At 35.3% G+C, this 72,089-nt stretch overlaps 2 protein-coding genes across 2 annotated transcripts; both read left to right on the top strand.

The window, feature by feature from the left end:
• The first annotated feature begins 32,054 nt into the window (after positions 1-32,054).
• On the top strand, positions 32,055-32,585 carry LOC109676245 (keratin-associated protein 20-2-like). The gene has a single exon (XM_020152715.2). It carries the CDS (start codon positions 32,121-32,123, stop codon positions 32,304-32,306), a length of 186 nt encoding a protein of 61 aa, XP_020008304.1. The 5' UTR covers positions 32,055-32,120; the 3' UTR covers positions 32,307-32,585.
• Positions 32,586-64,415: 31,830 nt separating this feature from the next.
• Positions 64,416-64,835, top strand: LOC109676249 (keratin-associated protein 20-2-like). Its single transcript, XM_020152718.2, has one exon. It carries the CDS (start codon positions 64,478-64,480, stop codon positions 64,622-64,624), a length of 147 nt encoding a protein of 48 aa, XP_020008307.2. The 5' UTR covers positions 64,416-64,477; the 3' UTR covers positions 64,625-64,835.
• The last annotated feature ends 7,254 nt before the right edge of the window (positions 64,836-72,089 follow it).

Below are 72,089 nucleotides of genomic sequence, written 5' to 3'. Positions count from 1 at the left end.
TTACTGCTGTATTCCCAAATCTTAAAACAACATTTGGCACATAGTAGAAACTCAATAGACATGTATAAAATGAACACATACGTTCTCCAGTTTCTTAGAAAACATGACAATAAATAATGCCCCCCTCATTTCTGCTTCATGCATCCAGTTTTGGAATGTCTCTGAACTTTTGCCTATTGTATTAGAATCTCCCTATTGTATTAGAATCTTATAACTGCTGCCTGAGTGGCATAATCAGCAATTATTTTCCTATGTGCTTGTTTTACTGTACCTGGAATAAACTTAATGAACTGTTGGTTCATAAAAAAGAAAGACATGTGTTAACTAGCCAGGTTTATAAAACAAATTACACAGCTAGTTGATGAGATTAAAAGTTAATAAAATAGGTACAGTGTGTGCGGGAGTACTAGTGGGAGGGGGAGAGTGAAGGAAGGAGATTAAGGTGGTGGTATATGGTGGATGGACTTCATATACCTATATGAAACAGAACAAAGGAAGTTCTTGCCATTGATTTAAGTAGAGTGGGGAAAAGGGTGAAGGGGAGAGATGATGGGGCAATAAATAATGTACAAGATAAGTCTAATTGAATTGCCACTACAAATCCTCTCCTGTATAATGAATATAGCCTGATAAAAATTTTTTTTAAAAAGTTAGTATCATGATTTGGTGAATGTAGCAACAAATATACTTTTCCCATTTATTAAAATAAAATGTATTTATTTTCTTTGTGTTGGTATTTTATTGTGAGGGTTGTTTATAAATTTATTTTTGAAGCAAATAATAATTGTATATATTTATGGGTAAAATGTGATGTTCCAGTACAAATATAATTGTGGAATAAGCAAATCTAATTAATATACCCATGACCTCAATTATTTATTCTTTCTGCAATGAGAACACTTAAAATCTATCCTTTTTGCTCTTTTGAAATTTTTTTTTAAGAATAATATAATAACCTTTATTCAGATTTTAACATTTTACATTTGATTTGTCACTATTTTTTTCTAAATCATTTGAGAATAGCTCACAGTTACGTAATTTAAGAAAGTGAGAGTTCTAATAAAGTAAGTAATTGTTAGTAAACTCTAATGGCTACTATTTATTGTGTAGTTACTACAATCAGGCATAATGGATAGTAGATGTTTTATATAAATTAGCTTCATTTAATCCTTATGGCCTGATGGTACCTTGCTCATTTACTAATGAATTGTTGATGCTCAGAGTTTAGATAAGGGAATGTAGCTGGTGAGAGACAGAGCTATAGTTTGCATTGAAATATGTACAGCTTCAAAGTTGATGGACGATCTGTCCTTCTAGGTGAACCATGTCTTATTTCCAAAGGTTAAAAAATCATGGTGTAGTAGTTATGTCCTGAGAGTGAGAAGCATAGGGTAGACCTGCCAAAATACCTTGAAGTTATTCCTACATTCTCCATTCCCTCACTCTACCCTGCTTTTGAATCACTGAGTTAGATGAAAGCAACTAAAGCAAAGAATGAAAATAAAACATACTGAGAAATAAGTTATTAAGCAACTTTCTACAGAAATGAATCTTTTGGGGGAAATTTTCTCTCTCAATCATGGCTTTTGTTTTTCATTGCAGGCCAAGCAGATAGAACTTCAGTTTACTATTGGTGAAGCCATTACCAGTGCTGCAATAGGAAGTAGCTCCGTGGCTGCCCGAGATGCCTGGCTGGTGACAGAAGAAGAATATACTCCTCCTGCTGGTACCAAAATTCACCTAATCAATTTGTAATCACCAAGTAACTCTTTTCTGTTCTCTTTTAATCACATTCGAGGCAAAATGGTCTTGAATTACTTCCTTACTTCATGTATCTGTTTGAATCCTCATGGAGGTCATTGATCATTTTAAAAACTAGACTTGAATTTTTTTGCCAGGCATTTCAGCTATTTCATTATCTCTGTTATTGAGGAGTTATGAGTTTTTAGAGGAGTTATATTGCCTTGGCTTTTCATATTTCTTGTGTTTCTGTGTTGCAATTAGTGCATCTAGTGGAATGGATATGTCTTTCAGGGTTTTTTCCCTCTTTTTCCTTTTTATTTTATGAGGGTCTCCTTAGTGGACAGCCTTCACTTTGGGTTATGATACCCTACTACTACTCAGATGAGAGGAAGCAGATAATGGTAACAAAAATAATAATTTGAAAACAAACCAGATATTTAAATGTAGTAATAAACAAATGGAAACATCAACTATACCACCAATAAGGTTAGAAAAGAAAGGAACTAAGGTACTTAAAGGATAAACTAGGAGTTTAAAAATTATCAACGCTTAAGGGGAAAGGAAAAAGAAGTAGCAAGATAGGACAGAGAGAAAAAAATGTATGGGATAAAGATATAAGAAATAATAGTGAGGGAGAACACAATAAAATAAGTATGGAGAAAAAACAATCACAGAAAAGAAAAACAAAATGCCCACCAGTCAATATTTCTTCCTTGCTGAGAGGAGAGTATAAATCCCCCCATTCTTGTCTTTTTGCAGTTTACTTTTTGTGGTGGGACAGCTGTTGTTCTTTCTGAAGTCCAAACAAGTTAGAGCAGAAAGAGTTGTATGTAGCCTGGCCCCTAGCCTGTCTTCCTTTTTTTTCTTTTTTTTTTTTTCATTTTTCTTTTATTATTCATATGTGCATACAAGGCTTGGTTCATTTCTCCCCCCTGCCCCCACCCCCTCCCTTACCACCCACTCCGCCCCTCCCTCTCTCCCCCCACTCAATACCCAGCAGAAACTATTTTGCCCTTATTTCTAATTTTGTTGTAGAGAGAGTATAAGCAATAATAGGAAGGAACAAGGGTTTTTACTGGTTGAGATAAGGATAGCTATACAGGGCATTGACTCACATTGATTTCCTGTGCATGGGTGTTACCTTCTAGGTTAATTCTTTTTGATCTAACCTTTTCTCTAGTACCTGTTCCCCTTTTCCTATTGGCCTCGGTTGCTTTAAGGTATCTGCTTTAGTTTCTCTGCGTTAAGGGCAACAAATGCTAGCTAGTTTTTTAGGTGTCTTACCTATCCTCACCCCTCCCTGTGTGCTCTCGCTTTTATCATGTGCTCATAGTCCAATCCCCTTGTTGTGTTTGCCCTTGATCTAATGTCCACATATGAGGGAGAACATACGATTTTTGGTCTTTTGGGCCAGGCTAACCTCACTCAGAATGATGTTCTCCAATTCCATCCATTTACCAGCAAATAATAACATTTCGTTCTTCTTCATGGCTGCATAAAATTCCATTGTGTATAGATACCACATTTTCTTAATCCATTCGTCAGTGCTGGGGCATCTTGGCTGTTTCCATAACTTGGCTATTGTGAATAGTGCCGCAATAAACATGGGTGTGCAGGTGCCTCTGGAGTAACAGTCTTTTGGGTATATCCCCAAGAGTGGTATTGCTGGATCAAATGGTAGATCGATGTCTAGCTTTTTAAGTAGCCTCCAAATTTTTTTCCAGAGTGGTTGTACTAGTCTACATTCCCACCAACAGTGTAAGAGGGTTCCTTTTTCCCCGCATCCTCGCCAACACCTGTTGTTGGTGGTGTTGCTGATGATGCACTATTACCAGCTATAGTCATCATATTGCTTAATATTTGAAGAAATGATTAGGTTTTGAATATTAGTTTTAAAAACATGGTGCAAATGACAGATGCATATTGTAAACACTGTTTGAAAAAGAAAGTGACTAAATCATGAGCACCTCGTGTGAATAATTCCAGTTAGAATTCACTCCCACAGGCAATTAATCTCTACAGGATAAATGAGGTTCTATGCAATGCGAATAATCTAGCCCAGGGCTTTCCCTTCTTACCACCACCTTCACTTACTTACATCTTCAATGTCATGATTCTCAGGACTCTCGTTAATTTTTTAGGTGGATAAAATAATTTTAGGTGGACCTAAAATTATTTTTTAGGTCCAAAAATTATGTTCATAGTGAACTTCCTTATTTTTTATATTAACGAATTGGTTAGAAGTAGAACTTATTGCAAATGACAGAAATAATATATTTATTAAGAATTTATTTCTCTTTCACACAAAATTCGAATTAAGCCATCAATAGCTGGTCTATACTGCTCAGGGACCCAGACTTATACTAGATCATTGCTTCATCATTCACAGGACATGATCTTCACCTTCATCGTCAAAGATGGTGTCACTATGGAGAACAAGATATGGCCATCAGCTCTTTATAACAGCATGTGAATAAAAACTGTGTTTTCATGTACCTATGGTCAACAGTGCTGTTCATACGCAAAAGTCAAATGCCATTTTAAACAATAAAATCTCCTTTTCTTACATGCTAGAGGCATTTGCATTTAGTTGTTTGTCTAATTCCCCAGAGTAAGTTTGCATCATTCAGACCTGTGCCTTCAGTTCGGTATAAGAGGTTTAGTCTGCCTTGCATACTTCTGCAGCTTTTCCCAGTTCAACACCATACCATACCTCTGATATGGCACCTAAATATGTAGTCATTTTAGTGGTTATATAGACCAGAAAAAAGCCACCTAGCTCTCCTCTTGGCCAGACAATTGTATCATTGCCTTTTATCTACATTAGAATATTTGCTTTGTTCTTCCAAATTCTATTTTTAGCTTTAAGAAGGTGCTTTTGTCACTTATTCCAGCTTTCTTCTCCAAACTAACATAATGAGGGAAAGGAATCTCCAATCTCAGACAAAAGCAAAGAGAAATGCTTCTGAACATTCCATGAATGGCTCAGACACTATTGGAATTTCAAATGAGACATTCATTATTTGAAAAAAATTCCAAAGCATGAGAAGCATGTTTACATTTGAACACATCCTATTTTATTGACTCAGTAACTGATTCAAACATTTTTCTCCCTGGTATGGTATATATCCTGAAACATCAATGACTCATCAAGTAATGGATAATTTTAAAAACTAGTATCCTATACAATATTACAGGTAAGAGATCATAGCCCTGTGACAAGAAGAGTTTCTACCTATTAAGTATTTAAATTATGCATTTGTTATTTTACTCTAAATAAATAAATGACAATGAGTAACATTGAAAATATTTATCTAGAATTTAATATTTTACTTTAGCAGAATGCAATAAAATAGTGATGTAAACTACCTCTAGACTCTTGATGTACAAGTAATACTAATTTACATAGAAGATATTGTTATTTCTTTTAAGGAATCTCTAAGGAATACTCAGAATGGAACATAGCTTTAGCATAAGAGGAAAAGGAGAACATTTTCTCAATCCCTCACCCAACCATATTACAACTGTGAGTGGAGGAAAGGGAATTATTTGGAACTCCGACCAGTCACTTAACACCGCTATGTTTATCGGACCCATTTGTTAAGAGGTTACATATGAATGTTGCCAAGATGCCCCAGCACTGACGAATGGATTAAGAAAATGTGGTATCTATACACAATGGAATTTTATGCAGCCATGAAGAAGAACGAAATGTTATCATTCGCTGGTAAATGGATGGAATTGGAGAACATCATTCTGAGTGAGGTTAGCCTGGCTCAAAAGACCAAAAATCGTATGTTCTCCCTCATATGTGGACATTAGATCAAGGGCAAACACAACAAGGGGAATGGACTATGAGCACATGATAAAAGCGAGAGCACACAGGGAGGGGTGAGGATAGGTAAGACACCTAAAAAACTAGCTAGCATTTGTTGCCCTTAATGCAGAGAAACTAAAGCAGATACCTTAAAGCAACTGAGGCCAATAGGAAAAGGAGACCAGGAACTAGAGAAAAGGTTAGATTAAAAAGAATTAACCTAGAAGGTAACACCCATGCACAGGAAATCAATGTGAGTCAATGCCCTGTATAGCTATCCTTATCTCAACCAGCAAAACCCCTTGTTCCTTCCTATTATTGCTTATACTCTCTCTACAACAAAATTAGAGATAAGGGCAAAATAGTTTCTGCTGGGTATTGAGGGGGGGAGCGGGAGGGGGTGGAGTGGGTGGTAAGGGAGGGGGTGGGGGCAGGGGGGAGAAATAAACCAAGCCTTGTATGCACATATGAATAATAAAAGAAAAATGAAAAAAAAAAAAAAAGAGAGGTTACATATGAGTATCATTGTGTAGTAAGTTTCCAATCAACTAGATACATCACTGTTTGCCTCCTTTAGCTTTTTTCAAACAAACCTCTTCTACTTCTTCATCCACATTCCACGCTGCCAATACAAGCACTTCAAACACAGAATTCAAATGGTCATCTTAAAGACTAACTTGATTCATAGCCTCTTCTGGAAGAAGAATGTAAGCTCTTTCATTAGGGAGAGGTACTCTGTGTTTCGGCACCTGCTTTATCTTGTCTTCTCAATGGAATTCAAAACCCACACATGTAATTACAGGCTCTTTGTGTCTATTCTCAGCTGCCTTATGTGAATTCCTCAGTCCATGTCGAGTAAAACACCATGCACCAGCTTCCAAAGACAGTAGAGAATCCTAAATTCTTGGAGACTAGCAAAGATCATCACAAGCTAATTACCAGGAGTAGAAGTCCAAACTCTCCTGCCCACCGCATCTTGACGGCAAAGTCTCCACAGAAAACACAACATAGGCAAACACTGGAAGGAACAATGCTTTTCCTCACATAGTGCAAAATCAACCCTATCGTGTATGCTGATCCCTCATGACTAGAAGGTTCCAAGATTGCCCATGCAGGGAGATTGGCATTGTGGAGTGCCCACTCCTTCAAAGCTGCAGTAGAGTGACCCTTCTCCTTCTGCATAGAGTCTCAAATTCTGAAAGCTGAGAGCATGCCCAACAGCCACTGACACACACAGTAAACAGAACAAAGAAGTGAAAGAGCTTGAAATAGTAATGAGAACACCACGTAAGTTGATGAGCTCAACATGGGCTGTGTGGGCAGCTCTTTAGCTTTTGTTAAAGAAGTATTCCAGGCTCAAGGCCCATTCTTAAGGGGCCAAGTGGGAGTCACATTTCCTGACTGTGGAGATCACATTTCCCAACACTCCAGATCCTCAGCACCCAAAAACACAGAGGAGTCGTGTGTTCTCCAATGGATGGAGAATGCTCCATATCCTTATTTGTACTGTTGAAAGAGAAACCCCAGGTGAGTACAAATGAATTTGATGTACTGTGACAAAGAAAAGCAAAAATTCCTCCCAGAATCCAACCATTTGGTATGGAAAGATTGATCTTTTAACATTTCATAAGAAATTCTAATATGTCTTTCATTTTATTATGAGTATAATTTTTCCAGGGCATAAAAATGTAGCATAGTTACAGGTGGAAGTATAGGTGTCTTTATGATGGCATTCGAATGTACAGAGAAAAAAATATATATATAAATAATATCATTCTATCCATTATGACATTGGAAGTATTGACAGGCTTAGTTCCCTTAGGCAAAAGAGGAATCATATGACACAGTAAAACATTTAGGTATCTTGACAGAAGTTTTATTTCAGCTAAAAAGTACTCCAGGAATAAAGAGGAATGACGGAGGGGATGAATTCAACTATGACATATTGTAAAAACTTCTGTAAATGTCACGATGTACCTCCAGCACAACAATAATTTTTAAAAATCTACCTGTGCACCTATAAACTCAAATAAATAGCCAGCTTTTTATTAAAGCCTGGTCAAAGAATGTTCACAGTAGTGTAGGTTTGCAAATGTAGTAATTATTTCTAATTAAAGTTATATGGTTTAGTCATGAGATTCCTGACTGAAATCAAGTGTATTTAGCCTTTGAATTCTTTAACTAAAGAAACATGATAGTAAGGAAGTTTTCTAATGTAAGTGAAAGTGAATTATTAGTTCAACCCTTTTTGTGACTCTCTCTACCCCCTCTAGAAGGGCATAAAACCCTGGACAGAGAGTGACATTCAGACTGAAGACACTCATTTGTTCCCTAATCCTTGACTGAACCTTCCATTGTGACACCATGTGTTACTACAGCAACTACTGTGGCTACTGTGTCCAGGGCTGTGGCTGTGGCTGTGGCTATAAAGGACATAGGTGTGGCTGCTGTCGTCCATCTTGCTGTGGCAGATACTGGTCCTGTGGATTCTACTGAGAATCCTCTGCAGACACTCAAAGACTTCTCTTCCTGTGTTTCCTGATTGAACATCTGGGTTATTCTCTTTTTCAAACAACAATTATCCATACTAGGTTACTTGAGAGGAGAGAATAGTTCAAATGCTACATCCACTTATCTCAACTGAATGTAATCCTCTGTACCACCATGCTTTATAAAAGAAAAATTTTCTCTTGCTACTACATCATAGTTATTGTTATACATGTAATTTGTTCAACATCCTTCATGTGAGACTAATTTTATTTCACTTTTCAGTAAAATCTCTTATATTAACAGTGTTTCTGACTTTTACGTTATTTCCTACATTTGTCTCATACCCACGTGTGAGACATATTGCCATGACAGAAACACTGCCTACATAGTATAAGATTCTAAAAGTCAAAAGACCTAAGTATAAATTACTTCTAAATGATACTTTGACTAATCTGTAGTCACTGAAACCATCCATACCACATCATACTAAAACATTAGCCCTATGCTAAACTTTTAATTAATGAATAAGACACAATACCTATGTCAGTTTCACACTGACCTATCCACATCACATTGTGTCAGCCTTGGGCTATTTGGCTTCTTCCTCATACACTGCATCTGAGTACTCAGAACTATGTTTCTTCACATATGTGGATTTTCTACCTCACATCAGTCTGAGTGATCTTCTTCTATTCTCTTGCATATGCATTTAATATCTAACATTAGCACACAAAGCGGGCCTGTTTGACAATTCCTAGAAGATGCTATTCCATCAATGCATGAGTACATTCAGCACAAAAATTAGGTCATGGCTTTCATGGAGCAGTGTTCTTGAGTTTTATATTCAAAGTTCCTGTTTTGACAACAGAAAACCTTTTTATATTAAATATAACTTTTCTCCAATCAGAAGAAAAAGTCAGAATAGTGTGATTTCAACCTCAGGCTAAGATTCACTTTGATCTAACATTTTGTGTCATCTTGACCTTTTATTTGAAATTATGAATTTTTTCCCAAATGACTGATAGAGGCCTTGCAACACATCCCATCAATAAGTTATGTATGATAGATACTGTTTTTTAAGAACCTTATATGTGGCCAGAAAATGACTTAAGAACTACAAATTTATATTAATTTTTAGACTAAGTTATAAGATTACATATGGCTACTTATGGCTATTCTTAAAGTATTAGAAATCATGTCTCATTTCTTTATCATATAAAATAATTTAAATTATGCATCCATCTTGTATAATGAGTTTTTCAAACCCCAGTCTATGAACATCGCAGCCTACATTATGAGAGTAAAATTAAAGACTTGTAAGTAACAATGTCATTGATGGAGTGTGCATGGCTCAGCACCTCGGGCAATTCCCAGGAGACATGGGAAGAAAACTATTATAATTTTAATGAATAAGTGGATTATTAATTAGTGAATAAGGCTGACTACCCCTTGTTAATATTTTATGTGAGATTCATATTTTTAAAAATTGAGAACATATGAGAAAATGTGGCTATTAAAATGTTTACACATTTTACTTTCTCCAGAGCCTCAACACCCAAACAATTCAAATTTGTACAAATTGTACTTTTCAACTTCAAATCCTTGTCAGGGTAATCTCAGAGGTGAAGACAAATTCACTAGCAGTGGAAAATAGAGTCTGCACTCTCCCATCCCTCACCCTAACTTCAGGAGCTATGAATGGATGGTAAACAAGTACATCATATCAAACTTTTAGATGTTTGTGATGAAAGAATTGCACTGTGCATGTAAAACTGTCTAAAAAAACCAAAATGACTTTTTTTCTACATAATGGAAAAAACTACAACAGTTCTTTCATATGATCCTGTCTGATCCCTTCCTGAAAAGTATTACTTCAATAGTGTTCATGAAAATGCAACTTTATAAATAAAATAAAATATCATTTTCATTTTTCTTCATGTTCATTTTTCTTCATTTTTGTGGTTTCAGGATATAATGTTAAAACCATGAGAAAAATGTTTGCATTTTTTTAAAGAGTCATAAGAGAAAACATTGGTATAAAAAAGAGAAGTAGAGTTTTCTCATACCTGGGTTTCAAATTTTCAAACTATTATTATTTTTTGTCAATAGTCTCATGAAGCTAGGTGATACCATATGGCTTTTAGTAGCAACCCATTTCTGATAGGAAAACAAGGAGACTCCTAAACACTAGTTTTGTCAGCAAGGAGGAAGTGAGACATTCCAGCTTAAGGTATATCATTGTGGACTGTTGAATGTCAGCAAAATAAGTAGACATATGTCAACTACTTTGTATTTGTCATGAGGTCACTGGTCAGCTAAACAGTATGTTGCTTCACAAATGACTTCTTTTATATTTTCAGTCAGCTGCAGGTCAAGTAGAAGACATTTGGAAATAAGAAGATCCCTCGAATCTTAAGGATAAGGTAGCTGCAGACTGAGTAGCCTCAGTTTTCATTCATGTGGTCTCTTATCCTCCAGGAGGCTAAGCTAGGATAGTTCTCATGACAGCTATGGCAGAATTCCATGAGAGTAAGTTCAGATCTGAAGGTTCCCAAAGATCTGTCTTGCATTTCAACTGAGTTTGGGCAAAATTCTCAAATGCTAAAGTTCTGAAAGATCAAAATCCCTAGTTTTAAACTTCAAAAGATCAAAATTCCAAAAATATAATTCTCCAAAAATACTATTAAAATTCTATAAAACAGCAGGTCATGGTGACTCACATCTGTAGTCCCACCTATTCTGGAGGTGGAGATAGCAGAATCGTAATTCAAGGCCAGCCTGGACAAACAAGGTATTGAGGCACTATCTAAAAAGCAAATTATTTGTGGTGGTGCATGCCTATAATCTGTTGCTAGGGAGGCAGAGGTAAGAGGATGTCTGAGGTTGGCCCTGGGCCAAAGCAGAAAACCCTACCAGAAAAACAAACCAAAGCAAAAAGGCATAGAGGTGCAGCTCGTATGGTAGAGTTTTTGCATATGAACTTCAAGCCCTGAGTTCAAATCTAAGTATTGCTGAAAAATAAACACTTCTTTAAAGATATTTATTTACATTCGTAAATAGGAATCCACTTGAGACACCCAACAAAATATTAAAGAGCATTTTATAGGCTTTACCCAATAAAACAAAAAATATTAGCACATATTTTAGCATTCATAAATACTCAGGTATTCTAACAACAGTCACATGGTTGTAACTATTATTTGCAGATGAAGGTCAAAAAGTAGTGAAAATATGAACACAGACCACTGCAGTTGGCAACTGTGTGCACTGAGCTTTGTAACTCATTATCTGAAATACTGTGCAGACAGCCTGTGCCTTTTGACAAAATTGTTTAAAAACCATTATCAGTCATCATCATCACTACATTTGATGTCTCCTAGATACTTAAGATCTTTAGAAATGTTACCTTTCACAAATGGAGACATAGCCTCATTAATTGAGGAAATTTCAATTTTTTTTATATACACAATACTTACATCTCTTATTATGCTGTGATAATGAATTTTTCTGGCATTAAATTTGCCAAAATGCATAAAATAAATTAGAACTCTCCAAAAGTCTTTGCATAATTTATATCTCCAGTTTCAGAAATTATGGAGATGATATACATATAGCATAGAAAATTATAACAAAAATATAATGCTGCTTATCAATGCAGTGTGTGAGTTAAAGTTAAACAAAAAAAACAGAGAAGGAAAAGTTAAAAAAGAAAGCTAAGCTTGGCGACACACATCTGCAATCCCAGCTACATGGGACGCAGAGGTAGGAAGATCCTGGTCTGAAGCCATCCAGGCAAAAGCACCAGACCCTGCCTGAAACTAAAAGCCAAAGGACTTGAAATGTGGCTTGAGTGGTAAAGTACTTAGGAAACACAAGGCCCCAAGGTCATTCCCCAGTACTTCCAGAAAAAAAAGCATTAAAAAGACTGAAAACTAAATTTATCACATGCAAAAGAATATTGCAGGGATGGACTAAGGGCAATTGCATGGAGGTAGCCCATGAGAACTGACCAACTTTTTTATTCTGAAGTCTTGCTTTGAAATGAGCAGTGCTTGTTTTGTTTTTTTTTTCGGGGTATGGCTCACCTCCGAGAACACGTTCATATTAATTTTCTATATACCATTGCTCTTCTTGTGATTCTTCTGATTTGCTAAACACCAACAGGAAAGTGTATTTATATTTTCCCATATTCTATGCCATAATACTATGTCAGTTTGGGTACCAAGAAATTCATTCTAAACATTCTCATAAAAATACCACAAATTTGGCAGAAATCATATTGGTGATCTATCAAACACTGACACTAATGTGTATCTTCTTATTCTACTATGCACATAATTATTTATGGACCAAACAGAAACTTCTTTGGCTTCTTCAGGCAAATATGGTTACAGTCCAAAAGTCTCCCTGGAATTTCATCAGTTGAAGGCATGCCAATGCACACAACTGATGCATTTTTAAACTGAAGTTTTGTTGTTGCCACACCACATGGTCAATTACTTCCCCAGAATTTGACTTTCTATTCCTCTTACTTATCCTCTAAATATTTTTTTTCTCAATGGAAATTGGGTTTTTGGAATTTCTGCTTCAAAATCTCTACATTTGGGATTTTAAACTTTCCTGATTATAATTTTGGAGATTTTAACATTTACAAATTTTAGACTTTGGGAATTCAATCTTTGGGGATTTCATTACTCAGGAATACAGCATTTAAAATTGTTTCTTTTGGGATTATGACTAGGGATATTTCTTATGGGATTACTATTTCACTGAACTTTGTTGATCAAAACAAGTCTCAAGGCAGCAGACATAGTGGAAAGAGTCTCCACTTCTTGTTAGGAAAAGCTATGAAATCATATTGCAAGGTGCATAAATACAAGAAATAATGAAGAATATATGCCATTTTCATAAACCATTTACCAAAATGGTATCAGCTCTTTATATAATTTCTGAGGTAGGTACAAGTACTTTGAGAATTTTGTTCAAAAGCAGAGTATATTAATCTATTTTGACTAAGAATAATGACAAAACAAGAACACAAACAAAATGAGTTTTCTAATTCTACTTGAAAAGAAAGTCATTTGATACATCAAACTTGCTCTTTATGCAACTCAAAATTAAAAATATACATGCATTAATTCACACATTGCTTATTTATATACATACCTTAAGGAATACAGTATGCATCATTTCATTATCCAGCCATCTTTTGAGAACCTGAATGCATCCTACATATTACAAGTGAAAACAGAGACTAATAACCATTGGAAGTACAAAAGAAGCAAACATTAGAGCACATTCTCACTACTTCACACATTCTCTACCAAACTTCATAATCAAGAAATTATGGGCATCAGTCAAATTGAGTTTTCATTTGGTGAGTTTCTAGCTTTTGGTGGCAAGTGATTTTTATAAACAAGGTCCAGAGGATGCTGAAAGGCCTTATTACTACCAAAAGCTGTAACTCTCTCCATTTTTGTCACAGCTGTAATATGGTTTTCTCTTCTACCTTTCATACATCTTAAAAACACCTCCCATTGATTGAAAGCAACATGAACCTTGCATGCAAGGTGTTCTGAGTAATCATGTTCTAGGGAATGGAACATTAGAAAGGGGAGAAACAGTGCTGAGTGGCCAAAATAGGATCCCACTAGGTCATAGTCAATTGAATCCACCACTGTTTCTTTTTCTCCATGTAAATCCCCCTTATGTCCAACATATGAGTTTGACTAGTTCCAGTAAAGAACATCTCAAGTAGTAATTTATTCAACTCAGTAAATCGTGTATCACAGTTTCAACTTAAGAACTGATCCAGATTTTAAATATGTCAGATATACTTTTGGTCTCCATGAGGGGCCTCTGACTCTTCCAGGTGACTGCCAAATGATGAAGACACAATCCATGGTTGCAATGGCATCTTTGCTTTGGACCAAGACTGTGGTAGAATACCTTCCCTCAGAACCTATAAATCAGCTCTATGGCCAAAGGAGCCTCTGAAATTCCAGTCAAGGTACAATTGGGAACCACTTCTACCCCTATACTTGAACTATTGAAATGAGCATTCTTTTAAGACAGAGGATGATTTGATATCATTTTACAAACTGAGTCAAAAGACACATTTTTGGCCTTAAAGTCCTTACTTTCTAGCTGAGGAGACTGAACTAAAATATCATAGGAATATTAATATGCAAGAAAATTCTAAATTGCAATAATTTTATCATAAGCAACATGAAATTTTATTTTAAGGAAGAATTTTTTCCATAAGGAAATAGGTTTGGCAATTTGACACAATTCAACTACAATAATTTTAATTTTAATTTCACAAAACCTATCCTCACCATCAAACCCTATTATAACAGTATTTCTAGATCTTAGAAATGTACAGTGAAAAGACAATGATCCATAGATATGATATAATCATGGCAGGAATAGTGAAGGATAGGGTTCAGATCAATTGGAAGGAGATTAAAGCAATCAGATTTCAGTGAATACTGGAGAAAATATCTGTGCATGAGAGAAGTATATATTAAGGAGGTAATTCCACGAACAGTGAAGATACTACCCCAGGTTTTTAGATTCCAATCACCTATAGCCAGAACCTCAGTTGGTCTAGGATGCTTTGCTGCTTAGACAGCCTAGACCTTCATCTTTGAGAATTTAAGCTCCTGTATCTCTGTTCTTTTCAGGCCACAGTTGCTACAAATAATCATTCATAATACTATCTGAGCATGAATGTATACAGAAACACCCATGAGCCTCTGAATTCCAGACATATTCCACCATGGTGCCTTACATAACAAAAATTCTGACACTTCCAAATGATAAAGTTTGACTTCCTGTGTATGTAGTCATTTCTGCTTTTGGTTTTTTGGTTTTTCCCAAACCAAAGGAATTCATTTCAATAAAATGTATTAAACATGCACAATGGAGTTGTGTTAGATAATTGCATTGATGACAGCATTCTTAGTCCCTTAAATTAGGTGAGATAGTTAGCTTCATTTCAATATTATGGAACAGTCATTTATGACTGGCTTTGGTCAATGGCATGTTAATAAACTTGATGTGAGCACAAGCTTTGAAGAATGTTTCTTTTTATTTCCCCCTTATATGCCTGCTGCTGCCAAAAAAGCATGACTTTCTTACCTTGTTGGAAGAGGAGAGGCCAAGTGGAACAGAAATGAAGCATCCCAGCAAAAATTACTATAAACTACTCACTCTAAGATGACCACACACACACACAAATGCCAGGAGTACATCTGTATTCCTATATATCCTCAAAGCAAAAGGAAAGAAAAAGTCTGAAACCTCATTCAGTTCACTTTCTTGTGTGTGACTTTGTGACAGTTAATACAGTGAGTATATACATATAAAATATACAATATTCAAGACATGTTTAATATATATTAATGCATAATTTTTGTCAAGCATGAACACACATATTCATAATGCCAGGGAGAGGGAATAAGTTATTATTTAAGTTTCTAATTATAGATTTTCAGTATAAGAAAAATGAGGCAGGTATGATGATCAGCACCTCTAACCCCAGCACTTCAGAGACAGAGTTGGGAAGATCCCGAGTTGAAGGCCGGTCTGGGCTACATAGAGAGACCCTGTCTCTAAAACATCAAAAAAAAAAAAAAACACATTTGAAAATCAAAGAGCTCATGAAAAGTATCAGTTTGAACTAAGGATCACTTTTTACCTTGATCCCTAGTTTTTGCTGTGTTTTAAACACTTTTTATGTCTGTATCAATTGAGGACACCTAGAAGTAATCATAATGCAAAACTATCTAGATCACAGACTGTAAATAGCAGTGAATCTTTTAAAATGTGACCTTCCCATAATCTAAGGTAGGAAATACAAAGATCAGCCTGGGATATCTTTTTTATTATTATTATTCATTTATCCATATGTGCACACATTGTTTGGGCCATTTCTCCCCCGTACCCCCCACCCCCTCCCTCTCCCCCCACCCACCTCGCTTCCAGGTAGAATCTGTTTGGGATATCTTTAGGTGGAAGAAATTAATGAATTTGTGAGACACAAGCTTAGTCTTGTCAAAAATATACAGAGATTAAATTTAAAAAGTTTTTACCAGGCTATAATAAAATACTATGACATCTAAGGGAGTAATACCTATATTTGATGAAAGTATATCAATTAATTGGAACAGCATCATCCTGGAATAAAGACAGATGTAACAACCAAAGAACAATAAAGAGAGCCCAGAAATAAACCCTTGCATATATAATCAACTGATATTTGACACGGTGCCAAGAGTACACAGTGGGGAAGGGATATCTTATAATGTAGAAGTAATTGGACTGGAGACATAAAACAACTGGGAAAAACAAGAGAAAAGCCACATAGCCCCGGTTTTGGCAATATGACACCAAGAGCACAATTAAATAAAACAAAATAGACAACTTGGAATGTATCATACCAAAAATCTCCCACACAGTAAAGGATGTAATAAACAAAATAAAAGGGAATCTACAGAATGGGAGAAAAATTTGCAAGTGTGTATCTGATAAGGACTTAAGATCCCAAATATACAAGGCATTGCTATAACTCAAATAACCCTCTTAAAAATGGGCAAAAGCGGGGAAAAAGAAACCCTCTTACACTGTTGGTGGGAATGTAAACTAGTACAACCACTCTGGAAAAAAATTTGGAGGCTACCTAAAAAAGCTAGACATTGATCTACCATATGATCCAGCAATCCCACTCTTGGGGATATACCCAAAAGACTGTGACACAGGTTACTCCAGAGGCACCTGCACACCCATATTTATTGCGGCACTATTCATAATAGCCAAGTTATGAAAACAGCCAAGATGCCCCACCACTGATGAATGGATTAAGAAAATGTGGTATCTATACACAATGGAATTTTATGCAGCATGAAGAAGAACGAAATGTTATCATTCGCTGGTAAATGGATGGAATTGGAGAACATCATTCTGAGTGAGGTTAGCCTGGCCCAAAAGACCAAAAATCGTATGTTCTCCCTCATATGTGGACATTAGATCAAGGGCAAACACAACAATAGGATTGGACTTTGAGCACATGACAAAAGCAAGAGCACATAAGGGAGGGGTGAGGATAGGTAAGACACCTAAAAAACTAGCTAGCATTTGTTGCCCTTAACGCAGAGAAACTAAAGCAGATACCTTAAAAGCAACTGAGGCCAATAGGAAAAGGGGACCAGGAACTAGAGAAAAGGCTAGATCAAAAAGAATTAACCTAGAAGGTAACACCCACGCACAGGAAATCAATGTGAGTCAATGCCCTGTATAGCTATCCTTATCTCAACCAGCAAAAACCCTTGTTCCTTCCTATTATTGCTTATACTCTCTCTACAACAAAATTAGAAATAAGGGCAAAATAGTTTCTGCTGGGTATTGAGGGGGGGGAGAGAGGGAGGGGGGGAATGGGTGGTAAGGGAGGGGGTGGGTGGGGGCAGGGGGGAGAAATGACCCAAGCCTTGTATGCACATATGAATAATAAAAGAAAAAAAAATGGGCAAAAGTATCTGAAGTGTCATTTTTCTAAAGACATACAAATGACCAATAGTCATAATAATGTTCAACATCACTAATCATGAAAGAAAAGCAATTCAAAATCATAATATCACCTCACACCTGTTTAGTGGCTATTGTTAAAAGAACAAAAGTGTTGGAAAAAATAACAGGGAGAAAGTAAAACTCTCATACATTATTGATTAGAATATAAAATAGTGAAACTGCTGTGGAAAATTTTTTAATTTTCTCAAAAAAAACGAATTTTATTATTCAGAAATCCTACTTCTGGACACATACGCAAAATAACTAATATCTGTATCTCAAGGGATATCTTTGTTCTGATGTGACTGCAACATTAGTTACACTAACTAAGCTATGGGACTAACCTAAATGTCCAACAGTAAACAAACAGATAAAGAAAATACAATATACATACAATGGAATATTAGTCAGATTTACAAAAGAGTGAAATCTCACCATATGTAAGCACATGGTGACCTAGACAATATGTTAAGCAAAGTGAAATAAGCCAGGCACAAAAGGACAAATACTGCACGATGCTACTTACAAAAGGTATCTAAAATATCAAACTCATAGAAACAGATAGTAGAATATTGGTATACAGGAGCTAAGAGAAGGAAACATAGGCATTTGTTATTCTGTAGGTAAAAATTTCAGTTCTGAAACATGAAAAAATTTTAAAGATTTGCTATACAGCACAGTGACTATAGTTCATCATACAGTAAGGTAAATTGTTAAAAGCAAAATGTCTTAAGTGAAAGGTGGGTAGTGCTGTGGAAGAAATGAATTAAGTACAGCATTGAATTCTATCCATCCTGAGCATGTGTGACTTTTCCTCTATGGCAGTTTCCTTGGAACCAGATACATGCAGATACCAAGAGTCTACTCTACTTTATTGTACACTTAAAATTTTAAAAGGATACGTTATATAAAATCCTATGAGTTCATATCAATCCTTAAACACATTATCATAAATTGCTAAGGTTTAAACTCATTACTCTGAACATAAACAAAAAGAATCAAGCATTTATTTCCCTCTTTTGGATGAACTATTATTGATGAACTATTATTTCTCTTTATAGAAAATCTCTACCTAAACTATACTGAACTAGGGATATAATCACCAAAAGCAAGTTTTTTTAATTTCTAGCATTAATAGACCTAGGTAGCTGTCATCAAATGCAAAAATCAGTAGTAAAGAATTAGTGAGGGTCTGATATTAAGGTCCTTGATCCATTTTGAGTTGATACTAGTACACAGTGATAAACGTGGATCTAGTTCCAGTTTTTTGCAGGCAGATTACCACTTTTCCCAGCAACATTTGTTGAAGAGGCTATCTTTTCTCCATCATATGTTTTTGGTGCCTTTGTCAAAAATGAGGTGGGCTGTGTGGATTCATATCCAGGTCCTCTATTCTGTTCCGCTGTCTTCATATCTGTTTTTGTGCCAGTGCCATGCTGTTTTTATTGCTATGGCTCTGTAGTATAGTTTGAAGTCAGGTATTGTGATACCTTCAGCATTGCTCTTTTTGCTCACTATTGCCTTGGGTATTCACAGTCTTTTGTGTTTCCAAATGAACTTTAGGGTAGATTTTTCAATCTCTGTAATGAATGTCATTGGGATTTTAATGGGAATTACATTGGACATGTAGATTGTTTTGGGGGCCTTTGTCAAAAATAAGGTGGGCATAGCCTTTGTGGATTCATATCTAGGTCCTCTATTCTGTTCCACTGGTCTTCATATCTGTTTTTGTGCCAGTACCATGCTGTTTTTATTGCTATTGTGCAACCACTCTAGAAAACAATATGGAGGCTTCTTAAAAACTAAACATAGATCTGCCATATGATCCAGCAATTCCACTCCTAGGGATATGCCCAAAGGAATGAAACTCAGGTTACTCCAGAGGCACCTGCACATCCATGTTTATTGCAGCACTATTCACAATAGCCAAGTTATGGAAACAATCAAGATGCCCCATTACTAATGAATGGATCAAGGAAATGTGGTATTTGTACACAATGGAATTTTACTCAGCCATGAAATTGAATGAAATCTTATCATTAGCAAGTAAATGGATAGAACTGGAGAACATCATCCTGAGTGAGGTTAGCCAGGGTCAGAAGACCAAAAATCTTCCTCATGTGTGGTCTTTAAATCTAGGGCAAATACAGCAATGTGGTTAGACTTGGATCACATGCTAAAGGGAGAGCACATATGGGAGGAATGGGGATAGGTAGGAAACCCAAAACTTGAAAGTGTTTGATGTCCCCATTGAAGAGGAGCTAATACAGAAACCTTAAAACAATAGAGGTCAATATGGGATGGTGACCTGGAAGTAGTGAAGAGGTCAGGTAGAAATGAATCAATTCAGGTTGTAATACATTTGTGCATGGAAGCAACACTAGGATTCTCTCTGTATAGCTATCCTTATGTCAACTAGCAAAAACACTTTGTCTTTCTTATTATTGCTTATGTCTTCTCTTCAACAGAATTGGAGAAAAGGGCAGAACAGGTTCTGCCTGGAAGCAAGGGAGGTCAGGGTAAGAGGGAGAGGGCGGTGGGGGTGGGGCGGGGGGAGAAATAACCCAAACAATGTATGCACATATGAATATATAAATAAAGAAAAAAAAGAGTTTGTGAGAAGACTGAACCTCAACACAATTAACAATCCCAACACTAACAACAGAGGAGCCAGAAACCATTAGAAGGTACCATATGCCCACTGATATAATAATAGCAAGCACACAGAGAAACTACAAAATATTTTTGTTGTGTCAGTCAGATTTCTGACACTAAAACAAATACCTGAGATAAACTGACTCAGAAAAATTTTGTCTTGGCTCATGGTTTTGAAGTTTCAGTTCATGATCATTTGGTCTTATTGCTTCAGACCTGTGGCAAGACATCATGGAAAAGTAGTGCGTCGAAGAGAAAGACCATTCATCTCAGGACAGGGAAGAACTAGGAAGGGGCTGGAGTCCCACTATCCATTTCAAGGGTGTACCCCAATTATCTAAAGGGCTGGCAACCTCCCACTAGGTTTCATAAAATTTCCAAAACATCCCATAGTGCCGTAAGCTTGGTCCAAGCTTTTAACATCTGGGCTTTAGGGACATTCTGGATCCAAACTCTAGCACCTCTCAAAAATCAGTACAAATCAGAACCACATCAATCCTCTACTTCTCTCTGTATGTGTTTGGGGTATATAAGAATATATGAAAAGAAAAAGAAGGAAAAAACCAGCCATATTCAAAATTTAGAATCTTATCAGGTAATAATATGGCTCCTTCCAAAAGTAAAGTGCATGAAAAATGTTTGGAGAATTATTATATTTTTAAAAAGAGTTCAAAGACATGATCTGAACTTTTAATCTGTCCTAATGTAAAAATAAAAGACCATAAAGTATATTTGCCAAGCAATTGAGAAAAATTGGGCAAGAATGAAATACTAGAGTGTCAATAATTTTTATTTCATTGGTATGATAATGGTAATTTATATATGTATATATAATTACACTTTATATATGTATATATAATTACATTTTATATATGTATGTATAGAAATAATTTCTTTTGTTATTAAGATAAAGCACAGGAGAAGGGAGGGGGCCGGGGGAAGAGGGAGAAATGACCCAAACATTGTATGCACATATGAATAAAAAAAAATTTTTTTTAATTAAAAAAAAAGCACTTATAAGAAAATTCTGGTTATCTAGGCTTTGTTTAAAGGTGTTCAGCAGAGCTAACAATTTAGAAAGTGTACAGATAAAGAAGGAACTGATGGCAGAATATTGACAGTTATTAAACCCTGGGGATGTGTTTATGAAACTTCAAGATACAATTTAATATACTTTAATGCATGCCTGAAAACTTACTTATTAAAATAAATAATGACCAAGAAAATCTTCCCTGACTTGATGAAAGTCATTTTCTCTTTGGAGAATATCCATGCATAATATATGCAGAATAGAATTAAAAATAGAAGTTTTAGAAAGAAAAATAGAAGTTTTAGAACTTAGTGAATGATTAAACTAGGTAAAAATCTGTCAGTCACATTAAATGAAGGTGAGTGAGGGTTCTACATTAGAATCAGTAAAACACGTTACGGGCACATGATTTGGACACAAGAATGCTGATTCAAGAACAAAGAAGTCTTGCTAACAACAGTTTCATATTTTTAAATGAAACAAGGATTCAGAAAGTGTCCTAATACAAACCGATAGGAAATATGTGGTCAATAGGTCCTGTGATGTGCCTCACCTACCACTAAGACTGCATAACAGGAACTATGCAGATAGTGATGTTCAAACTGAAGAAACTCATTCCTTGCTCCTCAACCAAATCCTCTATTCCTGAAACCACGTGCTGATACAACGGCTGCTGTGGAGGTATCGGCTATGGCTATGGTGGCCGAGGCTATGGTTGCAGCTATGGCTGTGGCTGTGGCTGTGGTGGATGTAGACATGGCTGCTGTCACCCATCTTGCTATGGCAGATCCTGGTCCTATGGATTCTACTGAGAAAGTCCCAGAGAAACTCAGACCACTGATCTACACCTGGACTTTCTGCATCCACCTTCATGATTCTTTACATGAAAATTTCCTTTATCTATTCTAAAATGTTAACATCATCCTAAAGTATTGGAAGTAAAAAAAAAATGTCAAATTCTGTAAGGCTCATTTAGATTCATACAAATCATGTAAAATAGTTCAATTTTTTTGAAAAGCTTAATATTTGATATTGCAATGGCATTAAAAATTTGATCAACAACATTTGTGTGAGAAATTTAAAATTTTTCTTTAATACCCTACCTCTTTTTAACTAATTATTGATTGTTATATTAAAATTTATCTTCACTGTGTGTGTGTGTGTTTGGCTGAACAGGTAAAGGGAATAGAAAAGGAAAATATGAAAGAAATAAACTATCTTGCATCCTGAAGCAACACTGATGTCAGAACAAACAAGGATCTGACATCATTTCATTATATATATTTGCCATATGTATTATCTGTGAATACATATTCATCATACATATACATTTAGATGTTCTTCCCTAGTGTGTAGGTAAACCATTCTCAAAAGGACAAACAATACCTTGATCTGTGGTAGTGTACAGTTTCTCAATGTAAATGATCTCATTATTTCTGATACAAAGTTACCAATGTAATGCCACAAAATGAAAAGAGATAGTGAAACAGGTTCTGTAGACTAGGACAAGCTGACACCAGCACATATGCCAAACCTGCTTAATGGCACATCTGCCTGAAGATTTAGTACAGATCCCTCCCCTAGGAGAGGTTAGTGTTTAATGTTCAAACACCCACACAAACACAAAACTTTTACATCAGGAATTACTTCATTCCCTCTTAAACCATTAGGTTCTGAATTGGTAATTCCAGGATTTCCTTTGAACTCATAAAAATTCACTTTAGAACTCACTTCCGCTTTCCACATGTGTCAACTATCCAACAATTGAGCCATGGGAAGTAGCACTTTGATGAGAGAATCATCTGGCAAAGTCTCATTTATAAGAATGATTTTTTATTTGATTTGCAAGAAATTATAATATTTGGACAAAAAGATAATTATACATCTATTTATATTTGAAAGGTCAGCATTGCCAAAATTATTATAAAAGACTAGCACATGTGACCAAGCTGAAAGAAAATGTTCATAAATAATATTTAGAAGCCTTCAATATATCTAGTATTGTATAATATGATAAAACAATTAACTCAATATGCATTACAGTGTTTATACTCTCTTTTATCATCCAGGCTATTTGAAAGTAACTTCTTGAAAAAATACTGCTTCTTAAATTTCTGTAATCTCATTCTAACAAAAATCATTAGAATTCATGAAAATTGTTAATAAAAGATAATACTATCCAAAAACTTGAAAGTGTTTGATGTGCCCAATGTAGAGGAGTCAATATAGTAATCTAAAACTGGCAGAGGACACTATGGGAAGGAGACTGGGAAGTAGTGAAGAGGTCTGGTAGAGATGAACCAATTTGGGTTGTAATATATATGTGAATGGAAGCAACGCTAGGAATCTCTCTGTATAGCTATCTTTATCTCAAACTAGCAAAAATGCTATGTCTTTCTTATTATCTTTTGTGTTTTCTCTTCAACAAAATTGGAGAAGAGGGCAGAATAGGTTTTGCCTGGAAGCGAGGGGGATTTGGGGGACAGGGACAGGAGGACAGGACAGGAGGGTAAGATGCCCAAACAATGTATGCACATATGAATAAATGAATAAACAATAAAAAAGATAATACTAGATGACAGTAAGATACTAGTAGATTATAGTAGACAACAACTATTTTTGGGATGAATTATATTTAATTATATTGAGCACTCTTTTGGCCTCTCTAATGAGACAATTAGGTATCATGGATATAAACTATGCATATAATCTTTAAATAACATACAGTAAAATTGCATTATAACACATGATAAAATACATTGACTCAAGAGTACATTTATGTACTCTGTGTTAGCGATGCTCTTTATTCATCTGAAGAAAGATTTCACCTAGTGAAATACTTTGTTGTACTCTTTCTGTTCATCAAATGTCTTGCCTTTGACACCTCCCTTCATAAAGGAACAGCAAAAGCTATCTCCATTACATTCAAATAGTCATATTAAGAATAACCCCAGAGCCTTATTTCATCTAAGCGAGGGCCTCACCTGTCCAAAAATCAGAACAGGTCCAAGCAATACATATGCTTCTCTAATTTATCACACCCTTCAAACAGACATATTACGCAGGAATAACAGAGGAAATGTAAACTCAAAGGTAATTCCTAAAAATTAAGCAGCGTGAAAAGTCTATAACCTCACATTCAAATGTATTCTGATTTGCAATCTGAGAACTGGTTGTAGACATATGTAAGTACAAGAAAAGGACATATAATTTGAGATTCACAAGTCAGTTAGTCTTCAAATTTTGTTTTCTTATAGGAAAACTGATATGTTTTCAACATCAAATTTCTTGAGAATTATTTAGACCAGACTTATTTCATGTATCTTTATATCTTTCTTTGAAAATAACTGTTTCATTCCTGTTCTTAGTTTTGGTGTGAGCCCTTCAGTGAGATCTTCAGTACAGTTGGCTATTTGACATACAAGTCATCATTTAATTTATTAATCCATTCTCTTAATATTTGTTACTTCAAGCATCTAACATGAAATGTAACCATTTTATTGCTAGATTCTGACCGTTTTTTATATTTTCTCTGTTTAGGAATGTGAGACCCCATTGTCCTAATGTATATATTAAGAAGGTACCCAAATATTTTCATCATCTCAATCTTCTATGCCTTTAATTAAATTGTCAGTTTAATATTTGGAATGTTGTAGTATTTTTAAATAGCTTTGCAAAATTGCCACAACTTATAGCACATAATGCTATTATAATTAATTTTTAACACAATTGAAAAACCCATGAATATATTACCTACAAAAATGCAATAATTCACCAATACATTCACAGGTGACATTGTATTTGAGTGATTAGTCTGCATGATAAGGGCAGCACTGCTCATGCCTTGTGCAACCAACGACAAAGCGTGTAATAGACTCTGAACTGTGTGGCTGCTAACATTCAGTCCAAGGAAGCAGAGTGCCTGCCTCTTGCCTGAACTTTGCATTTCTTTTTTTTTTCTAATATTATTCATATGTGCATACAAGGCTTGGTTCATTTCTCCCCCCTGCCCCCACCCCCTCCCTTACCACCCACTCCAGCCCCCTCCCTCTCCCCCCACCCCCTCAATACCCAGCAGAAACTATTTTGCCCTTATCTCTAATTTTGTTGTAGAGAGAGTATAAGCAATAATAGGAAGGAACAAGGGGTTTTGCTGGTTGAGATAAGGATAGCTATACAGGGCACTGACTCACATTGATTTCCTGTGCATGTGTGTTACCTTCTAGGTTAATTCTTTTTGATCTAACCTTTTCTCTAGTACCTGTTCCCCTTTTCCTATTGGCCTCAGTTGCTTTAAGGTATCTGCTTTAGTTTCTCTGCATTAAGAGCAACAAATGCTAGCTAGTTTTTTAAGTGTATTACCTATCCTCACCCCTCCCTTGTGTGCTCTCGCTTTTATCATGTGCTCATAGTCCAATCCCCTTGTTGTGTTTGCCCTTGATCTAATGTCCACATATGAGGGAGAACATACGATTTTTGGTCTTTTGGGCCAGGCTAACCTCACTCAGAATAATGTTCTCCAATTCCATCCATTTACCAGCGAATGATAACATTTCGTTCTTCTTCATGGCTGCATAAAATTCCATTGTGTATAGATACCACATTTTCTTAATCCATTCGTCAGTGGTGGGGCATCTTGGCTGTTTCCAAACTTGGCTATTGTGAATAGTGCCGCAATAAACATGGATGTGCAGGTGCCTCTGGGGTAACAGTCTTTTGGGTATATCCCCAAGAGTGGTATTGCTGGATCAAATGGTAGATCGATGTCCAGCTTTTTAAGTAGCCTCCAGATTTTTTTCCAGAGTGGTTGTACTAGTCTACATTCCCACCAACAGTGTAAGAGGGTTCCTTTTTCCCGCATCCTCGCCAACACCTGTTGTTGGTGGTGTTGCTGATGATGGCTATTCTAACAGGGGTGAGGTGGAATCTTAGTGTGGTTTTAATTTGCATTTCCTTTATTGCTAGAGATGGTGAGCATTTTTTTATGTGTTTTCTGGCCATTTGAATTTCTTCTTTTAAGAAAGTTCTGTTTAGTTCACGTGCCCATTTCTTTATTGGTTCATTAGTTTTGGGAGAATTTAGTTTTTTAAGTTCCCTGTATATTCTGGTTATCAGTCCTTTGTCTGATGTATAATTGGCAAATATTTTCTCCCACTCTGTGGGTGTTCTCTTCAGTTTAGAGACCATTTCTTTTGATGAACAGAAGCTTTTTAGTTTTATGAGGTCCCATTTATCTATGCTATCTCTTAGTTGCTGTGCTGCTGGGGTTTCATTGAGAAAGTTCTTACCTATACCTACTAACTCCAGAGTATTTCCTACTCTTTCTTGTATCAACTTAAGAGTTTGGGGTCTGATATTAAGATCCTTGATCCATTTTGAGTTAATCTTGGTATAGGGTGATATACATGGATCTAGTTTCAGTTTTTTGCAGACTGCTAACCAGTTTTCCCAGCAGTTTTTGTTGAAGAGGCTGCTATTTCTCCATTGTATATTTTTAGCTCCTTTGTCAAAGATAAGTTGCTCATAGTTGTGTGGCTTCATATCTGGATCCTCTATTCTGTTCCACTGGTCTTCATGCCTGTTTTTGTGCCAGTACCATGCTGTTTTTATTGTTATTGCTTTGTAATATAGTTTGAAGTCAGGTATTGTGATACCTCCTGCATTGTTCTTTTGACTGAGTATTGCCTTGGCTATTCGTGGCCTCTTGTGTTTCCATATAAATTTCACAGTAGATTTTTCAATCTCTTTAATGAATGTCATTGGAATTTTGATGGGAATTGCATTAAACATGTAGATTACTTTGGGGAGTATCGACATTTTTACTATGTTGATTCTACCAATCCATGAGCATGGGAGATCTCTCCACTTTCTATAGTCTTCCTCAATCTCTTTCTTCAGAAGTGTATAGTTTTCCTTGTAGAGGTCTTTCACATCTTTTGTTAGGTTTACACCTAGGTATTTGATTTTTTTTGAGGCTATTGTAAATGGAATTGTTTTCATACATTCTTTTTCCGTTTGCTCATTGTTAGTGTATAGAAATGCTAATGATTTTTCTATGTTGATTTTATATCCTGCTACCTTGCTATAGCTATTGATGATGTCTAGAAGCTTCTGAGTAGAGTTTTTTGGGTCTTTAAGGTATAGGATCATGTCGTCTGCAAATAGGGATATTTTGACAGTTTCTTTACCTATTTGTATTCCTTTTATTCCTTCTTCTTGCCTAATTGCTCTGGCTAGGAATTCCAGTACTATGTTGAATAGGAGTGGAGATAGTGGGCATCCTTGTCTGGTTCCTGATTTTAGAGCGAATGGTTTTAATTTTTCTCCGTTAAGTATAATGCTGGCTGTAGGTTTGTCATATATAGCTTTTATAATGTTGAGGAACTTTCCTTCTATTCCTAGTTTTCTTAGAGCTTTTATCATGAACTGATGTTGGATCTTATCAAAGGCTTTTTCTGCATCTATTGAGATGATCAAGTGGTTTTTGTCTTTGCTTCTGTTAATGTGGTTTATTACGTTTATTGATTTTCATATGTTGAACCACCCCTGCATCCCTGGGATGAAGCCTACCTGGTCGTGGTGAATAATCTTTTTGATGTGTTGCTGAATTTGATTTGCCATTATTTTGTTGAGGATTTTTGCATCAATGTTCATTAAGGAGATTGGCCTATAGCTCTCCTTTTTGGAGGTATCTTTGCCTGGTTTTGGGATAAGTGTAATACTGGCTTCATAAAATGTGTTTGGCAGTTTTCCTTCCCTTTCTATTTCATGGAACAGTTTAAGGAGGGTTGGTATCAGTTCTTCTTTAAAGGTCTGATAGAATTCAACAGAGAATCCATCAGGTCCTGGACTTTTCTTTTTGGGGAGACTCTTGATTGCTGCTTCAATTTCATTTTGTGTAATAGGTCTATTCAAGTGATTAATTTCCTCTTGGTTCAGTTTTGGATGATCATATGTATCTAGAAATCTGTCCATTTCTTTTAGATTTTCAAATTTATTTGAATATAGGTTCTCAAAGTAGTCTCTGATGATTTCGTGGACTTCCATGGTGTTTGTTGTTATCTCCCCTTTTGCATTCCTAATTCTACTAATTTGGGTTTTTTCTCTCCTCATTTTAGTCAGGTTTGCCAGGGGTCTATCGATCTTGTTTATTTTTTCAAAGAACCAACTTTTTGTTTCATTAATTCTTTGTATGGTTTTTTTGGTTTCTATTTCGTTGATTTCAGCTCTTATTTTTATTATTTCTCTCCTTCTATTTGTTTTGGGATTTGCTTTGAACTTTGCATTTCTGACACCGTGGGCTGTAGTGGCAACCTGTACGATGCCTGGTCTCTGACTATGAGCTGCTCATCTCAGAGGACAATATTCTTGTTCTGTGTTCTATAAGGTTCTTCCTGAGCAGCTCAACCTACAAGAACCCTTCCCTTGTGCTGTACACCCTTACCTCCGTACACTCATCGGCAATACCAACTTCATCCCTGACTGCTGAGGAGCAAGCAATCAGGTTCAGCAGTCCCCACTTCAGTTAACCTAATGAAATTTCTTATCACTTAGAGAAAAGGTCTGTACTTTATTTCGTATTAATATTATTGTTTATGTGTGCTTATTTCATATAATTCATGAGAGAAAATAAGTTTCTTGTTTAAAAAAACCACATACCTCTATACATCGACCTTAATAATATTTATGTTAATTTAGCTCCAATTTTTATTTTTCTGAGACAGAGACAGAAACAGAGATAAATATTCAAGACCACCCCAATCTTTGGAAGGCTCCTGAGGTTTTCAAGTATCTAAAATTTTGGTTATCTGAACATTGATTATTTTTATTTAGGTCATTTCAAATGTGGTTTCCATGTGATTCAGAAACCTGAATCATACCACTGCATCTGATCAGACTTCCAACATATACTCAAATGACAGCTTGCCAACCAGTATAGTCCTATTGTATACAGTCCCTGCATGTATTGTATATAACAATCCCTGACTATTTTTGATACTATAAATATTACCTAAATTCCTTAGCATTGTATGTGAGAAGAGAGATAATCTACTCCTCATGCATCCGTTGATTCTGTCTACATGCTACCTATCATTCAACCCCCTGTCTTGTGGCTGCTAACTTCCCAATATCTGATGTGAAAATCCCACAGAAAGTATCTTTAGCAGTTGATATAGTTTAGATCTTAAATGTGCCCCCAAAAGGCCATGTATTAGAGGACTTGCCCCAGTATGGCACTATTGTGAGATGATGGAACTTTGAGAATTGGAGCATAGTGGAAGATCCTTAGGTCATAAGGGCTTGACTCCAAAGAGGATTGTGGGAACTCTGTCTTTTCCTCTTTTGTCTCCAGGGCCTTTTCCTGTCATGATGTGTACCTAGCCCCAGTCCAAAATCAGGACCAACTGATCATGAAAAAACAAACAAAGTAAAACTTTTCCCCAGAAAAAATAATTATCTTAGGTATTTCATTATTATTAAAATTATTTTTAAAATTATCTAAGGTGTCTCAGGTATTTCTCAGGATGGAAAGATGACTAACATCCCAGCTCAGCACAACAGTCTTCAATGCCCCAAGTCACTGTCTCCCTCTTATGTAAACATTTCTCAGATCTTGTAATTCCACATTTTTCCTTTAATGTTTCAAAACCTGAATGTGCCCACAGTCCGTTTTTTTTCTTAAGAACCCCAATTACATTCAAAGACAAAGGAATTTTACACAATATGACACCATTCAAGTAAAAATTGAGTTTGGTTAAGTGTAATGTTTGTCCACTTAAATTTCCAATCTTGCCCAAAAGTTGTTTGGTTATAATAATATTTGAAAAGTCAACACTTATAATAAAATTTTGACTGACCAATACAAATGTCTAGCTTACTTGGACATCTGTAAGTCTATCTTAATTATTTACAAAATTGCAATACATGTGACACTAGATTAATTTTGTCCAATGAGTAAAAAATAATAGTTTAGTTTCTAATTCAAAAGTAAGAAAACATTATATTTTCTTCCAGAGCTAAAAATTTCCCTGATTTTCATTTCTAGAATATTATACCGTGGACAAGAAAACAGTAATAAGAGCGACAAAGAAGCAATAATAAATGTTACATAATAAAACATCTTAAAATGATTAGCACATTGATGTAAAAAAAAAAAGGATAACAACTGGCTGTGTGAAAGAGGTTGAAGTTGGTTGCCAGTGGCTCACACCTAATCCTCACATTTTGGGAGGCTGAGATAAGGAGGATGAACAGACCAGGGAAATAGTTCGTGAGTCTCTGTCTCAACTGATACCTGTGTACACTGGCACACACCTGTCATCCCAAGCTACATGGGAGACTGACATCAATAAGATTGTGTCTCCAGGTCATTCCAGACAAAGAAGTTAGTGAGACTCTGTCAGAACAGGAAAAAAAAAATCAGGTGCAGTTGTGTGTGTGCCTGTCATCCCAGTTACTACAGGAAGCATAAATAGGAGGCCAGCCTAGGCAAAAAATGAGACCTATCTCATGAGCGAAAGGGCCTGAGGTGTCTCTCAAGGAGGAGGATGCCTGCCTACCAAGCATGAGACTCTCAATTCAAACATTAATACTGCCAAAAATAGGTTGAGATACTATGTAAATTTCTCTCTGAAGACTCAAATAATCTAAATTAGGAACATAAGGAATGAGGGGGTTTTCTTTCTGTCCATGAAGCGATCATTGGTTTCAGTGTTCAATGATTAAAAAACAGGACACTATTGGCAGGATTTGTGGGATCAGAAGAAATTTTAATTCAGTAATTGTAGAATCAGAAAAGAAGCTTCTCCCTTCCTTATTAAATCTCCCAATAGCTACATCCTTCTGGATGGTTCATTATTTATATTAATATCTATGTTTGACATTCAAACTCATTCAACTGTACTCTTAAAATAGGTCTAGTTTGTTTGTTTTATATAAATTGTATTGCAAAAAACCATTGACAATGTTAAAATGAACAAAAATGTATTTCTATGTTTGGATATCCCTATTTCTACCTATAATTCTACTAGCTACAAACTAGAGGTGACAGTGTGGCTTTTTGGTCCCTCAGAAAATACCCACACATGTCACAATACATGAACCACTTCTGTTATTGCAGGCCATCACTAATAGCAAATGAGACCTTTGTTTAAAAAAATACAGAAGAGTTGAGGATGGAGCACCTAACTAAACCTTGATGTGTTTCACAGTTGCATCCATAAAAACTTCATATGAGGAGACAAAGAAAAGCATACAGCATATATTGTTCTGCTCAAAAACCTAGCTGCCTATTTTCAGGTAAGATTGAACTAACATATACCACAGACAAGGGTTCAGAAGCAAACCAACAACTACCTTATTCTCCATGAGAATAAGGAAACATGTTTCTCCAGATAAGACTTATTTCACAAAAACCTTCTCCCTATGGAGAAATGAAACACAAAAAGAAAAAACAGAAATAGGATACCTGTCTTAAAACATCATACCAAGTAATAAGGTCACATATACTGAATAAACTAAATATAGAATGACCCAGAGTCTTGAAAACAGAAGAAGGGTTTCATTTTAAAGACCCATAAATTGATTATGGAATCCTGACATAGGAACAAAATTATCTCAGTTATGAGAGCCTTGTTTTTCCAATAAATGAAGGTATTCATGATGTTGTCTGAGGCAGGTTAGTGAGATGCTTGATGCTGTAATGCCTGTGGTTTTCCACATCACCGAGGGTGTATAAAAGGCACTTGGCACACAGTGACATCCAGACTCAAGAGACTCACCTCCTGGTCCTCAACTGAACACTCCACTCCCTACACCATGTGCTACTATGGCAACTACTATGGTGGCCTGGGCTATGGCTATGGTGGCCTAGGCTGTGGCTATGGTGGCTATGGCTGTGGCTATGGCTGTGGCCGTGGCTTTGGCTGTGGCTATGGTGGCTATGGTTATGGCTGCTATCGCCCACTGTGCTGTGGAAGATACTGGTCCTGTGGCTTCTACTGAGGAATTTCCACAGTGGCTTAGCCTATTGACTATAACTATTTCACTAAAAGTACCTCCATATTCCTTCACAAGGGAAACTTTTAAATGTCTTCAGAAATACCAGCTATATACTGAACTAAGGAATGAAATTAATTCAGCATGCCCATTTTGACTCACCATTTTCAATTGCAATTATAGGTAAAATTTGATCATAGTTGACTCTTAATTTCTATGTAAAAAGATATGTGTTATTAAATAAACTACATTTGACTGCATTTACTGCATTATTAAAGTTCTAAATTATCTCTATCCATTTTGTGTGTGTGTGTGTGTGTGTGCACAAGTCACCTGTGTAGGTTGTTTATGAAAGTGGGAGAGGGAAAGACAGACAGAGTGCCAGAGATCTTTTGTAGTCATTAGGGTTCTAAAAATCAATGGGATAAAAATATTTCTTTCTAAACATCACATAAAATCTGTTAAACTGTATTATATGTGTATTTTAAACTCACCTACCATTTCTCTTTACTAAGGCTCCTCGTGTAAACTTTCAAAATGGCTACTTTCTACAATGATGGCTATATTTCACATGAGAATATTTAAAATTTTGTCTGTTTGGATGATTTGTATCTTTTTCAAAACCAGTGGTTGAATGACATTGACTAGAGCGTTGCTGCTATGAAATGTTTCTCAATTTTTAAAAATATTCTTCCCAATGACTATGGGCTTTATCATATTGAGAATGTCAACACTAATAAACAACATTCTGTCCTACCAATATGACAGTCAAATAGCACTTCAAAATAATCTTTTCATTCTAATTATTTAGAAAAAATACATGTATTATGCACAGCAAGATGAATTTATCAAAACCATAAAATATTGTTACAGTATCAAATTAAAATTATAATATTTTCTTTTTACTCATAAGTCTAGTATATTTCACATACATATGACAATACAAACTAGTTTTCTCCAGACTCAAATTGTTTCTGCCTTTGAAGTAGTTATGTTTGACTTGGGAAACTCAAGCTGACAAAACATAAAGCAATGAAATATTAATGGAAAAAATAAGAAAGGGAACAATATCTTGAAGATGGTGAAATTACAGAAAAGTGAGGTGAGATTTGTGTGGTTCTTCATTCTAGAAGCCAGACAAGAAGAGGATGAAGGCAATAGTAAGCAACAGAATTTGGGGTGATTTTTTTCAGGACACTATACAAAAATTGGAGACACAATAGGACCCAAATCTTTTAGGAATGTTCTAGGAGAATGCTGAGCCTAACACTGAGCCAGTTTTCTCCTCGAGATATTTTACAAGTTCTGAAGTCACAGGGCTTATTTTCTTAAGAGACTAAATAGAACTATTTAAAAATTAGATAAAAACATTTGTCCATATCACACTAAAGTTAATAACCTGCTAAGAAAAGGCATCCTTAACTGTAAGACAAAGGAGTTTCCCCCAGACTCCAAAAGAGGTAGGAACCTAGTTTTAAAATCAGATCTTTTCTAAATAACTTAGGAGCAATGATGGTGAAATACAAAGTTTATCTGAATCCTCACAATTTTAATACAAAATGTTAATCTTGGGAACCCTATGAAAGCATGTAAACTAAGCAACAGATAATAATTGCTAACCAAAAGATAAGTCACATATTGAAATTTGCATATAAAAATTTTAAAATACTTGTGATTAACAAATACAAGAAACTTACAAAATATGTACTAAAATTAGGGAATTGTATCAAAAAAATAAAGTTTGAATTCTGGCTCTTAAAAAAAGCAAATGGATAATGTACTTAAGAATTTAGTAAATAAAGCTTCCAAAAACCTGAATTTTTCTTTTTTTTTTAAGGGACCTCATTTCTTTTTTTTTTTCTCTTCACTTTTTTTTATTGTTTTATTATTCATATGTGCATACAAGGCTTGGGTCATTTCTCCTCCCTGCCCCCACCCCCTCCCTTACCACCCACTCCACCCCCTCCCTTACCACCCACTCCACCCCCTCCCTCTCCCTCCCATTCCCTCTTAAACTTTAACAGAGGCTTATAAAAACAATTCTATTGATGCAAAACTAGAAAAATTGGAATGTAGAATACCAATGTCTCATACAACGGTAAAAGAGAGGGGCAATTGCAGTTCATGAGAGGAGGAAAGAATGAACATAAGCCAGTTTGGAAGAAAAAAGAGCAGGCTATAATTTTTAAAACTCTAAGATGATACCAACCCACATATTCTTAACATGATGTACTGCCAAGAGGGAGAAATATGCAAGCAGGCATAACTCAGTATCTAAAAATTAAATGCAAAGCCAAAAATTTTAAGGACCTACAGAAAACAGATTGTCTCAGAGTAACAACAAAGCTGACAGAAAACTCAACAGAAATAAAGAAAACAGAAGAAAAATGTTGTATTTTAAGAATGAATTACAAGTAGCTATCAATTTAGAATTTCACAGTTGAAATGTCCAGATTATATTATAAAACAAATGTGTTAATAAAACATATAAATAAAAATTAAAAAGAAATAAAATAAAATGTTTCTGGACAACAAACAGAAAATTTATTTCAGAGTATGAATTATAAAAATAATTCCATTTTTCAGGCAGAAGGAAAAGGATCCAGACAAAACATTATCATTCACAAAAGAAATTAGTTGAAATTATAAAGAAATATTAATTGTACGGAAATAGTGATAGTTTCTTTTGAGTCTTTAATATATAGAGAATCAAATACATGACTAGCATAACATGAAAATTTTTGTACAAAAATAGCTAGCTCTAAGGTTGTAAGTTTATTAAGAAAGGAATAAGAGTAACATATTGCAACAAAGTGAAAGTCAATGAAGCTGCAGAGGTCAGAGAATACACAGGTTTAGTGAATAGTAGAACAACTGGAGGTAAAATGCCAAACTTTAGGAAGCTGGTAGTCTCTTCAATATCCCAGCAATTCTAGCTCGAGGTGTACACCTAGCCAGCATGCTTGTTTTTGAGTCAGGGAAAGTCACATATTCTATAAAGAGCTGGATAGTCAATATTTTGCATTTTTCAGGTCTTCTGGTTTGTGTCTCAACTAACATCTGACATGCAGTGGGAAAGCAGCCATAGACCATCCCTAAATGAATGGAGATGGATATTTTACAGTAAGATTTGGTTTACTAAAACAAATGGTGAGCAAGAGTTTGTAAATCCCTGGGTTAGAATAGTATACAACAGAATTAATTCTTCCTTGCTCACATTCAGGAAAGGAGACTATTTCTCTTTTCCATTTGAGTGTGGCCAGCAATGCCATGTGTTCAGACCTTACTGTGGACAGAGTGTATTTCTTAGTCCCTTGCCTTTGGTCTTTGTCATGTCATTTCCATTGACTAGTGGAATGTTAGTAGACATGCCTTGAATGGAGGCTGAGCATGTGTATCTGAGTTTTCTCTATAACACTCTTGCCTTTTCATTGGGAGAAGATGCCTTGCTGAGAGCTGCCAAAGGAAATTAAGAAACTAGTGGAGAAGGCTCAAAACCTATCTGTCATTTGACCTCCATCCAGATTACGCTGGCCAAATACAAATGTGACCCAGAAACACACATAGAATCCATAAATGCTGAAGCTATATGACACCAAAGGTTCTTTATTAATGCAAAGTTTTGATATCAAAAATGTCTTAGATGCATGCATAAGAATACCAAAAGAAATGCAAAAGATCTTTCATTGCAACACAATTATAATTGTCCAAAACCAGACACACACAGGAATGTCAAGAGTAGAATGGATAAATAATTGCAGTATATTTATACATTGAAATTTTATACAGTAGTTAATTATTAAGAAAAATGAAATTTTATGAATCTCAAAAGTAAAATGTGAAGCAAAAGAACCCAGATGCAAAGATCCTATTTGCATGACTCCATTTGTAACAAGTTCAAAAATTGGAAAGTTAAATCTCTGGTTTAAGAAAGCAGAAAAAGTTACACCAAGTGGCTGGATATGAATGGAAACTGCATGACCCAAGGCCTCTGGGATGCTTGTATTGTGCAACCTGTGAATTCAACACTTGAGTAAAGAAGTATTTTCTCCTTGAGACCACAGCACTTGTTCCAGTTGATGAGGCAATATCAATACATTATTATTAGCAGAAGTTCGTGGCTTACATTGTGTTTTACATTCTATGGTTTTTGACAAGTGTGTAATATCTTGCATCCTTTATTAAAGTAATATTTAGAAAGTTTCACTGTCCTAAAAATCGCCCCTGATGAACATATTCATCTTTCTATCTGACCTGAACCCTTGGTAGCTAAGGGTCATTTTATTGTCTCTATAGATTTGCCACTTTCAAATGTTACATAGTTAGAAATCTGATGTGCACCCTTTCAGATCGACTTTAGTAATCAATATACATTTAGTTTTCCTCCATGTCTTCTCATTAATATTCCATCATCTCGATTTACCAAGGTTCATTTATTCAAAAACCTACTAGAGGACATCTGGATTGGTTCAAACTTTTGGCAATTCTATATATAGCTCTGTAAACATTCACATGAAGGTTTTGGTGTGGACATGATTTTTCCGAACTCCTTTGGGTTTATTTTTACTTTGCTGGTAGCAAAGTAAAAGTACTTTCAGTTTTGAAACAAACTGACACACTGTTCTCCAAAGTGGCTGTACCCTTTTATATTCCCACCAACAACAAATGAGAATTTCTGTTGCAACACATTTTTGACTACCTTGGGTCTTTTTAGTGTTTTGGGTATTATCCATTCTAATAAGGATGTCTTTGTTTTAACTTGCAACCCTTAATGAGATACAATGTTTAACATCTTTTGTATGCTTATTACCATCTGTACATCTTCTTTGATGAAATGTTTCTTCTCATCTTTGGCTTATTTTCAATTAAGTCGTTCATTTTCTTTTGTTGAGAAAATGCTTCCTTTTAAAATTAAGACTCTAACTTTTTTATTATTCACTTATTCACATGTTTGTTCATTTTTAAAGCTATATGATATTACTGCAGGAACCCTGACAGAGTAGCAAAAAAAATGAAGACTTCATTTCACTTTCTGAATCAAGAGATGCTAAATGTATTCTGGTGAAATTTGTGTGGTATTTGTGATAAATGCCTCTCTGGGTTTCTTCTGTCCACTACTGAAAGTGTTAATAAGGTCCTAGGAAGATGGTTTCCATCAGTCATTATTTCCCTGTTCCTCAGCTCAGTCCACTCCTGGGCTTCTATAATAGACAATACAGAAGTTGCCATGGTGCACAGGGTTATGGCTATGGTGGCCTAGACTGTGGCTGTAGTATGAATGGATACAGCTGCTTCATTCTTTTTTTTTTTTTTCCTGTGGAAGATTCTGGTCCTATGGATTCCAATGAGGAATTTCTGGGGCAGTTCTGATGATTGCACTCTTCCACCTATGATTGGCTGCTTCTGGCTCTGTTTTAAAGACTCTTCCCAGGGCTAGGTGTAGTGGGACACACTTGTAATCCCAGAAACTTGCGAGTGGTATTCAGGAACATTATGGTTCAAGGCCAGACCAGGGAAAAAGTTAGGAAGACCTCCTCTCATCCAACAAGACAAGCATTGTGACACATGTGTATTATCCAGGAAACCCAGGAGGCGTAGGTAGGAAGATCATCATCTGAAGCAAGCCAAAGTCAGAAACACAAGACCCTGTCTGAAAAACAACTAAAACAAAATAGGGCTGGGAATATGGCTCCAGTGGTAGAGCATCTGCCTAACAAGTGTGAGGACTTGAGTTTGAAGTACAGTGCCACCAAAAAAAGGTGTGGAGACTCTTAACATGGAGGCATTGTCTCTTCAAACAGTTTCCACCCCAGTCTTAGCTGACATAAGAAGTGTGGGCAGCTTTGCATGGAGCATTCAAATTTGTTATATTTCATCTTACTTGAATATAATTTAAAATGTGTTTTGATTTATAGACTTATTTATGAATATTGCTGCACTTCATTGATCTTTCATCATTTCTGCTAGCAATCATGACTAAAGTCACTAAAGATAGTGTTGTACATGCCTCTCTAATCCTCCTAGGCAAACCAATGGAAATGTGTGCATTTACGTAAACTGATGGCCAATGTTACATATCAACACCTTCATCCTACTAAATCTTTATCTCACCAGCTATTCTACAAATGGTTACCTTAATTACTTAATAATACTTTCCACAGTGGAAGCCTCATTTCCCATGATTCTGATTTGGGGTCACTGTTCTTAACCTCTTCCTGACTACGTCCTTTTAGATTGACATGTATTTCTGTGCTTATGCATAGCTCTATTTTAGTTCACTTCTAATTTTTTTCCACTAAGCGTACATTTCCACCACTGGGAACTATTCCATTTGATGATATTTGTCATTTGATTTTCATTATATTTGAATACTTCTCAGTAGGAAATAAGAATGTAGACATTGTAGTGTGAAGAGCTCTTTGAGAAATAAATACATTTTTCCTGATAATATGTTGAGTATTTGAATTTTATATTCATTTTTAATATATCTTCTATAAGAATAATGAGAAAACCTTTTGTCTGATATTTTGATAGATCATGTGTGATAGTTTCATTAACATAGTAAAACAATTTTATTCTGTTTTTCTTCAAAAGTATTAGATATTTCTCTAGTGTTCTTTTGTAATTACCATTTCCAAATTTTGTATGAATGTGGAAAAAATTTATACCAAGAATCAAAGAAACAGTAAAAAAGACACAGAAAACAGGTAATAAAATGCACATTGAAATTCAATTATCAATAATTACCTCATTATAAATGGTGTAAATGTACCAATTAAGGAACAGAGATAAGGAGAGCAGAACAAAACACATGATTTAACAAAATGCCGTCTTTAGATAAGTCTCTGCAAAATTACTAGGTAGGTTTAATATAAGGTCATCAAAACATTGTGTCATGCAAATATTAATCAAAAAATTAAATGTAAAACTTACCACATGTGGCTAATGGATACCATGTTCCAAAGGGACAATGTAGCTATCATTATTCTTCTGTGTGTATACTCTATAATTTATTTGGTTTATATTCAAACATGTATGATTGGAAATATTTGGTTATTATGAACAGAGTTACTATAAACATTCTTGTCCATATTTTTAGTATCTGCTCACATTTCACTCTGTATTTACACAAAAATGAATTCCTGGGTCTTAAAATTAGGCTTAGAAAATGGTTTTCCAACGATATCATCTCAATTTATGACATCCAGCAGTGTTGTATAAAAGTTTTAGCCGTCTGACATATTAACTAATGTTTTAACATAAGATTATTCACTTAAACTGTTCCATATGGTGTTCAGTTATCTCATTATGTATTCATTTTGCTTTACTCTGACAAATAATGGAGAGAAACACCATTGGTTACATTTATTGTCCATTTTTTGTAGCACGTAAGAGATGCATATTAATGTCCTTTGTTGTGTTTTAATTGTTTTTTTTCCTCTATGTAGTTAATAGAATACATTCTGCATTTATGACTCGTATGTATCATACTTACCTTTTTATGATACTCATAAGATAGTCTTCCTGAATTTCATTAGCTCATTCTTTAAAATTCATTTTGCAATGATTTTTATGTGCTATAACATAGAGGGAAAATTCTTTCTATCTACATGATAACTAACCAACCCATCACTATTTATTGAAAAGATTATCCTGGCCCCACAGCACTACAAGATAACATTTCTTTTTATAATGTACACAATTAAAATTTTATATTTCCCTTTAAACATTGCTGTGTTTCTATGCTATAAATTTTAATATAATATATCTTCATTACTATTTAGTTTTAGTATCATTGTGATTTTCTTAAAGTTAAAACTGTCATTTAATTAGAAATCTTTGGGGCTTTCCTTGTTATATTTTTGCTATAGACTTCTAGAATTAACTCTATTTGATAAAAGAGCACGTTATAAATTATTTAAATCCTCCGTAACACTGGCAGGCTTGCTTCTTTTGGCTTGCCATCAGTTTTAAAACTGCTCCTTGTGCACTTGAAAATGATAGGTTTTCAGATGTGGAGTTTGACTCTCTATTTTCATCCTTTAATGAAACTTACTAATTAATATCCTTGTTTTCATTTTGCTTTTTCTCAGTTATTAAAATGCATGCTTTATTTCATTCCATGATAAATGTGGCAAGAATTTTTTTTTGTTATTTTCATCATATTGGATAAAAGTTGCTTGTTTTTTCCTGTTGAATTGGCCACTATATAGCTAAATTTATTTCTTTGCATCTGGCAATTTTTATTGCCTTAAAGTCCACCATGTCTGATATTAATATAACTATAGTGATTCTCTTTTGCTTAATGTTTGACTTTCAAACATCCTTTGACATATTAGAGGTGTGTCTCCTTTATTTTCTTTGAAAATTTTAATAGTTATATGTATGTATGTTATGTGTGTCCTTTAACCTAACATTCTACTGTATGGTTTTTGCTTGTCTTAATATTCGATGTTCCCTTTTTTCTGCTTTCTTAACTTGTTTGAGTTAATCAAATATTTCATATTCCTTCTCTTGTGTTGAAAATTATATTTTGTTATATCATTCTAGTAGGAGTTCACTAGAGAAGAAAACTTACAGTTTTATTTATTTTATTCTAGTATAAATTAGCACTTTGCCATGCATACAGAGCTAGAGCCTTAAAGTGCATGAACAGCAATTACACAATCTTCTAATCTTCTGAATAATGGTTTCAAGCAAGTTGGTTCTTCAGGTGCTATAGACTCCATATCAGTAATGATGGATTATGTACACAATATTCTCTTGTGTTTACTGTGATGTTCACTCTGTCCTCATTCCTCACTCATTGTGTGTCCTCAGATGAAAAGGTTTTCTTTCCACCTGACCAATTCCCTTTAGCATTTCCTTTCTTAGGGGCCTGTTAGTGACAAATTCCCTCTGAGTTTGTTTCTTTGAGATTAAGGTTATTTACACTTAACTCACAAATATTGTCATGGCCAACTATTGAATTAAGCACTTTTAAGAGGCCATTTCTTGTTCTAAAATCTTTGGTTTTGCAGCATAAAGTGTAGACATTCATTTGCACATAATTTTATAAATTGCATATCCTAAAAAATATTATATGCATGTCAAGATATCACCAAGTACATCAAATGGGACATGGAGGAACACATTCTGCACATTTTAGGGTAAATTCAATTAATGGAATTATAGCTTAGAAAACCACTGGAAATTGTTGAGGGAAAAGGTTGAACAATGTCTCCCTTCTTGCGCAGACCTAGTCTTGTGCCTCAGTGAGTCAGGAAGGAGTAAAAACCGTTGGTATCCTCAGGAGAGCAGATTGTGTTTTATGTAAAAGCTGACACATTCCAAAATAGTATAGGATCCATCTGCTACTGTTCAATAGTAGGACTTTCTCCTCTTTTTAATCAATCTTGTTCAATTTGGCCAAAATCTTGTCATTTGAATAGCTTATCTTGAAATGTTTCTAGGAAAAGAGCCCAAGAAATGTAACTTCCCCTTCCTGAAATAAATGAAAGAAAATAAAAAGTAGAGGATAATATGGAGTGACTTCAGAAAAATCCAGCACTGTAGGTTTCACTTGGTTACACTGGTAATATATTCTTTTTTTCCAGATCAGAATTTCTTGTTCCATTATATGGGTCCAATTTGGAATCCTGAATTTATATAAAAGTCTCTGCCTCATTATGACATAAGAATTTCTGAAGACATTTGTAGGTTTATCCCACAGCAAACTTAAATTCTACCTTTAGAGACACAAGGAATTTATTATAAGTGAAAGAATATATAAGTAAATTGTGAATTGCATGACTGGAAAAACAAATTTACTGTTACAGATTGATGAAACAAATGTAAATATGAATGAAGATACATATTTATTTGGATGTGTAGAATAATCCTTATGAATTAGTGAACAAGGATGCACCATAAATATTAGAAATATGTGCATTTTAAAAAATTTGAAAAGTAGAGAAAATAATTATCCATTATTGATGGAATTAACTTTTTCAGCCACAAATCTATATTCATACACCAGACTACTAGAACTCTACTTATTTTATTAACAGTTGGATGAAAATATGACTTAGTAGCTTCCCCAGAATATAAGTTTCAGCCCATTGAACATTTGAACATTTTCTTCTGGCTTCTTTGCTGCTCTGCTTGCCTTTAGTAATTGTCCATTTTGGTCCTACTACTGTGCAAGGTTTTGTTCTATGTCTCATGTCCAAAGGGATTTAGCTTCCTTTTATATAAACTTTCACTGACATTATATTCACTTACATTTCTTTTCCTCTATTAATTCTGTGAGCATGCAGTATGTGTATGTATATGATGTTAAAGAAGATGTCTTATTTTCATGAAAAGATACTTTTTAAAAACCTGCTTTACAAATAATTAAATATAGAAAGTGTCTTATATAAATGACCTGAAGGCAGATTACTTTATTATCACAAAAGATTTATGAGCCAGCATATTTAAAATTGAAAATGTATGTTCATGATTTGAAAATATCTCAGATAGTGATATTAATAAATATGTGTTATGCACATACAGTTTCTGTAATGTACTAAAAGACCTCAGGCAGGGCATGGTGGTACACATCTATAATCCCAGCTACTCAGGAGGCAAAAATAAGAGAATCACAGTGTGATGCCAGCCCAGGCAAAGTTGGAAGACCCCATCTCAAAAAACATGCTAGGTTTACTGACACATACTTGTAACCTCAGCTACTCAGGAAGAAGAGGTAGGAGGATCACAATTCGAGGCCAGTCCCAACAAAGTTAACTCTTGTTAACCCTATTAAAAAACAAAGTAAAAAGTAAAGAACTAGGGGTGTGAGTTAAGTGACAGAGACACTCTGAGTTTAATTCCCAGTAATACAAAAAAGTATTCTCCCATTTAATATTCCTAGAGATGGGTCTTGCTGCCTTAATGATCTTGCAAGATTAAGATATCCTCACACAGATTGAAAGTAGAGGGCATTTGGAGACCCAAAGGTAAGCCAGGTGACCCAGCCCTTAGGAAAGGGCTCAGCATTCATTCAATGCCATGCAAATAGTAAACAAACTGAACTAACAGGCTAAGCAAAACTTACCATAGTTCCTTACTGCTTTACTAAAGGGCACAAAACAAATAACACTATGATTTTGATCAATCATATTGAATTTTTAACTTCCACCTTCTTTAAGCTAATTACCATCTTATAGAAAAGTTGCAAAAACATTACAGAGCTCTATTTTATTCTCCATTAAAGAGTAAATTGTAGAGATGATGACATCACCCTAGGGTACATGAAGCTTGATGATCAAATTTAGCAAAGTAGCAGTACACAATACACTCACATAAAAGAGTGGCACGTCTATACACAAACAGCAAACTATGTGAAAAAGAATTAAGAAAACAATCCCATTTATAACAACAACAAAAAATAAAATACATAGAAATAAACTTAACTGAAGAATTAAAATAGTATACAATGAAACTTTACAAAAGTGGATGGAAAAAAATTAAGGAAGACACAATGGAAAACCATCCTAAGTTTGTGGGTTGGAATAAATATTGTTAAAATATTCATACTACTAAAATTATCTATAGATTAATGAAATTTCCACCTAAATTTCAATGATGGTATTTTTATGCATTGAAAAAAACAACCATAAATTCAAATAAAACTACAAAAATCACTGAAGATTCAAAACAATCTTGAGAAAAAACAACAAAGCTAGAAGAATCACACTTCCACATTTCAAAATAAATTACAAAGCTGTGGTAATCAACACAGTTTGACACTGGCATAAAAACCATACATATAAAATGATGGAACATTATGGAAATCCCAGACATAATTCCAATCATTTATGAACATCTGATATATGTAATGCATACAAAGAATAGATATGGAGTGGGCATGGTGGCACAGCCTGTAATTCCAGCTACTTAAGAAGTGGAGATAGAAGGAACACAGTCCAAGACCAGCAAGGGCAAAAGCATGAGACTCTCCAAAAAAGGACTGAGAGTATGGCTTAAGAGGTGAGTGCTTACCTAACAAGTGCCAAGACCATGAATTCAATCCCTAGTACCAAAAAGAGGTGGAGTATAGAAGGAGGAAGAAGGGGAGGAGGAAGAGGAGGAGAAGAAAGAAGAGGAGGTGGAGGAGAAGAAAGAAGGGAAGGAAGGAAGGAAGGAAGGAAGGAAATAAGAAAGGAGAAGAAGAAATAATAAAGGAGAAAGATCTTGAATAGTGGAATGGAATAGTAGTCACTAGAAATGGATGACCAGGGGAAGGCAGGACAGAAAAAAATTTAAGTCAGGTGCAGCAAAGACATTAGAGAAGAGGAGTTAGTTCTTATTTTCTATAGAAGTGTAGGATGACAACTGATTTAAAGAAAACCCTATGTAATGTTTCAAAAAGTATAAAAAAGAAGAGTACAAAACTCCCAATACAAAAAATTAATAATTGAAGATATGAAAGCTCTTATTACCTTGAATTCAATATTATACATTGTATATATTTACAGTGTACTAATGTACCCCATAAAGATGTACAAATACATGAGTTAGTGAAAGTGAATACATAAATAATATTGGAGAAACTGTATACCCACACATAGAAGAATGAAATCTGACCCTTATCTGAAATTATATACAAAAATCAAGTAAAAAAAGTCAATTCCAAATGAATGTAAGACATAAACAGACTTAAAACCACAAAACTTCAGTAGCAGTATATAGGAGAAATATTACTGACTTGGTAGTGGAAATACATTTTCAAAAACACAGGCAACAGAAGAAAATAGACAACTGTGCTAATAGTCAACCAAAACGCTTTAGCAAAACAATCAATGAGTAAAAGGACAATCTATACAAAGAAATAAAATAAATATATCAGATAGAGGATTAATAATCCAAATTTATAAAGAACTGCAGTAGATATTTCTCAAAAGAAAACATACAAATAGATGACAGGATCAAATAAAATTCTACTTTAGTAGAATCTCAGAAATGCAAATCAGTCACAATGGGACATCACCTCACATCTGTTAGAATGGCTGATATCAAAAAGACAAAAGTCCAGTGCTAGACAGCTTATAGACAAAAGGGAACCCATTTACATAGTTGGTGGGAAATAAATTGATACAGCCATTTCAGAAATTGCTATATAGATTCCCTCCCAATATAAATAGAATAACTTATGACCCAGCAATTAAACTTCTGGGTTTCTATCTAAAGGAATTAGTATTTGATCTTAAAAATATCTGCACTTCCATATTCATTGTGGAATTATTCAAAATACCCAAGATATTGAAACAACCAAAATATCCATCAATGGATGAATGCATAAAGTAAATGTTTCACAAACAAAAACAAAATATAGCCTAAAAACAGAAGGAAATCCTCCCAGTTTTGACAACATGGATTACCTGCAGGATATCATGTAAAGTAAATTAAGCCAGACAAAGAAGGAAAACACTCCATAGTCTCATGTATATGTGGAATCTAAAATAGCCTAACTTCTTTTGGTGTATTTCCCCTTTTATTAGTATGGAGTGTCTTTCTTTATCTCATTTGATCAATGTAGGTTTGAAGTCTACTTTGTCCAAGATAAGTATAGCTACTCCTGCCTATTTTGGGGGACCATTGGCTTGGTAAATCTTCTTCCAGCCTTTCACTCTCAGCCAGTTCTTATTTCTGCTGGTGAGGTGGGTCTCCTGTAGGCAGCAGATTGTTGGATCTTCCTTTTTAATCCAGTTTGCTAGTCGGTGTCTTTTAATGGGGAATTTAGTCCATTAACATTCAGTGTTAGTATTGATAAGTACATGGTGATCCCTGTCATGTAGCTGTCTTTGTTGATTAAGAGTTTGATTATGTGTAGCTGAAACAATGTTGCTCTTTACTTTCTTGTCTTTTCTTCTCCTATGGTTTGGCATTGCCTGCCCTTTCATGGTTTTGTTTGCTTTCATTATCTGTGTGCAGAATTCCTTGGAGAATCTTGTAGTGGTGGAGTGGTGGTCATATATTCTTTTAATTTCTGCTTATTATGGAAGACTTTTATTGTTCAATCATTTTGAATGATAGTTTTACTGGGTAAAGTATCCTAGGATTGAAGTTATTTTCATTCACTACTTGGAAGATCTCACCTCATGCTCTTCTTGCTTTTAATGTTTCTGTTGAGAAGTCTGCTGTGATTTTGGTGGGTTTACTTTTGTATGTTATTTGTTTTTTGTCTCTTACAGTCTTCAATATTCTTTCTCTAGTCTCTGTATTTGATGTTTTAATAATGATATGTCGTGGGGTAGCTCTATTTTGGTCAGGTCTGTTCGGTGTTCTGGAGGCTTCCTGTACCTGAATGGGCATAGTTTTCTCCAGGTTTGGGAAATTTTCTGTTATTATTTTGTTGAATATATTGTGCATTCCTTTTGCTTGAACATCTTCTCCTTCTTCAATGCCCATGATTCTCAGGTTTGGTCTTTTGACTGAGTCAGTGAGTTCCTGCATTTTCTTTTCACAGGTCTTGAGTTGTTTAACTAATAGTTCTTCAGTTTTTCCTTTAATTGCCATTTCATTTTCAAGTTCTGAGATTCTGTCTTCTGTTTGTTCTATTCTGCTGGAATGGCCTTCCATTTTGTTTTGCATTCTGTTTCATTCTTTTTTTTTTTTTTTTGAGATTTTCCATATCATGGGTTACTTCTTTAATATTGTCAATTTTTGCCCTTAATTCATTTATCTCTCTGCTTATGGTGATCTTTGTTTCAGTTTGGTGTTTGTTTAGGGCTCCTATGATTTCATTTATTTGTTTCTGTGTTTTCTGATATTCTTAAGTTTTATTGTCTTGGAACCCCCCCAAAAAAAAATCAAATTTAACAAAAGATGTGAATGAACTCTACAAGGAGAATTACAAACTCCTGAAGAAAGAGATCGAGGAAGATTACAGAAGATGGAAAGATCTCCCATGCTCATGGATCAGTAGAATCAACATAGTAAAAATGGCTATACTGCCAAAAGCAATCCACATGTTTAATGTAATTCCCATCAAAATCCCAATGACTTTCATCACAGAGATTGAAAAATCTAAAGTTTATTTGGAAACACAAGAGACCATGAATAGTCAAGGCAATACTCAGAAAAACAAAGCAATGCTGGAGATATCACAATACCTGACTTCAAAATATATTACAAAGCAATAGCAATAAAAACATAATGGTACTGGAATAAAAACAGACATGAAGACCAGTGGAACAGAATAGAAGATCCAGATATGAATCCATACAACTATACCCACCTCATTTTTGACAAAGTTGCCAAAAACATACAATGGAGAAAAGACAGCCTGCTGGGAAAAGTGGTTATCAATCTACAAGAAACTGAAATTAGATCCATGTCTATCACCCTGTACTAGTATCAACTCAACATGGATCAAGGACCTAAATATCAGAGCTGAAACTCTGAAGTTACTACAGGAAGGAGCAGGAAACACTGTGGAACTAATAGGTATAAGCAAGGACTTCCTCAATACATCCCAGCAGCCCAGCAACTAAGAGAAAGGATGGACAAATTGGACTTCATAAAATTAAAAAGCTTCTGCACAACAAAAGAAATGGTCTCTAAACTTAAGAGACCACCCACAGAGTGGGAAAAAATATTTGCCAGCTGTATATCAGACAAGGGACTGATAACCAGAATATATAGGGAACTTAAGAAATTAAACTCTCCTAAAATGAATGAACCAATTAAAAAATGGGCAACTGAACTTAATAGAACTTTCTCAAAAGAAGAAATTCAAATGGCCAAAAAACACATGAAAAAAATGCTCACCATCTGTAGCCATAAGGGAAATACAAATCAAAACCACACTAAGATTCCACATCACCCCTGTTAGAATAGCCATCACCAAAAACACCACCAACAACATGTGTTGGCAAGGATGTGGGGGAAAAGGCACCCTAATCCACTGCTGGTGGGAATGTAAGCTGGTACAACCACTCTTTAAAAAAATTTGGAGACTCCTTAAAAATCTAAACATAGGCCTTCCATATGATCCAGCAATCCCACTCCTGGGGATATACCCAAAGAAATACAACACAAGTTACTCCAGAGGCACTTGCATACCCATGTTTATTGCAGCACTATTCACAATAGCCAAGTTCTGGAAATAACCAAGATGCCCCACTACTGATGAATGGATCAAGAAAATGTGGTATTTATACACAATGGAATTTTACTCAGCCATGAAGAAGAATGAAATCTTATCATTTGCAGGTAAATGGATGGAACTAGAGAACATTATTCTGCATGAGGTCAGCTCAACTCAGAAGACCAAAAATCTTATGTTCTCCCTCATATGCAGACTTTAGATCTAGGGCAAATGCAGCAATGTGGTTGGACTTGGATCACATGATAAGGGGAGAGTACATTTCTGTGATATAGAAATAGGTAGAAAACCTAAAACATGAAAGCGTTTGATGTCCCCACTCCAGAGAAGATAATACAGAAACCTTAAAGCAACAGAGGTTATCATGAGAAGGGGATCAGTAACCAGGGTAAAGATCAGTTAGAGATGAATCAACATGGGTCATAACATGTGTACACGAAAGCAATGCTCGGAATATTTCTGTATAGCTATCCTCAACTCAACTAGCAAAAACGCTTTGTCTTCCTTATTAGGCTTGTCTCTTTTCTTCAACAAAACTAGTGATAAAGGCAGAACAGGACCTGCTTGAAACTGAGGGAGGAAGAGGAGAGAGAGTGGAAGAGGGGGTAGGAGGAAGAAATAACCCAAACAATGTATGCACATGTGAATAAAATAATAAAAAAAAAGGAAAATAGCCTAACTCATAGAAGCAGAGAGGATGAGGGGAGTGGGAAATAGGAAAACATTAGTGAAAAAGGCAGGAAGTTTCAATGATGCATGAGGAATAAGTTCCACAGATATAATATGGAGCATGGTGACCCCAGTTAATAATAATGTATTGTATACTGTTTGCTGAGAGGGAAGATCTTCATTTTATTCACCACAAAAAGAAGAGAAATAATAAGCTGTGAAGTTGTTGTGTTAATTAGCTTACAGCAATAATCATTTCATGACATATATGTACATCTATCAAGTTGTACAAGTTAAATATATATAATTTGGATTTTAAAATAAAAAATAAATTGAAACTCGTGTTTATACAGATATCTGGAATTCCAATTCAATATCAGATACTTCTGTAATGTATATTTACTTATTTGATCACTTTTCTAATAGAGAAAAATGGAGCTCCAAATATTATTCCTAACAAGACAATATATGACAACCAAATCAACCAGTACTGCATCCTGTTCACACAAATGCCAACCCACCGTGCTGAGGTTCTGGCATCTATGCAGAATTTGCAAAGTTTCTTCCTCATTTGTTTCAGGCACCACCACGGCACCAGGGTGAACTTTTTGCACTGGAGTCCTCCATAATAAACACACCTCACTATCTAACCGAACTAGAGCTCCTAAGCTCTTCTCTAGACATCTACCACTTCCATTACTCCTGTACTAGCCCACCTAATTACCATATGACTTCTGCCCTTTCCTGTAAACAGCCTCCATGGTACACTCAGGTTCTGTTCTGTCAACGCAGTACAGGTGGGTGCCTCCTATGCTGCTCAAGTGCTACAACCAATTATTGAGCCCCATTATGTCCACTCCAGCTTGGGACACACTTCTTTCACTACTCGTTTTCTGTGGTCAATTATAATGTTTTATGCTTTATGTTTCATTAGATTCATGACTTCCTAAGGAAGAGGAAAGAAAGATGCACAGTTGCTAGCAAAATATCCAGTATCTTGGGTTTCACTCAAACACTTCATGTCTCTAGTGTTTGTTTCACAAAATAAACTTTTGCCAAATACCTGGATCTGTGAAGTGTAAGCAGGAACAAAAATATTAACAATTAAATTTAGAATACTTCCTATAAAGAAGAACATGGAGTATAATCTTGCCTAGAAGAGTCTAGACCTTGCACAAATGAGAAGTTACCTCTCTAGCAAGCAGCACCGACTCATGTCAATGTGCACCCGTCAAGTGCAGCACTGGGCAGAGATTTTGCATGTACTTTTAGCCATGGTCACGTGGTCTTGCTATTACCAGAAAAGTATTTGAATTGGAAGAAGATTAAGGAAGACCTCATACCTCTACTTTGATATGAAAGAAGTCATCACCAGTGTTTATCAGCAGCATGTATTACAAATATGCAAAGTAATTTATTTACCCAACAGATTTAATTTACACATTTAAGGGAATAGAGTTTTATGATAAATCTCGGGGTTAGGCTCACCTAGACAAGGTAAGAATACTGAATAACAACAGATTTTAAGTTGAAAAAAGAAATAGCATTGAAACAACAGAGGGATGTATAAACAGTTACCTGTATTAAATAATCAGTATGGGTTATTGCAAAGGAAAGATAATTGTTTACACGATAAATTCAGATAGGCAATTTGGAAATTGTAACTTCATTAATGTCTTCACTCATGAACCAGTAGGCCTACATAGAGACAATTGTAAATCCTAAGTACGTATCTCATTGTGAGATGAAAAGTAAGATAACAAAATAATAATAATTAAAGACACAAAATAAAGTGCTTCCCATGCAAAGTACTGGTCTTTTGGATTCTACTGTGGAACCTCTGTAGTCACTCAACCAGTTGAAGTCATCTTCCCATACTTCCCCACTATGATTCTATATGTAACATATTTCTCTTTCAAAGCAGTGACAACTTTGTTCTACAATATTTCACCTTCAAATTCAATCCTTCAGTCTCAGCATGCTTCAATTTCATTGACAAAGTCACATTTAATACCTCACCATTCATAAAAATGTTTGTTATTCCTTTGTTATTCTTTGTAACTTAACAGTTTTGAGGCAAACAATTTGTTTCTTTTTCAATACATTTTATCTTGAAAAATGCTTTATTTGCATTGTTGTCTGTCACACAGATGTACATTTCACTGTAGTCTCTGTATATTCCTAGTTAAACATAGATTTTTCCAGAAATACATCATACATCTAGAGATTCTGCATGATCAAATAAAAGCAATTTTGTTGGTCTGAGTAAAATGGTATTAAATCAGATAATGGGAAAATGCCATTCAGCAGCACTGCAGAGTGAAAAGCTTCCAGCAGACACATTCTGTCCATGATGCAACCCTCCCATCATTCTGAAAAATGTGAGAAAGTGTTATTTGTATACATCACTTTGCTTGATCAAAACTCCTTGAGATTAAACTAAATTAATGCATATTACCCTAAGTCCAGGTCAATGCACCTATGTGCAGATTGCTGAACATAACGCCCTTCATACCTAGACCAGACCTTACTCAAGGCAATTTCTCATTATGCTCTTTCAGTTTGAAACCAACATATCTTACTCCGTCCACGTGACTCTGAGCCAAACAGAAAATGCTGCAACTTCCTTAGAGGAAATCCTAAACAAAGCCCTGTCCAATTCCTGGTTTAGCCTTTCTATATGTATAGGCATCTCTGCATCTTAAGCTACAAATTCTCTCAACTGAAAGAAGAGAAGGGGAGAAAGTGATCCCATGCCTCTGCCACTGTTGGAAAATATTTACAGCAAACCCAGGACGACCATAAAACAAAGGAAACTCCAGGAAAGAAGCTCTGTTGTGTTAGAAAGAGCCAAATTCTCAAACTGGAATGTCAAAGTGATCATTCCACAGTACCACATGAGGGACAGTGACATTTATAGGATTGTGGCACATAGTGACATAAGTCAGAGGCAGAAATAGTAAAAGTAGAGAAAAAGGTGTGACTCACAGTGAAATATTCTCATAGATGTTCTGAAATGTCAACGATTAGGGAATCTTAAAAGAGAGGACATAAATTCTTTTTATTGCTCTAACACTTGTCATGTCAGAATACATGAAAATATATTATACCAAATGTTTTAAAGAAAAAGACAATGGGGTATTAGTTCACTCATTTTGTCTAAACTGCTTACACAGAATGTTTTCATCTGATTTTGTGTCTCACCTATCATCTCCATCTAGTTTGGCTGCATTCTTATCTCATACATTCAGGTTTAAGGTATTGCATCACTTATAAAAACAGCATTATTCCCATAGTCACACATCCTTTTAATTAGTTACCTTGTGATGCTGTCCTCCTGTGTGATTGCATTTTGTTACCTCCATCCCACATTCTTGTGACTGTCCTCCATAATTCATAGAAAGAGAGAAGAAAAATTCTTCCATGAGCCCTGTGCTGACTCTGTGGCCGTGTCATTTGTGTGGAAATGTCCTTCTGGAAAGAGCCCTTGTCATCAGCTCTGCCCATCTATTCATGTTGGAAATGGTGGCATTACCAAGTCATTTGAAAAGAACAACACATTGTGCCCAAGCTGAAAGCAAATCTATGTAAACTGTTTCAAAAAACCTGGAATATGTATCATACTAGGTAATATGGTATATCACCTTCATTCCATACATATTATTTATATTCTTCTTTACTGTGAAATCACTTTAGAACTATCTTTCAAAAACTCATCCTTCCACAACTTCAACAATCTCTTCCTCTGAAGAATAATTGGATCTCATGAAAAATATTAAGTAAACATTAAAAATCTATATCAATAAAATATAGCTAGATTGGGGTAGATAATAAATATTTTGAGTGAATTATATTTTTATATATTGATATCCCATTTGGCCTCTATACTGAGTCTCATTTGTGACCATCTTTACAAATTTTAAACAAAATTTTAAAATCTCATTCAAACATATAGTACAGTACATCAACTAAAAGACAAATTGTGTATGCTGTTTTGTGATGGACTCACTCAGTTAATCCTTTGTTGCCCTTTTTTTTTCTCATTTATTCATATGTGCATACACTGGGCCATTTCTCCCCTCAACCTCTGCCCCTCCTTCTCCCTCCCACCCCTCCTCGCTTTCAGGCAGAATCTGTTCCGACCTTATCTCTAATTTTGCTGAAGAGAGAGTATAAAAAATCACAAGAAAGTCGAAGCATTTTTGCTAGTTGAGATAAGGATAGCTATACAAGGAGATTCCTAGCATTGCTTCCATGTATAAATGTGTTACATTCTAAGTTGATTCATCTTTAACTGACCTTTTCTCTAGTTCCTGATCCCCTTCTCATATTGACCTCTGTTGCTTTAAAGTTTGTTGCTCTTTTGTTCATACACTGTCTTGCCTTTGACATGTAGTTCCATAAAAGAACAAAGGCTATCTCCACTACATTCAAACATTTATATAAGAACAATGACAAGGAGCATAGTTTGATCTAAGTGAGGTCCTGCCTTCCAATCTTCTCAGATGACTTGGCAAAGATCTCCATTGCAAGCACTAACCAGGCCTGATCCTGCTTGGCTTCCACAAGAAGACACCATCAAGTGCATTTGGAGTCGAATATGCAATTTGTGGATGGAGGGCAATTCATTTTTTAAAATCTGACTTAAATTTTTCATTTAAAAAATTTGGCTATAGTGGAGTTTGAATTCAGGACTTCACACTTGCTAGATAAGTTCCCTACCACTAGCACCCCTCCTCAGACCTTTCTATTTACAGGGTTTTTTTTCAGGTAGACTCTGCCTTTTTTTCAGGGCCATCTTGAACTATAATCCTCCTACTACCACACAGCTGTAAATAGGTGTGCACCATGACATCCATTTTGTCTTTTTTATCTTTTTTTGTGTGTGTGTGTGTGGTACTGGAATTTGGACTCAGGGCCTTGCAGGTGCTAAGCAAGTGCCTTACCACTTGACCCACTCCCCCTGTTCCCCCATTTTTTGCTTTCTTTTTTTAGTAGACTCACATCTTTGCCCAAAGTGTGATGCTCCTACCCCTGCCTCCAGCTTAGCTGAGATTCCAAGTGTGCCCTACCATGCCCAGATCATTTGTTAAATAACTTTTGTCCTTACTGGCCTCACACTGCAAACCTCCTATCTCTGCCTCCCACATAACTTGGATTATAGGCATGCAACAGGCCCCAGAATTGAACTTTAATTAAAAAATTTAAGTTACTAACTTCAAAATAAAACAAGAAAAAAGTGTTGAGAAAGATCAAAACAGATCCAAGCATTACATGTGTCCCTTTGACTCATCAATCATATTAATTGCTCCTGCATGAACAATATCACTGCAGAACCAGCAGAGCAGTGATAAAATGAAAGATAAATCCTGAAAACAAGCATCAGAGTATCTTCCACCGACTATCTAAACCCAGTCTGACTTGCATTCTAAGAATGAGCTGTGCACACATGTAGGTACAAGTGAAAGACATATAACTTGAGGATCACAAACAGTGAAATTTCACATTGTAAATTTTCTTACAGGTAAATTAGTTATTTCCTCAATATTGAAATTCCTGGGAATCATTAGGGTTAGTAAAATTTCACTTATATTTTCATTTCACTGTAAAAACAACTCCAGTTTCATTCCCATTACTTTAAGTTTTAACTTTTAGTGTAAATTTTTGAATACATCATGGTGTTTACTATTTTTATGAGATTTATCATTTTTATGAACTCATTGTCTTGATACCACAAGTATCTTGCATAAAACATAAAAACTTTTCTATCATTTGCTGACCAGGTTTTTAATTTCATCTGTTCTGGGGTTTAAAACCTCATTATCCCCGTGTAAATATTTGGAAATTTATTTCATCACAACATTGGAGGTATGCAAGTAAAAGAAACTAAAAGTATTCTTGGGGACACTTTAATTTTCAAATAATTTTGCAACCTTATTAACAAAAATGCTATAAATAAGAAAACAGATCCCATTGAAAAACATAAATACATTAATAATATTAAAATAAATCATTGTCTTAAAAGTAACTAGCATATAGTAGACCCTCAATCAAGATTACCCAAATGATGGCTTGACCTGTGCCTAAATTATGGAACTTAGAAAATTATGTAATTTTAATGAACCCCATTTGTTTGATTGGAGTAGGAGAGAACTCAGAGCTATGCACCTATCTGCACATATCTATTTCCAGAATCTAATCTTCCCAGTGATGACATAGTGACTAGTGGTGCCACTTCAGGGAATCTGCATGTGAGAAAGATGGACAGATCTTTTCTCTTTCAACTCCTCCTTCACCATGGCAGACAGGATGTACATGAAGATCACTTGGCTTAGCTATGTAATAACTGAATAAGATTGGGCTGGACTAAAGCATTATTGATTAAGTAAATCATAATTACTTCTTAAGACAAATGGAAAAATACATTAATATGTTATAAACAAAAATCATCTGTGGTGACATTTAAGTTGAGCAATTATTTTGATTTATGAGAGCAGCACTGCTCACACCTGTGCAACAAAAAACAGGCATTTAATAAGCCCTGCACTATAACCTTCTTGACATTCAGTCTGAGGAAGGAGACACCCTGAAGATTGACTGAACTCTCAGTTTCTGACATAATAAGCAGTACTGGAAACCACTATGATGTCTGGTCTCTGATTACTGGATGCTCCTACAAAATAATATGAGTTCCATGGATTTGGTCAAGATTCTTCCTGAGCATCTAAAACTCCTGGACTCCTCCAATTGCATTTCCTTACCCCACATTTATGCTCTCATCTGAAATGCCAATATCATGGTAAAAAAAACTGTTTAGATTCAGCTACCTCTATTTGACTAAACTAAATGAATGGGGTGTCTTGTAATTTACTGAAATGTTTATACTTTATTTTATACTGAACTTACTCTTCTTCAATATAGTCATTTTTTTGTTTCTATAGAAGGACTAGTGACAGAACTCTTCAGAATAGCAAAATCCATGGATGCTCAAATCTCTTTTTTTATTTTTCACATTTTATTTAAATAGTTTTATTATATTTTAAATTAGTAAACATTGATAATATGAGGGAGTTTCATTGTGGTAATTCCATACACAGGTACAGTGTACTTTGAAGAAGTTTATCCCTCCATTGTATTCCCCAGCACCCTCTTTCCTCTTCCTCTTTTCAAAGTGTTAGGTAGATTTCATTATGCTGTCATTGAACATGTACATGCAGCATATTTCAACTTTCTTCCCCTTCAGTATCCTTTCTCTCATCCCATTGTGTAGATTTGGTTGTATATGTGTATGTTGTTATGGTTTCTGTAGGTATGCGTCATAGACTTGCTCTCTGACTGGCCTCTGGCTGTGTCTATTTATTGATGCCCTAAGATTAGGCTGATTTAGTTGGTGCTTAAGATAAGAGATAATTTTCTCTGCACAATCACATAACTGTTTTCATGATGCTTCTCAAAAGATGACAGATATAGTACAGAAAGATTCCCTCATTAAGAAGTATTTGGACCATGTGGGCTCTGACATATTCAATAGATTGAAACTATTTGGAAAAAGAATTGCATTTGTAATAAACAAATTCAGAATTCATGGGTGAGGAAATCCCAGATACAGGTATATATCATATGAGAAAAGGAAGTTCATGTTTAATAAACTCTGTAACTCTAAATTGTTATTCAATACAGTTTGTTAATTTCTCTCCATTAGTTTTGCATATTCCATTTGTGTGTGTATATGTGTTCATGTAAAAGAGAGAAAAAGGAAAGGAACTAGAAACATGGAAATAAGAGAGAGACAGAGACAAACACAGTCTTTGGATGTCTTCTCAGGTTTCTGGGTACCAAAAAATCCAAGGATCTGAATTTCAATTAGTTTTGCTTATTGTGATATTTAATCTGCCATGTGACATAGAAGCTACTAAGGTATCTGATCAGAATATCATTTTTATTAATATATCAAACTTTATATCTGGGGTATACTGTCTTTTGCTCATCTGCAAGAACTTTGTCACATGAGCCACACCCCAAGCCTTTTTTTGCTTTGGTTTGTTTTTGATAGGTTATTGTGCTTTTGCTTTGTCTGGCCATTACCTCCTCTTTCTGACTTCTGATAGCTGAGATTACAGATATGTACCACTGGCTTTAGTGCATAAAACTTTTAAAAGACACTTTTCTTCACCAAAATGGTTCTTTCCTATCACTGAATATAACAACCCATGTCTATGTCTGTTTATTGATACCCTAAGTTTAGGCTAATTTAGCTGGCATGGTGCCTTAGACAAGAGATAATTTGCTCTGCACACTACCCATAACTGTTTACTAGCTACTTGTCAAAAAATGACAGGTATTTTATATGGAGATTCCCTTTTTGATGTTCTCTGGAAACCTGATGTTTGATATTACAATCTGCCATAAAGAATCGATTCACCTGCTCAGCACCTCTGTCTTCAATATTCTGAGCCACTGTGTTCCTCCTACATGACTATTTACAACTTGTGATCCCTTATTTTTCCTTTGACATACCCCCAAAGTGTTCTCACTTATATTGTTATTGTTACCAAATCTCCCTGACATTGGGAAATGATAATTAGACAATAAAAGTATACACAAAATTGGTTAGAGGTATATTTATTTGATTTTCAAGAAATTACAAAATGCCCAAATGTTTAGCCACTGTATTTTAAAACTGAATGCTATTAATGAAATTATAATTGATGAAATAGGTACCAAGCATTATTTGTGCACTTTAAACTCTGCCTTAATTATTTGAAAACTATTTAATATGTTAAACACTATATACATACATATAAATATGTGTGCACATATGACACTTTATATATATATATTTACCCATTAAAGAAAACTAAGGACTTATTTACCAATTCATAAGAAGAAAACACTATATTCTCCTTTTATTCCTTTTACAACACTGAAGTTTCTCAAATGTCACTTGCTATTTCTAGCATCTCACGCAGGACAAGAAATCTAGAACTAATGTAAGACCAAGAAACAATAATAGATTTTACATAATACATTGTCATACAGATGATTGGCACATGGCTGGTAACAAATAAATATTAATTGGGTTACTGAAGGAGGCTATCACACCTAGTGAATTCCTCTCCCAAGACTCAAATAAGGAGAAAGCAGGGTTTTTGTTGTGTTTGTGCTCCTATAACTAGTTTCAGTGTTCAGTTATTACAGGGTATAGGGCTACCAGGATTTGGGGTTAAGAGGAAATTTCAGTTCAGCAACTGTAAAGTCAGAGGGGAATCTCCTTCCTTATAAAATCCTCCAAAACTTGCATTTCATGTGCTGTATACAAGTTATATAGGTTTTTCAGACTTTCAGACTTGTTGAGTTCTACTCTTATATCAGTGTAATCTGTTTCACATAAAGTATATTTTGATAAATATCATTAAAAATTTAAACAAAACAAAAATATAAGTCATACCATGACTGAGTATCTCTACTTCTACTAATAGTCCATGTATGAGCTAAAAATTGAGGGAACAAAGAAAGAGTGAATAGTGTGTTTGGTCCCTGTGAAACTGTCAACACCCTTTTCAGAGACAAGTCACCACTGTAGCTGTACCTGCAAATCATTTGTGAAAGAAAATGTGTGCCTTGATATTTCTAAAAAGTACATAAGAGTTGAGGGTGGAGCATCCAAATCAATCTTGATGTGTTGTCCAGTTATATCTATAACACCTTCCCATGGAGTAAGGAACAGAAATATGGAGCATACAATGGTCATTTATTTGTGGAAAGCTGGAAATAATATACTCTAAAAGAATGGATTCAAAATAATTCCAAAATATGTTTACATATCATAGTAACCTGCCATCAATTAAACAGTAACATAGGCAATAACTACTCCATTATGCATGGCAAGACACAGGAAACATCTTTCTCTATAAAAGACTTTGTCCTAGAAAGAAATAAAAAAGGAAAAGAAGAAGGAAGGAAGGAAGAGGGGGAGGGAGGGAGGGAGAGAGAGAAAGGAAGGAAGGAAGGAAGAAAGAAAGAAAAAGAAATCCACTTACCTATGAAGGAATAAAAACAAAAATAAACATGGGTCACATATTTTGATTATTTACTTCATACCCTGTAATGAGGTCACATTGTATTGAATAAGTTAAATATAGAATGTGCCAGAGCCTTGCAAATAGAAGAAGGCACTCATTTTAAAGGCCCATAAAGGGATCCTAGAACCCTGACATAGAAACAAAATTATCTCAGTTATGAAAGCATTATTTTTCCAGTATATCAGGTATCCATGATATTGTCTGAGGCACATTAGTGAGATGCTTGATTCTGCATCTCACTGTGGTTTTCCACACCACCGAGGGTGTATAAAAGGCACTTGGCACACAGTGATATCCAGACTCAAGAGACTCAACTCCTCAACTGAACTGTCTACTCCCTACACCATGTGGTACTATGGCAACTACTATGGGGGCCTGGGCTATGGCTATGGTTATGGTGGCCTAGGCTGTGGCTATGGTGGCTATGGTTACAGCTGCTACCACCCACTGTGCTGTGGAAGATACTGGTCCTATGGCTTCTACTGAGGAATTTCCACAGAGGCTTAGCCTATTGAGTATAACCTCCTGCTTTACCAGACAGATCACCAAGTTTCTTCACATGAGAAAATTTTAAGTGCCTTCAAAACTAGTACATATTTAACTAAACAAAAAGAAATGGAATTCATAATGCTACTTAAAACGTGATCAAATTTTGTGAATGATATATATTCTTAAATAAACTCTACTTTGTTGGAAACATTGCTTTCTAACAGTCTGATGAAATTATTTCCACCATTTTGACTTTTTTGTGTAGTTGGGTGATATTAGTCACATTAAATGAGTAGTTGTTTCTTTGGGTATTGGAAAGGACACAGAGAGAGAGGAAAAGAGAGAGAGAGAGAGAGAGAGAGAGAGAGAGTGAGAGAGAGACAGAAAACCATACATCTTTTCTGGTCATTAGGTATCTAAAATGAATAGGAAAAATATTTTTGTACATATTTTTTAATCTCTCCTACCATTTACCATTACTTATGCTCCTCATTATAAGTTTATATAAATGGCTGCTTTCTACAGTGATGTGAAATTCCACATGAGAACATTTAAAATTTTGTACATTGGAATTCTTTGTGCCTTTTGCAATATGGTTGGATTACCTCAGCTACTATTCTGCCTTTGTGATATATTTCAATTAAAAATAGCTTGCCTATAGAATAACTATAGACTTTGTAGTATTGAAAATGTCATCACTCATTATGATATTCTGATCTACTAATACAACAGCCCAGTGGTACTTCAAACTACCAATTATCTATTTTAAAAAAATGTATGCAGTATATGAAACATTAGAAATTTATCAAAATCATTATTTATTTACTAAGTAACAAATGAACATTAGGTTACTTTCATTTTTACCCAGAAATCTGGTCTTTATCAAATGCATCTATCCATGTGTACTAATTTTCTCTCAAATTGAATTGTTTCCATCATTTAAGTAGTTATATTACCTAATCTGACAAAATCAAATGCAATGAAATGCTGACAGAAAAAATAATGAATGAAGGGTCCAGCATTCTAAAAATGGAGACAGTATGAAAAAGTGATTTGAAATTTGTGTGGTTCCTGTTTCCAGGAGCCAGGCAAGATGGTGCTGAGAGAAAGAGTAATCAGCAGAATTTGGGGTGCTTCCTTTTTCAGTACAGCACACCAAAACTGGAGATCTAATAGGACACAATCCAGTCAAGGATGTGATGGAGGATACGGAGCTTTTCTCAGAGTCAGGTTTCTCCTCACGGTATTTTAAAATTTCAGAAGTTTCGTGGGTCAGTTTCATAAGAAAGAAGCAGAATAATTTGAAAATTACATGGAAATTTCATCCATATCAAATGATAAGAAAATAATCACTAGACTTCAGGACCTAATACAAAGAAGCACCATTAATTGATAGAGACAAAGGTGGAGCCCCTACAAGTTGGGTCAAAAGAGGTTGACAGATTCTTGCCAAAACACAAGGACCTTCATTTTGTGTCAGTTCTTGTTTGGATTACGGTAATCAGAATTTATATTTAGATTAGTTCTTACTTTGTTGGTGAGACAGGCCTAGAAGATCTGGGCTCAAGTTATCCATAGTTTTTGGAACTACAGGCGTGTTCCACCCCACCTGGCTCAATCAGACCTTTTATAATAGCCTAGAAGCAACAATGGCAAAACTCTACAGTGAGTCCTCTGCCTATCCTTCACCTGAACAAACGACCACTCAGATAATATGACTAATATCTCGCAAATACGCAAATAAGCTGAAACAGTGGAAATAATCTAGTCAAACTATGAGAAAGCAATGTTTGTAATGAAATACAGTTTAATAATATATATTATTAACACCATTTGATCACGTTTTATGTAGCATTATAAATACCATTTCTTTTGTTTTAATTCAGTATGTTGTATTTTTAATGACACTTAAAATTTTCTCAAATGTAGAAACTTGGAGATATGTCTGGAAAGCAGGAGGTTATAGCCAATAGGCTAAACAACTGTGGAAATTCCTCAGTAGAAGCCATAGGGCCAGTATCTTCCACAGCACAGTGGGCGGTAGCAGTTGTAACCATAGCTACCATAGCCACAGCCATAGCCACCATAGCCACAGCCTAGGCCACCATAGCCATAGCCCAGGCCACCATAGTAGTTGCCATAGTAGCACATGGTATAGGGAGTAGAGTGTTCAGTTGAGGACCAGGAGGTGAGTCTCTTGAGTCTGGATGTCATTGTGTGCCAAGTGCCTTTTATACACCCTCGGTGATGTGGAAAACCACAGGCATTGCAGCACCAAGCATCTCACTAACCTGCCTCAGACAACATCATGAATACCTTCATTTATTGGAAAAACAAGGCTCTCATAACTGCGATTGGATCCATTTATGGTCCTCTAAAATGTAACTCTTGTTTTATTTTCAAGGCTCTAGCTCATTCTATATTTAGATTATTCAACACATGTGACCTCATAACAGGGTATGAAATAAATCATCAAATAGGTAACCCATTTTTCTTTGGGTTTGTTTTTTTCTTTCTATTCCTCTACAGGGGAAAAGGAAAGATTTTTCACTCTCTCTTTCCTTCTCTCTCTATTTCTTTTTCAGAATTCTTGTTTATTATCATTATATTATTGCTGTACTGGGGAAACACTGTGAAATTCACAAAAGTTCTTACACTATATCCTAGTTGAATTCAATACCATTCTCCTTTATTTCCCCCCTCCCCAATTCCTGGAATAGTTTCAACATGTCTTATTTTTCCATTTTCATACATGACTATATAGTATTTCTACCATCCATATTTACTCTCCTACACTCTTTCCTCATATCCTCCCTGCTTCTACTGTTACCAACTTGAGGCAGGATCAGTTTTACCTTCCTGTTCCCCTTTTTTGTAAAAAGGCATTTTTGTTTGTTCATGTTAGTATGCAGGGAGTTTCATTCTGACATTTCCATGTCTATAAGTATTATAACCTGAAGTGGTTCAATCTATTTTTCTTCATTCTACTTAGTCCCCTTTTTATGGTGATTTCAATAGGATTACAAATTCTGTATTCATTCTTGTATAGATATACATCAAATATAATCACCTGCTCAACTTTCTTCATTTACTCTTACTCTCCCATTAGTGACCTCCCCTTAGTGTAACCTGTTTTTCATAATATTGCTTATATTTATATTGTGTCTAACTCCCATATATGAGAGAAATATACATCCTTTCTCTTTGAGTCTGGCTAACATCACTTAACATGATTTCCTTCAACAGTATCATTTTACCTTCAAGCCACATAGTTTCATTCTTCCTTATGCCTAACATAAACTCCATTGTGTGTGTTTATGAGTGTGTATCTGTATTTATATATATACATACACATTTTATAATATATTTATTATGTTTTATTAATCTATTCATCAATTGTAAGCAAATAATCTCTAATTGTATTCTGACTTACATTCCTTCAGGTATGTCCCTTGAAGTAGTATTGCTGAATCTTATGGCAGTTCTTTTTTAGTTTTCAGTAGCCTCCACAATGTTATCCATAGTGGTTGTAGTAATTTAGAGTCTCGCCCACAGTGAATGAGAGCTCCTTTTTCCCCACATCCTTGTCAACATTTGTTGTTTCTTGTGTTCTTGATGATAGCTATTCTAACAGGTGAGGTAGAATTTTAACCTGGTCTTGACTTGAATTTCTTTTTATTTCCATTATTGTTGTGTTCAGCAGGGGACACTGTAGCATTTGCAAAAGATCTTACAGTGTATCAAATGTATCATACTTGAGCTCACCGAATCCACCACTCTCCTTTATCCATACTTCCCATGATTCCTGGAACAGGAATCATTTCAATAGATATCATTTTTGCATTAAAATACATGTTGCACAGTTTTTGCATGATATTCATGCGCCTACCACCTTTCCCACCCACCTTGCCCCTCCAGTGGTACCAATCCCCCTCCACCCTGGGCACCTACTATATCACCCCCCTGTTCTCCAACCCTTTTCAGAGACAAGTCACCACTATAGCTGTACCTGCAAATCATTTGTGAGAGAAAATGTGACCTTGATATTTTTAAAAAGTACATAAGAGTTGAGGGTTGAGCATCCAAATCAATCTTGGTGTGTTGTCCAATTATATCTATAACACCTTCCCATGGAGTGGTGACCAGAAATATGGAGCATATATACTTTATCTCCATAAAATAGTCATTTATTTGTGGAAAGCTGGAAATAACATACTCTAAAAGTAGAAATCTAAAATATGATTTTATATCATACTAATTTTCCACCAGCTATCCATAACAGAGTCATAACTACTCCGTTCTTCATGAGGAAGACACAGGAAAAATTCCCATTAAAAATTTATTTTGAGAAACAAAGAAAGAAGGAAGGAAGGAAGGAGAGAGAAAGAAAGAAAGAATGAAAGAATGAAAGAAATCCACTTCATAATGAAGGAATAGAAAGAAAACAAAACAAAAACAAAAATGGGTTACCTATTTTGATGATTTACCTCATACCCTGTAATGAGGTCACATGTATTGAATAAGCTAAATATAGAATGAGCCAGAGCCTTGCAAATAGAAAAAGGCATTCATTTTAAAGACCCATAAAGAGATCCTGGAACCCTGACATAGGAAGAAAATTATCTCAGTTATGAGAGCCTTGTTTTTCCAATAAATCAGGTATGCCTGATGTTGTCTGAAGCACGTTAGTGAGATGCTTGGTTTTCCACATCACCGAGGGTGTATAAAAGGCACTTGGCACACAGTGACATCCAGACTCAAGAGACACCTCCTGGTCCTCAACTGAACACTCCACTCCCTATACCATGTGCTACTATGGCAACTACTATGGGGGCCTGGGCTGTGGCTATGGTGGCCTAGGCTGTGGCTATGGCTGTGGCTATGGTGGCTATGGTTATGGCTGCTACCGCCCACTGTGCTGTGGAAGATACTGGTCCTGTGGATTCTACTGAGGAATTTCCACAGTGGCTTAGCCTATTGGGTATAACCTCCTGCTCCACCAGACAGATCACCAAGTTTCTTCACATGAGAAAATTTTAAGTGCCTTCAAAAATACTACATATTGAACTAAAACAAAAGTAATGGAATTCATAATGCTACCTAAAATGTGATCAAATTTTGTGAATGATATGTATTGTTAAATAAACTATATTTTATTGGAAACATTGCTTTCTAACAGTTTGATGAAATTATTTCCACCATTTTGGCTTTTTTGTGTATTTGTGTGATATTAGTCATATTATGTGAGTGCTTGTTTCTTCAGATGTTGGGAATGACAAAGGGAGAGGGGGAGGGAGGAGGGATATATATATAGAGAGAGAAAGAGAGACAGAGAGAGAGAGAGAGAGAGAGAGAGAGAACCAGACATCTTTTGTGGCCGTTATGTATCTAAATTGAATAGGAAAAAATATTTTTGTGTGTGTCTTTTAATCTCTCCTGCTATGTACCATTACTTATGCTCCTCACTATAAGTCTATAAAATGGCTGCTTTCTACAATGATGCTCAATTTCACATGAGACCATTTAAAATTTTGCATATTGGAATTCTTTGTGGCTTTTGCAATATGGTTAGATTAGTTCAGCTACTATTCTGCCTCTGTGATGAATTTTGAATTAAAAATAGCTTCCTATAGCATAACCATAGGCTTTACAGTATTGAAAATGTCATCACTAATTATGATATTCTGACTTACTAAAACAGCAGCCCAATGGTACTTCAAACTACTAATTTATCTATTTAGAAAAAAATGTATGCTTTATATGAAACATGAGAAATTTATCAAAATCATGATTTATTTGCTAAGTATCAAATGAGCATTAGATTATTTTCGTTTTTACCCTGAATCTGGTCTTTATCAAATGTATATATCCAGGTGTATTAATTGTCTCTCGAGTTAAATTGTTTCCATCATTAAAGTAGTTATATGACTCAAGCTGACACTGTTAAATACAATGAAATGCTGACAGAAAAAAATGAGTGAAGGGGCCAGCGTTCTAAAAATGGAGACAGTATGAAAAAGTGACTTGAAATTATGTGATTCCTGTTTCCAGGAACCAGGCAAGATGCTGCTGAGGGAAAGAGTAAACAGCAGAATTCGGGGTGCTCCTTTTTTCAGGACAGCACACTGCAAGTGGAGACATAGGGTGACGGAATCCTAAGGATGTGATGGAGGATACTGAGCTTATCACAGACCCAGGTTTCTCCTCAAGGTGTTTTACAAACTCTGAAGTTTCATGGGTCAGTTTCATATGAAAGAAGCAGAATAACTTGAAAATTAGAAGGAAATGTCATCCATATCAAAATGATGAAAAAATAATCACTAGACTTCAGGACCTGATACAAAGAAGCACCATTAATTGACAAAGACAAAGGTGGAGCCACTACAAGTTGGGTCAAAAAAGGTTGACAGATTCTTGCCAAAACACAAGGACCTTCATTTTGTGTCAGTTCTTGTTTGGATTAGGGTAATTAGAATTTATATTTAGATCAGTTCTTACTTTGTTGGTGAGACAGGCCTAGAACATCTGGGCTCAAGTTATCCATAGTTTTTGGAACTACAGGCGTGTTCCACCCCACCTGGCTCAATCAGACCTTTTATAATAGCCTAGAAACAGTGACAAAACTCTACAGTGAGATACAATATTGTTCTGCACCCTTAATATTTTAACAAAAATGTTCACTTCATGGACACCTATGGAATTATGCTTAAAGTAGTAGATATAAAAGGTACAATACACTCATGTATGGAAATATCACAATGAAATCTCCTGAGTAGCTGGAATTGCAAGCATGTATCACTGTTCCTGGCTTACAAATAAGTTTTTACTTAAAAGTAAATAAATTTATCTCATTTCTCTTTATTGGTAGTATGTCTTATATTGTGTTTAAACATCTTTCAGTAGTCAATGGTCATTAATATAGTTTATCTAAAACTTACATTTTTAAGCTTTTTAATCATGTGTATAATACATTTAAAAGGATTTTTATGGAGTTTTGCACAGGGAATTTAACTATATGGATGACATCACATCTCAACACTGTTTACCACAAAGAGAATTCTCTCCCCTCACAGAACCTGACATCACATTTCTTTTTTTCTGATAGAGTTGTCCCTGTATCCATGGAAGATTAAAGTTCCAGGACCTTTGTGAATACAAAAACCCATCAATGCTTACATCCCTAATTAACCTTGTGTAGTATTTCATATAACCTATGCTCATCCCTCCTTACACTTTAAATCATTTCCAGCTTACTTATAGTATCTAATATAGCATATGTACTAGGTAAAATGTTGTGATACAGTAATGTATGGGAGCAGTGACAAGGAAAACACATCTGTACCTATACTATAGACATCTATATTTTTCTTCCAAAGATTTTCAACTCAAAATTGTTTGAACATGAAGGTAGATACCGTACATACAAAGTACAGATTACATGTCAATAAAATCTTTATATTTTGCTGGATACCAGTGGCTCATGTCTATAATCCTAGCTATTAAAGAGGCAGAGATCAGGAGGACTTCAGTTCAAAGCTGGCCCAGGCAAATAGTTCATAGAAACCCTATCTCAAAAAACCCATCACCAAAAAGGGCTGGTGGAGTTGTTCAGATATAGGACCTGAGTTCAAGACCAAGTACCTCCCTCAAAAATACTTAATACTAATAACATTTCTTTCTCTCTTTCTTTTTCTTTCCTTCTTTCTTTCATAAATTTTTATTAGGATATATATTCAGGAGAGTACTCATAGTGGTAATTTTGTTTAGGCTTATATTGCACATTGCTTAGCTCACACCCGATGTCTCTCCCCCTCACTCCCATCCTTGCCCTGCTTAAAGCAATTGCAAGAGGTTTCTTTGCTCTATTTCTTAGAAGTATATGAAGTCCATTAACCATGAATCTCCTTCATTCACCCCCTTTCCAGTAGTCCCCCCCAACACACACTTTACCTGTTTTACAGTCCTGTCTTTCGTGGTTGGTATTTAAGTTGATGTTCAAAGTGGTGTCTCAATGTTTACTTTACTTTGGTCCATTCAACCCCTTGCATTACTCTCTCTTACCTTACTGTTTACCTCCTACTCCCCATTTTTTTCAGTTTCAATACACATCCTTATATCCTCCACTTTCACAGATGTTAGGTTTTACAATAGTACTGATGCTCTATCATTCACTTTCCCTTTTCTTGTTTCCCCTGGTTCTATAGAGTAGTTCCACTATTACAAACATGTTCTACTTTCCTTTCTATCTTATGAATTTTAATATGCTCTGTCTTCTGTACCATTTATCCTTAAAATTGTTAGAAATTTTATTTTGATTTTTGTCTTTTGGTTGTCCTAAAACCAATTACTTTATTTGAAACATTTATTGCTTTGCTTTTTAATTCTTTTTTTTTACTAAACTTTGGAATTAATTTATTTGAAAAGCAGCCAAAAGTTGCTCAAGTGCTTTGTAATATTTTGGGGTTATCTCAGGTTGTCATCAATTTTATAACTGTTCCATGCACTTTTGAAAATATAGTCTCTGAAGTTGGGTTTAGTTATTTTCATTCTGTGGCCAAGTTCATTGATCACATTGTTTGGGTTTTCTTGCCTCTTGTTAGGTTTTTTTTTTAGATCATTCCTGTTAATAAGATGTGTGTTTTATTTTTTCCCATTATAATTATGGGAAGCATTTTTTATTACTATTATAGCATCTTATTAAAATCATATTGAATAAAATATTCTTAGTTTTTCTTCATGGACATTTTGTGCTCTATTTCTAGCAATTTTTTTTTTGCTTTAAAGCTTACGATGTCTGATATATTTCTAAGATAAATACACTGGTTTTGTTTATCTTATGTTCACAACGTATCATTTTTCTCTGATTTCACTTTCAACATCCTTTTATATGATATTTTAACTTTGTCTGTTTGAAGCACTATGTAGTTAGGTATTTTACTTTTTCCTATATTTGCATTTCGTGCATTTTAACCAAGGCATTTACTGACATATTTGGGCTTTAACCTACCATTCCTATATTTGTTTGATGTTTGTCACACATAATAGATTTTTCCTTTTTCTTTGTTTTCTTGACTTTTTAAATGAATGTAATAGTTTATATTCCATTTCCCTCTCTTGACTTGAAAATCACCTGTTCTGTTATTATTCTTGTATGGGTTCACTAGATAATTAAATATGTAGTTTTTCTTCCTGCATTTTAACATAATTTAGCATTTTACTACTTATTTAGTGCTGGGTTTAAAGCACACCTACTAAAAATATATACCTTCATATCTTTTGCATATTATTTCCAGCAGGGTGAATCTGCAAATATTTTATATTCCATAGAGATAATGATGATGGCAGCTATTTATATGGACCATATCTACTTGTGTTGGCCCATTCACGCCTCGATCTCACACTTTAAATTTCTTGTGTATTTCCACCTGCAAGCAAGGTCTTTCTACATAAAGAATTCCCTATGTGTTCTTTAAGTGCAGATGTATTAATGACATAATCTCTCTGTGGTTTTTGACAAAAGAACTGCAATTAATTTTTCTTAAGGTATATTTTCACTGGCAACTATTTCGTGAAGCACTTATAAAAGAGCATTTCTTTTTAAAAAGCAAATATCTTTTGCTGCATAATTAAAATATGGGGAATGATTTGCAGACAATATGATGAACTGCATCTCTTTAATAGTATTGTATGTACATGAAGACAGTAATGAGTGTGCCAAATGGGAACTGCAAGCAAAAACAAAACTTGAAAGATTTTGGACAAGAGAAGATTCATTTGAGAGAAACAAGACTCTAATCAACCACCACAAGTTCAAATTCTGGAGTGACAATGTGAGAGATGTTTCTCCCAATACTCAGTTACACTAATGCCCCAGTGAGAGAGGAAGCTGTGAAAACAGCTTTACTCAGATCATCCTGAGTGAAGTAACCCATAAGTCTCTTCTTAAAACTCACATATTCCTAAGGTAACATATGATCCTTATCTGCTATCTGATAGTAATACTTTCTCATGTTTTAACCAATCTTGCTCAATTTTGGCCAAGAGCCTATCATTGGAATACTTTATTTTGAAATGATTCTAGAAAAAGACTGTGAGAAATTGAGGAATGTAATTTCCAGCTTCTGTAGTAAATGAAAGGAAGCACAAAGGACAGAGTAATATTGACCATCTTCAGAAAATCCAGTATCGTACATTGCACTAGTTAGATAAGAAATATTTTCTTCTTTATGTTTTCTGTTTCTTTCTTTCCTTTTGTTTTGATTTTCTAATCAATATCTCAAACTGGAGCATAATTTCATTGTATGAGCCCTTTGAGAATTTTGAATTTAAAAAGAACACCTTACCCTTGGTGACATAAGAAGTTATAAGGGCATTAATTCAAGTTTAGTCTATAAGAAACTTAAAATTCTATGTCTGGAGAGAAAGGGCATACCTTTAAAGGAAACATACAGAAGTAAATTGAGAATTGCATGATTGAATGAATGAACTTAGACATAAAGATGACACTAATCTAAATATGAATGATAATATTTCTTTATATTTGCTTATGGAACAGAGAACATTAATAGTGAACAGAGAGTCCACAATAAGTCATATTTTCTTCTGGTTCTTTTTAGATACCTAATGACCACATAAAACCTCTGGTTCTGTCTCTCTCTCTCTCTCTCTCTTTGTCCTTCCCCCCCACCATCATTTTTTCTAAATAGATAAATTGATAGTTTGAAGTACCACGAGGCTGCTGTTTTTGTAAGTCAAAATATCATAATTAGTGATGAAATTTTGAAAACTGTAAAGCTTATGGTTATGTTATAGGAAGCTATTTTTAAATTAGTAGCTGAACTAATTTAACCATATTGCAAAAGGCACAAAGAATGCCAATATGCAAAATTTTAAATGCTCTCATGTGAAATTTCACACCACTGTAGAAAGCAGCCACCACATACACTTATATGAAGAGCATAATTAATGATAAATATTAGGAGAGATTAAAAGACACATACAAAAGTATTTTTTCCTATTCATTTTATTTATTTATTTATTTGTTATTATTTATTTATTCACATGTGTGTACACTGTTTGGGTTATTTCTTCCCCTTTCTCCCCCTGTTTTCCCCCTTCCCCCTCACTTTCAGGCAGAACTTGTTCTGCCCTTATCTCTAATTTTGTTGAAGAGAAGACATAAGCATTAATAAGAAAGACAAAGCGTTTTTGCTAGTTGAGTTAAGGATAGCTATGCAGAGAGATTCCTAGCGTTGTTTTCATGTGCAAATGTGTTACAACCCAAGTTCATTCATCTCTAACTCATCTTTACTCTGGTTCCTGATCCCCTTCTCATGATAACCTCTGTTGCTTTAAGGATTCTGTATTAGTTCCTCTGTGGTGGGGAAATCAAACACTTTCATGTTTTGGGTTTTCTACCTATACCCATACCTCCCTTATGTGCTTTCCCTTTGTCATGTGACCCAAGTCCAACCACATTGCTGTGTTTGCCCTAGATCTAAAGTCCTCACATGAGGGAGAATATACAATTTTTGGTCTTCTGGGACTGGCTAACATCACTTGGAATGATGTTCTCCAATTCCATCCATTTACGTGCAAATGATAATACTTCATTCTTCTTCATGGCTGAGTAAAATTCCATTGTGTACAACTACCACATTTCCTTGATCCATTCATTAGTAATGGGGCATCTTGATTGTTTCCATAACTTGGCTATTGTGAATAGTGCTGCAATAAACATGGATGTGCAGGTGCCTCTGGAGTAACCTGTGTTGCATTCCTTTGGGTATATCCTTAGGAGTGGGATTCCTGGATCATATGGCAGATCTATGTTTAGATTTTTAAGAAGCCTCCAAATTTTTTTCCAGAGTGGTTGCACCAGCTTGCATTCCCACCATGGGCAGCAGCGCCCCCCTCCCTCCCCCACCCACCACACGCCTGCAGTAGAGGCCTGGCGGAGCAGCGGCTCAGCAGGCCTGCAGGATGGAGGCCTGGTGGAGTGGGTGTTGGGCCACCCTCAAAGCAATGGCCTGGCGAGTTTGTGGGACAGGGTCCTGGTGGAGCAGTGGTCCAGTGGGCCTGTGGGGTGAGGTCTTGGTGGGCCTGCGGGGTGGGGGCCTGGCTTGTGGCAGCCTGGTGGGCCTGTGGGGGTCCGGCAGGCAGCAGCCCTACTGTTCTTTCAGTAAATCGTGGCATGGAGAAGCCTTCCACTCTTTGGGGGTTCAAGGTGCCAAAGTTTCCACTCTCAGCAAGGTCCCTGATCCACAGAGGTCACAATCTGCATCTGTGTCCTAGCGCAATCTTGGATATTCTCCTCCAATTCATTTTAGGTACTTAATGGCCACAAAAGATGTCTGGTTCTGTCTCTCTCTCTCTCTCTCCCTGGTCCCTCCTTCTGTCCCTTTGTCATTTCCAACA

Source organism: Castor canadensis, chromosome 5 (genome assembly GCF_047511655.1).
Source record: "Castor canadensis chromosome 5, mCasCan1.hap1v2, whole genome shotgun sequence".
Classification (NCBI taxonomy): Eukaryota; Metazoa; Chordata; class Mammalia; order Rodentia; family Castoridae; genus Castor; species Castor canadensis.
The sequence above is the reverse complement of the archived record's forward strand: the minus strand, read 5'-3'. Positions and strand labels throughout refer to the sequence as shown.

Coding starts and splice junctions, on each gene's coding strand:
- LOC109676245 (XM_020152715.2), top strand. CDS start 32,121: ATGTGCTACTATGGCAACTACTATGGTGGCCTGGGCTATGGCTATGGT.
- LOC109676249 (XM_020152718.2), top strand. CDS start 64,478: ATGTGCTACTATGGCAACTACTATGGGGGCCTGGGCTGTGGCTATGGT.